At 41.1% G+C, this 72,089-nt stretch overlaps 3 protein-coding genes and 1 pseudogene across 3 annotated transcripts in view; 3 read left to right on the top strand and 1 right to left on the bottom strand.

The window, feature by feature from the left end:
• The first annotated feature begins 17,691 nt into the window (after positions 1-17,691).
• On the top strand, positions 17,692-57,872 carry ZNF385C (zinc finger protein 385C; annotated as a pseudogene).
• Positions 37,312-42,245, top strand: CUNH17orf113 (chromosome unknown C17orf113 homolog). Its single transcript, XM_089505378.1, has 2 exons — positions 37,312-37,885; positions 40,723-42,245. Exons 1-2 carry the CDS (start codon positions 37,312-37,314, stop codon positions 42,243-42,245), a joined length of 2,097 nt encoding a protein of 698 aa, XP_089361504.1.
• A 6,103-nt stretch (positions 57,873-63,975) lies between the features above and the next one.
• Positions 63,976-65,965, bottom strand: LOC149274525 (NF-kappa-B inhibitor-interacting Ras-like protein 2). Its single transcript, XM_089505379.1, has 3 exons — positions 65,872-65,965; positions 64,950-65,191; positions 63,976-64,215 (listed from the first exon to the last, which is right to left on the bottom strand). Exons 1-3 carry the CDS (start codon positions 65,963-65,965, stop codon positions 63,976-63,978), a joined length of 576 nt encoding a protein of 191 aa, XP_089361505.1.
• A 2,110-nt stretch (positions 65,966-68,075) lies between these two features.
• The window catches only part of DNAJC7 (DnaJ heat shock protein family (Hsp40) member C7), a 14,183-nt gene continuing 10,169 nt past the window's right edge, over positions 68,076-72,089 (top strand). The window contains exons 1-2 of the mRNA XM_089505377.1: positions 68,076-68,149; positions 71,722-71,810. Coding sequence (XP_089361503.1) covers positions 68,076-68,149; positions 71,722-71,810 — 163 coding nt within the window. The remainder of the gene's footprint in view (positions 68,150-71,721; positions 71,811-72,089) is intronic.

Genomic DNA, 72,089 nt, shown 5'->3' with positions numbered 1-72,089 from the left:
ATTGATTTTCGCTCTCTCATTCTGACTCTTTATTTCAATATTCTTGCTACCCTCCTTTCTCCCTACCTACCCATTATCACCCCCTTTCTGCCCTATCTACCCCGTCTCACTCCCTTCTCCCTATCTACCCCCTATCCCCCCGTCTCACTCCCTTCTCCCTATCTACCCCCTCCTAACTATCTACCCTCTGCCCCCTTTGAAGTTCACTTACCTTTCAGGAGTCCTGCGGTGGGGGTGCAAGGCCTCTGTCTCCCAGCTCTGCAACTGTATGGAACAGTATAGAGTGATGGGAGTTATGATGTACTTTAGAGCATAATTATAATGAAAAAGACATTGGAAATAGTACAGCATAACACCCATCACTCTCACACATTTACCAATCCACACATATACTAATCCACACATATACCAATCCACAGATTCCACACATATACCAATCCACAGATTCCACACATACCAATCCACAGATTCCACACATACCAATCCACAGATTCCACACATACCAGTCCACAGATTCCACACATATACCAATCCACACATATACCAATCCACAGATTCCACACATATCAATCCACACATACCAATCCACACATATACCAATCCACAGATTCCACACATAACAATGCACAGATTCCACACATAACAATCCACACATACCAATCCACACATATACCAATCCACAGATTCCACACATACCAATCCACTCTCACTGTCACTCAGTCTTACTGAATGATTTCCTACCTTCTTTTCTACCTCTTTTCTTCTTACAGCAGTCTTCCTCTACGCTCCTCTTCTTCTGTCTTCTTCCGGGTCAGAGGGCACTGTGGAACCGGCTTAAAATCACTCAAGGGAGCCGGAGGTCTGTTAAAGACCTCCGATATCGCTCTCTTGCGAGCCTGCTCCTCCAGCGGCGGACATTACTGTCCGTCTCTGGAGGGGTGCCAGGTGCCGGCAAGTTGGCACCCCCCTGATGAGCGGCACCCGGTGCAGACCGCCCCCCCCCACCCCCCCCCCCCCCACTAGGTACGCTACTGGTAAGAACCATTATTACGGATACCTTATCAGCTTCTGGCGTAAAGCATTTCTCTCTCATGCTTTAAGTGGCGATTTGGTGCTATTTCTGTTGCCTTTGGGAAACACTGATGAGAGCAAATTATTGTTAACAGACACCATGCCTTTAAAACCAAATCGACCCGCTGCTCGCTTTATCGGATGCTGTCTATTTAGAGACCCACTGGTCCTTAAGTAAGAGTTCTGTCCCATACGACCATAAATCAGAAATATCAGACTTCCACAGATGGTATATATGTATATAGTCAGCAAGGAGTCCGCAGTTTTAACTACATGGATTCCTTAAGATGTTTAAAGTCACCCTAAGAACATATTGAAAAAACATTCTCCTGGTTTTGTTTTCCCCGTGTTTTTTTACCCGTGGTATTTTTACCCGTGTTTTTTCCCGTGTTTTTTTCCCCCGTAGTATTTTTACCCGTTTTTTTTTTACCCATGTTTTTTTTACCCGTGGTATTTTAACCCGTGTTTTTTTACCCGCTTTTTTTACCCGCTTTTTTTAACCCGTGGCTTTTTTTACCCGTGGCTTTTTTACCCGTGTTTTTTTTACCCGTGTTTTTTTTACCCGTGTTTTTTTTACCCGTGTTTCCCCCCCCCCGTTTTTTTACCTGTGGTATTTTTACCCGTGTTTTTTTTCCCCGTTTTTTACCCGTGGTTTTTTTACCCGTGGCTTTTTTTACCCGTGGCTTTTTTTACCCGTGGTTTTTTTTACCAGATTTTTTTTACCCGGGGTATTTTTACCCGTGGCTTTTTTTTTTACACGTGGCTTTTTTTACCCGTGGTATTTTTACCCGTGGCTTTTTTTTACCCGTGGCTTTTTTTTACCTGTGGTATTTTTACCTGTGGCTTTTTTTTACCCGTGTTTTTTTTACCCGTGTTTTTTTTACCCGTGGCTTTTTTTACCCGTGGCTTTTTTTACCTGTGGTTTTTTACCCGTGGTGTTTTTACCCGTGGATTTTTTTACCCGTGGATTTTTTTACCCGTGGATTTTTTTTATTGCACCAATTAGTAAACTGTATGTCAACTGTAAACAACAAGAAATCTGAAAAAAATAAATTTAATAAATAAAATAAATTAATAGTGCTTTCTTTAATAACCCTCCAAAAAAACCAGCGTCCACATTGCCCACATAGAACCTGACCAGCACCCAAATTACATCTTGGCCCCAAACAGCCCAGCATGAGTCAGCATTGTTCCCAAACAGCCGAGTGTACGCCATCTTTGTCCCATAAACGCTACCTGTGCCATCTTTGTCCCTTAAACACCCTGCCTGTGCCATTTTTGTCCCATAAACACCCTGCTTATACCATCTTTGCCTTTTTGACAAATCAGCTATACACCTATGATTAACACAAACACTTTTACAGTCACTCACTAATTCACTTTCATTCACACAATCATTTATTCTTTCACACAAATTATTTACACATGTTTATTGATGCATTCTCACAAATTCATTAATTCTCTCACTCATTCACACAATTCATCCACACATTAATCCATTGATTTTCGCTCTCTCATTCTGACTCTTTATTTCAATATTCTTGCTACCCTCCTTTCTCCCTACCTACCCATTATCACCCCCTTTCTGCCCTATCTACCCCGTCTCACTCCCTTCTCCCTATCTACCCCCTATCCCCCCGTCTCACTCCCTTCTCCCTATCTACCCCCTCCTAACTATCTACCCTCTGCCCCCTTTGAAGTTCACTTACCTTTCAGGAGTCCTGCGGTGGGGGTGCAAGGCCTCTGTCTCCCAGCTCTGCCACTGTATGGAACAGTATAGAGTGATGGGAGTTATGATGTACTTTAGAGCATAATTATAATGAAAAAGACATTGGAAATAGTACAGCATAACACCCATCACTCTCACACATTTACCAATCCACACATATACTAATCCACACATATACCAATCCACAGATTCCACACATACCAATCCACAGATTCCACACATATACCAATCCACAGATTCCACACATACCAATCCACAGATTCCACACATACCAGTCCACAGATTCCACACATACCAATCCACACATATACCAATCCACACATATACCAATCCACACATATACCAATCCACAGATTCCACACATATCAATCCACACATACCAATCCACACATATACCAATCCACAGATTCCACACATAACAATCCACAGATTCCACACATATCAATCCACACATACCAATCCACACATATACCAATCCACAGATTCCACAAATAACAATCCACAGATTCCACACATACCAATCCACACACATACCAATCCACACATATACCAATCCACACATATACCAATCCACAGATTCCACAAATAACAATCCACAGATTCCACACATATCAATCCACACATACCAATCCACACATATACCAATCCACAGATTCCACACATACCAATTCACAGATTCCACACATACCAATCCACTCTCACTGTCACTCAGTCTTACTGAATGATTTCCTACCTTCTTTTCTACCTCTTTTCTTCTTACAGCAGTCTTTTCTTCTTACAGCAGTCTTCCTCTACGCTCCTCTTCTTCTGTCTTCTTCCGGGTCAGAGGGCACTGTGGAACCGGCTTAAAATCACTCAAGGGAGCCGGAGGTCTGTTAAAGACCTCCGATATCGCTCTCTTGCGAGCCTGCTCCTCCAGCGGCGGACATTACTGTCCGTCTCTGGAGGGGTGCCAGGTGCCGGCAAGTTTGCACCCCCCTGATGAGCGGCACCCGGTGCAGACCACCCCCCCCCCACACCCCCCGCTAGGTACGCTACTGGTAAGAATCATTATTACGGATACCTTATCAGCTTCTGGCGTAAAGCATTTCTCTCTCATGCTTTAAGTGGCGATTCGGTGCTATTTCTGTTGCCTTTGGGAAACACTGATGAGAGCAAATTATTGTTAACAGACACCATGCCTTTAAAACCAAATCGACCCGCTGCTCGCTTTATCGGATGCTGTCTATTTAGAGACCCACTGGTCCTTATGTAAGAGTTCTGTCCCATTCGACCATAAATCAGAAATATCAGACTTCCACAGATGGTATATATGTATATAGTCAGCAAGGAGTCCGCAGTTTTAACTACATGGATTCCTTAAGATGTTTAAAGTCACCCTAAGAACATATTGAAAAAACATTCTCCTGGTTTTGTTTTCCCCGTGTTTTTTTCCCCCGTGGTATTTTTACCCGTGTTTTTTTACCCATGTTTTTTTTACCCGTGGTATTTTAACCCGTGTTTTTTTACCCGCTTTTTTTTAACCTTTTTTTTACCCGTTTTTTTTACCCTTTTTTTTTTACCCGTGGCTTTTTTTTACCCGTGGCTTTTTTTACCCGTGGCTTTTTGCCCGTGGATTTTTTTTGCCCGTGGATTTTTTTTACCCGTGGTATTTTTACCCGTGGTATTTCTACCCGTGTTTTTTCCCCCCGTGGTATTTTCACCCGTGTTTTTTTTCACCCATGGTTTTTTTACCCGTGGTATTTTTACCCGTTTTTTCCCCGTGTTTTTTTCCCCCGTGGTATTTTTACCCGTGTTTTTTTACCCGTGTTTTTTTACCCACTTTTTTTTACCCGTGGTATTTTTACCCGTGGCTTTTTTTTACCCGTGGCTTTTTTTTACCCATGGTATTTTTACCCATGTTTTTTCCCCGTGTTTTTTCCCCCCGTGGTATTTTTACCCGCTTTTTTTACCCGTGGCTTTTTTTTACCCGTGGCTTTTTTTACTCGTGGCTTTTTTTAACCCGTGGCTTTTTTACCCGTTGTATTTTTACCCGTGGCTTTTTTTTTGCCCGTGGCTTTTTTTGCCCGTGGCTTTTTTTTGCCCGTGGCTTTTTTTTTTACCCGTGGTATTTTTACCCGTGGTATTTTTACCCGTGTTTTTTTTAACCCATGGTTTTTTTACCCGTGGTATTTTAACCCGTGTTTTTTACCCGTGTTTTTTTTACCCGCTTTTTTTTACCCGCTTTTTTTTACCCGTGGTATTTTTACCCGTGGCTTTTTTTTACCCGTGGTATTTTAACCCTTTTTTTACCCGTGTTTTTTTACCTGTTTTTTTACCCGTGGTATTTTTACCCATTTTTTTTACCCGCTTTTTTACCCGTGGCTTTTTTTACCCGTGGCTTTTTTTACCCGTGGTATTTTTACACGTGGTATTTTTACCCGTGGCTTTTTTTTTTACCTGTGGCTTTTTTTTACCCGTGTTTTTTTTAACCGTGGTATTTTAACCCGTTTTTTACCCGTGTTTTTTTACCTGTTTTTTTTACCCGTGGTATTTTTACCCGTTTTTACCCGTGGCTTTTTTTACCCGTGGCTTTTTTTACCCGTGTTTTTTTTTTTACCCGTGTCAGACCCCCTCGTACACTCTGTGTTTTTTACTTATTCATACATTCCCCGATATAATATGCAGGGAGGGCCGCTTCTCGGATCATTGTGGTTGGGACTGAAAGGCTTTTCCATCGCTTGTCGGTGATCGGTTACGAGAGCAGGACCACGGCGGATGCCTCGACTTCAACAAAGTTCTCCGTCCCAAAACCTTATATTCTAAAACTATTGTTACCGAATAATGTGAATATCTAGACTTTATTGCTTTACTGCTCTGTACCAAACAGTAGAGCAGCCAAGGTATCGGAACGGCTGCGTTCAGTGTTTTAGAAATGTTAACGTGTATTTAAAGTATGACATAAGGTCATGGACTAAGTAAAGGTCAAAGCGTTACAGCAGGTAGACTAAGTCTAAGTGTTTTACCCGTGGTTTTTTGGACCCGTGGTTTTTATTAACCCGTGTTTTTTTTTACCCGTGGTTTTTTAACCCGTGGTTTTTTTTTACCCGTGTTTTCCGAACATGCAGGATAAGTATGTCTCTTCAGGTAAGTGATTTCCTTGACATGTGACCTTGATGTGTTTGGTTGGCTGGAAGGTTGTTCTCCTATTAGCTCCTTTCCACTCTTTCCGAGGTTGTTTTCGAAGGATCTCCGTTGTGTAATTGTTACTGGCCAAACGCGGTGCCACTGGGTTTTTTTTATCCAGCAAAGCAATTATGTGAAGGACTTTACTGATAGATTACTTAAATTAGGAGACACTTTGTGATTGAGGACTCCAAGCGAGCCTCTTAATGCTGGAAAGTATCATTTTTCACAACTAGAAAAAAAGCTGGGTTGCCTCTCAGAGGTTTTTATATCCAGAAATGTCTGTTGAGTCCCAAATTTCACTCTAAGCCTTTTTTATAGAGAAGATTAAGTTCAAGTTACTCTGTAAATCTGTTGTTGGTCTGCTGCGTAACAAGGCAGCAACACAATCTAATTTCTAATGAAGCTTATTGGTTTCTGGTTATATCGCCAAAAGTTACAAGTTTCTGTTTGGCGCGTCTCCCGCTCTCGCTGTGCGTGTCTTCAACAAGCTGATCTCGTTACAGGCCAACAGTCATTCGGTAGAGCTCCGAGGTTCAGGTGAACCCCCCATAACAGCTGTGGCCTTGGCTAAATTCCACAAATATTAGTAATGACTACTTAACATCAGCCGATCAGTGGCTGCTGGTAATCATTGGAAGGGACATTGAAGACATCAATATATAGCATTGTGTTTAATAATGTATAAAAATAAAACAGCAACAAAAATAATCAATTAGGGTCATTAAACATAAGAAATGGCTTCAGTGAGAAGAATACATACTAAGGTACACCATGGTTTTTTTGGCTGTCCCCACGTATAAAATCACAAGCTTGTGATACAGTGCAAGGACGCTGCCTGTTTCATTAGAAATGGCCGATGGTCTGATCTGCTCAGTGAATAAAACAATTACTAAAGCAGTCGTGTATAGTGTTGGAAAATGTATATCTATAACATGGCTCCGTTTCTGGACATTGCTGGTAACTCTTGCTGTAACCTGGCAATATGAGAAAATGTGTGTATGTACAGTGACCAAAAATGCTTGGTGTTTGAAGTTAGTCTATGAATTTGACCATCTTGACATAGACATTAATATGTTGTTGGTCCCCCCCGTTGCAGCTGCAGCAGCTTCCACTCTTCTGGGAAGCCTTTCCACGAGGTTCTGGAGTATTTCTGTGGCAATGTTTGGGCTTTTGATTGGTACCGTTCACTGCAGACAGGGAAGACCCCACAAGAGCTGCCGTTTTGGAGATGCTCTGACCCAGTCGTTTAGCCATCACAATTTGGCTCTTGTCGAAGTCCCTCAGATCCTTACGCTTGCCCATTTTTCCTGCTTCTAACACACCAACTCTGAGGACGAAATCTTCACTTGCTGCCTAATATATCTTACCCAGTGATGGGTGCCATGATAATGAGATTATCCGTGTTATTCACTTCACCTATCAGTGGCCATAATGTGATGGCTGATATATCATATATATATATATATATACATACATAAAGGCTTATGTATAGCCTAAAGTCAGTAGTTGCCAAGAAATAGTTTTATAAAGTGCTGATTCTTATACGCCACACAGAGGTTGCCTCCAAGGACATCGTTCACGGCACCAAATAGTGGCACATTGGCGTTGATTTAAAATGTATCACATTGTCCCGTGACATTTGGGTTTCCTTACATTGCCTGGATTTACAAAACTGTTCATAACAGAGATAAGTAACTGAAAATCCAGTTCTTGGAATTTAATTATGTGCATGAAATGTAGACTCTATGAAGTCGTTGAGTGGAGTTATTGAACCTTTTGACATTGAGACTTTGGCGTCTTCCGATGGAAGATGTTGCTATCAGTTTCCTAGGCGTTAATTATAGTGAAACGGAGAATCCTCCCTGTGGCTCCCAGGCTGGCAGGGATTTTCCTGCGAGAAGTTGAAATGATATCGTCTCGTTCCCGGTCTTAGGTTTTCCAGCTTGCTACTTGGTGCTGGCTACTAAAATGCTATATTCTGACCATACCTTAAGTTCTTTCTGCCCAACTTGATAAGAAGTAATAGTTGTTCAACTTGCAGAAAGGGGAGGCCTTTCCATTAAACAGAAAAGTCGCAAATTCACTATTATTGCCAACTTGCATTATATTCTCATACATTAAAAGAGATGGGGGTTTGCATGTGTGTGTGTGTGTGTGTGTGTGTGTTACAAGGGGTCTCTAAAGAAGTACTGCACCCAGGCTCCACTCACCCTAGGCCCGTCTGGGTGTGTACACACACACACACACACACACACACACACACACACACACACACACACACACACACACACTTCTAATGTAATGGGACAGGAGGCCTGACTATGGGACTGTTGGAAACAGGACGGAAAGGGGAAACTCCCCTGGGAGGAAAACGGTCTAATTGAAGGAAAATAAACACAGAATAGAGGTAAATGTTGGCAAGGAAAAAATAAAAGGACTTTATTATCAGGAAACTTATAAGACGCAAGGTTTACCGTCCCTGAAATGAGCTTGCTGTATAAATACATCTTTATGTCTCTTGCCTGGTGTAAGACTGGACCCTCTTATACGTATCTTGGCTCCGACACTGGCTGTATGAAAGGAAGGGTTTTTACTCGGGAGCGCGGTGCACAGAAGACATATTGTTACAAGCGCTGCCTGCTGGTTTTACAGCCGCACGCTGATATTTCTGTACTGTGTTGATAACATTTGGGAAGAACATGAATCTTTTATGACGTTCGATGCAAATTGAGTTGTGGGTCAGATGGTCAGAGGCAGCTATTTTTGGGGGCGCAAAGCGAAAAGACTTATTGGGGCCCCATTTAAAAAAATAAATAAATTAGGGGCACAATATTAAAGATTACAATAAAAAAAATTGCACCTTTTATTCTGTGAAAGGATCTGAGAAGCTTCTTTATCTGCCTATGAGGACGCGTCCAGCCATTTGGTGCACAACTGAATTTCCCCAATAGTCCAAAAATTAAAAGAACTGATCCCACAAAGTAAGGGAGGCGACATAGGGAGGGATGCTTCCCCCTATCAGTCTCGTACCCTCGTACTTCATACCTCATCCAGCGCCTATCCGGCTGGTAACCAAAACGAATCTTAACAACATTTCTGAGATTTTGCCGTTTGTTTGTTTTGTCGGGGCGCTCCTCATTATCAGACATTCATACGAGTACACAAGTTCCAGTGTCTACATACTTTTGGTCATATATCTATTTATATATATATATTGTGTGTGTTTAGCAGTATAATTCCTTTCTGTACCTATCTGCCAAAAAAAAGCAGAGAAGAAACGGCGTAATCAATGTGCGGGACTCTGATGGAGATAAAGAACCCGCCATACATTAACAGCTTGGAAGCATACTGTGTTTTAGGGATTTAGACAACCATTTCCCCCTCATGAATGCTGAAGTAAGTGCCCATCGCTAACATTTTAAATGACTGAACACTTTCAGCTTGTGGCTGATAAAAGCTTCGGGGTTAAGCCTCGCGCTGTAATATTCACAGCCTGGTGACCCCAAGGAGAAGCCATTTCGGCGGCAGAACAATTAACTTGGCTCCTCGGACTGAGGAAATGTGCGTTTTATATATATATGACTCATTTTGCTTATAGTTTATAGTACACCGTAGCGAGTCTTTTTTAAGTAACCCGTCATAAAGATGATGTTAAATTTGTTTCTGTATAATTAGAGTTTCCATCACTTGCCGCATAGACGGGGTCCCCTTAGCCATTTTCCTTTAGGCCTCAAACCTAGACCTGCCTCTCCTACCACCTAGAAAATACCGTGACGTCGGGCATAGAAACGACATATATTTTGTGTTTCACACGATATATGGGACTTATGAAAATATTTCTTATAAAATAATTCAACCGAACTTCTCCGGGGCCTTTTCCGCGAACTTCCCGCTTTCTGTACTAAATGTGAAAAGCTGTTAAATGTGAAAAGCTGTTTTACTGACAGCCCCACTTTTGAATAACATAATTCCTAATCTAATCACTCTCTGATTGGTTCTTTTTAGCTATGCTCATAAAAAAACCCAATTAAACGTCTCACCCCCTGGAAGATGTACCCCAATATACACCCCCGCATACAGAGGCCGGAGTGTCGTCCCTTGAAAGGCTCTTTAACAACATCGGTCCCCAAGTATTTCTTTTGTGTGTTCTTTTTATATATTAAAATCAATATTTTTGACAAAAACAAAACCTGGATTAATTTACAGATTCAGCTGAAACAGGAAATCTGTCCATCCTGCACTCGAATCTCTACATAGGCACCGATGTGCGTTTTAAGATTATTGTTGAAGTATTTAATGATCCAGATGGCAAATCATCTCTGTAGATTGGCCTGGATTGGCACATGCCAATTACTGATGATATCGTTATAAGTGTCAGCCAGCTGCTCGTTACTTGGCAAGATGAGGTCTCTTGGCTTGGAAACCAGGGTTGTCGCCCTCTCTATTCTGTCTGCTTCGTGAGACCAACTCACAGGTGGCAGAAACTTGGTGGCAGCGTAAACGAGATGCTCGGTCTGATGAGTGTCCTAATGTCAGAGTGGGGAGGAAATATCCGTGAGCAAACTGATGCATGCAGACCATCAAGAGTCCTGGCTTTTTATTCCTAATGAAGTCCAAAAACATGACTTACAATTTGCTCCTCGAATTCTGTAACGAACTTCATTAGAAGGCATAAATCTTTCATGACACGTCTTCGGTTTCATTGAAGGGCTTGCCAGATTATAAATATACTCTATCCAAAATAATTCTTCCTTTATTTAGAAAATTCTATGGATCCGGCCTGCTCAGAAATGGAATCCCTGGTAAAAGTGGAAAGGGTAAATTCTTTGGATATGGAATACAACGCGTTCGTGATAAAATAATGCAAACTTTCCTATTCTGTGTCACAAGAGTGCGGATGTTATATTTTGTAGACGGATTGTAGGGTGGTCAGTGTTAGCGGCAGTAGGATGGTAAGTGGTACGTCGTACCCATCTTCTCTGGGTCAGAAGCGAATAGTGACCAAAATGATATAATTGTATACGTTTACACATTTTCTACAGTACTCAGGTGCGCTGTCCTCATGTCCCCTGTAGCCAAAGCCATATTCCGCCACCAAAGTCTTGCCCCGGCATCCCAGTCCAGTCTAACTACTTAGAAGGTGTGACATCGCGTTGCGGGAGTTTAGGTTGCTGATGTAAAGTCTTCTTTTCCCGTCAGGCCTCAAACACCTGCTGGCTGTATCCATCAGAAGAACGTCTGAGAATTCACAGCTTGTGGGGAGACCTCCTGTCCTGCACCGGCTGGATTTTTTAAAGCGGGTTGTAGAGAAGTCGCACAAGGACCCTACAGTGGATTCCTGGAAATGTACAGGTTGGGTCTCTTATTCACATAAAGGCCAAGAGACATTCAACAGACAAAACTGTTTATATAACAGAGTTAATAAAGCAAAGGTCAGTGTGAAGGACAGACATAAATCTGATCTGAGTGGAGGAGGATAGACATAGCTTCATGGTTCATGTTTAACCGTTAGCCTCAAGGTCCATTTCAGGGGGGTGCGTAATTTGTGTTGTAGCGACCCGCAGTTAAGCCCTAAGCATCTCAAGACATGGTTATCATGTTACGGACCCCTCGACCGGCCGACTCATTCTACTCTTCCTCCCGCTTGAGTCTGTAGTTTGTAAAAGCAAAGCCCAGTCGCTCCGTTCCCCGTTGGTCAGCATACTTAGTGTCACTTTGTAGCCGTGCTGTACAAGGTCACGGACTTCAATTACATTCTTTTCTTATAAACAATGATTATTTTCATGCTTGCCTTAAACCCCATCATCTACGCTCGCAGATTGGCTTGCATAATGTCAATTTACATAGGTAGGGATTCACAATTCTGATACAGTGAAGCGTTGCATGTGCTAGTCAACAACATGTCAAATACATACGTGACATAGACAAATGTTTCAAGGAGTATGACCACACAGGAATATAGTTATTTAGGTTAAAAAAAAAAGTTAAAATGTCTGTCGAATTCAAAGAGAAAAAAACCCAAAATGAAGCATTTTCCAATTATAACTCAAAAAGGGTAAAATTCATATATATATATAAGATATAGTTATATAAAATAGTTAATCTTTATATTCTTGTATAGTATACCATGTTTAAAAAAAAAAAAAAAGCATCCAGCCCATTTTATATCGCACAGGACTTGACAGCAAGCGGTGAGTATCGCTTGCAGGCAGCCTGGGGGGTTATTTGTAATGTGGGGAAGCAAACGGCCTGTGGTGGTCAGTAATACCTTAAATTTACCATCATTTTGTGGTAGTATGGCTTGTAATTAAGCTGTTCAATGGGATGGCATTGATGGTGGTTTGTAGTCGCTGCTTAGAGGCCCAGTTAGTTTTTTGTATGAACAGAAATACATAGCTCAAAAAATATACTTTATTGCTTACCGAGGAGTCAGTGGGACTGCGTTACCACACAGGTGCCTCAGTAACGGAGAAAGAGAATAAGCAAGCAGCAATGTCAACTATGGCAAGATTCAAAATGAAATAAGTATAATTTATGTTAAATAACAGTTTACGGTATAAATGTGAATGAATTCATAATTGCTTGCTGCATCCATTGTGTTTTGTTTGAGATATTATTAGCCCCGACTCCCTATTATTTTAGGTACCTGGAGCTATTTATGGCATCGGTACATAATTTGAACCTAATCTCATTTGTTAAGTAGTAGCTCATTCATTATTTACAGCTTATTAGGCGATCTTACCGAGGAATAAATGCTTTATAAATATGATCAGAGATATAAATACATGGGGAAGCTTGTAAATAGTCTGGGGGCATCGGGCGCACCAAAGGCTGATAAAAATAGGATTGTAACACATGTACCGCTGGCATGGACTTGATTCATTGACGATGTATAATTCCTTGACAGGCAATGATTAGATTAATTTATAGAGAAATATCATTACAAAATCTAGCAATAAATGTATAGGCAACTCAAGGAGTCTCCAATGATGTCTACATTACACTATTCAGTAGTGGAGAAGGGCATTGGAAATGTTTTACCAAGTTGCTGATTATTATTATTTGTAGTATTATTATTATTATTTATTGACTGTACATTTGAAGTAAATCTAGTAAATACAAATATACATACATATTGATTTATATAGTGTCAACATATTCTGCTGCACCCTACAATGGGCAAACCTGACGTAATAGGTAATGTATTAGCAGTGCCTTGCTTAAAAGAGCTTACCAAAATTTCTGATGATTTTTAATTGTTAGGCTATCCTCAATATACCCCTAAAAGCGTTAAATCTCATAAAAACCCAAACTACTACCCATGAGAAGTCATCACAGTATAATGATAGACATACAAAGCGTTATATTTACTTCATATTCTGAATGACATCACCTACGTTGATGCACTTACTGAATTAACCAATTTATAATTCATTAGATCTTCGTCTATGGGTCTATATTATAAAATCATTAAATTAGTAAACAGACATTACAAAGTTGCCATTGTTTTGTCTGATGAATGCATACAGTGACAGATATTGCAGAATGAAAACATTTAACTTGAATGAATGTAGCTAGGATGCCAGGATCTCATGGTTTCTACTTTGATCCTAAGATTTTTGGCTAAACTCTTGGGGTGTCTAGGTGCTTGGCCAACATTGGAGGTCCTCTTTCTGTGGAGCACTGCAGTGAACCACATTGAAGTAATATGTAGCTGAAGTGTGAGCCTACTCTCCATAGTCACCGCGAGGCAACATAAATAACACTATATAGAGTCATGACTACAATGATACAGAGTGCTACTGTATCACATATAATGATTTAGAATTGTGTTGTGATGTGGCCATTTTAGGTAGCCCAAGTTGCCTCTTGTACCAGGGTACCTAGTGTAGTGATTCTCAAACAGGGCTGGCCCTAGGGTTTCTAGTGCCCTAGGCAAACCATGTCTCCATCATGCCCTTCCAGTATCTACCTGCTTTCTAGTATGCCTCTATGGTAAGGCTGGTCTTGTAAAGCACCTCCTGATGTCCACCAGCTACCCAGGATTTAGATATTACCAAATTATTTTCAAATAAAGGAATCCATCAAACACGGACTGTTAGAATTGCTAGATAAACATGAGGCACTTGGAGTTTAGCTGCACTCTGCATGGTACTCAGCCTACCCTGTTCTTAACTTCCTTACACATACACAGTGATTGAAATCCCTGCTTGAATACAAGTGAGTGTTTATTATAATTAAATTAAACCGTTCTTAGGCATCTTAAAACAAAACTCGCTGTTTTCATAAAGGGAAACGACTCTTGGGCTGCTCTGATAAGGAAAGTCCCCAGATATTTAACAGTATTATCTTACACATATACACCGAAAATATCAGTAGGATTAAGCCAATCTAACAGGCAACGAACGGGTTAAGATAGTTGTGGACAATACAGTACGCTGGAAACCCAAAACCATTTTGCAGCCTGATGTCCTTAACCAGTGGCATGACTTGGCAGACATTCATGATATAATCCCTGCCAATTGGCACGTCACCCGTCCACAGTAACAGTCGCACCTACGTCTCGCCTCTCACCCAAAACATTGAAAGCAGAAAAATACAGCAAAACAATGTTAATAAAATATTCATCTAGTGTGAGAACAGCTGATTTAATTCCTATTCATAGCAGTATTTACACAATAGCTGCGGTGGCCGTTGCGTAGCTCAGATTCCTCTCTCTAAGTCCTTATCTCACGGAGAGAAAGGGGGAGCTTGGGAGTAAGAAAAGCGAACGGACAGAGACTGTCTGGAGACCACAAGGTAGGAACTTTTCTTTGCAATAATGTGTTGGCTTCCTCCTTCCAGCTGTCCAGATCGGAATCCGACAGTAGATAGAAGGGTTTGTAAATAGTAGAATTTTGGAAATGAATCCAAGAGTTAGTGTGAGAAAGGATGGAAAACAATCAACTACAACTACAGGATGTCTGAAAAGTAACAAAACGTGCAAAGGGATCGTCAAACGCTTTCTTTCCAAAGGGGGGCCATTAACTTCGCATCGTAACGTCTCATGATAGATTGTACTTGTGTTTTAGCATCTCTTTGTATGTAAATGTTCATAAAGAAAAGCTGCGTGGGATAACCATAAATCTACTATCTGTATTTATCATACTTACGAGTGTTTTTAGATGAGCAGCTATATTGGAAATGATGGCCACGGATCCAGATGAACAGAACATTTAGGGAGATATTAATAACAGAAGTGATACAGGTTCTTCAGTATTTGATTCAATTATATTTTTATGTGTGAGAAATTTCTTTTTAAATATAGAGTGAATTTTTGTTCTGTTTTTACATTACGTTAAAAACACTAACTCTTTAGATCACCATCTAAGATTCTCATGTGACATTTGGTTGTCCTCTTAACCCAAACATTAGTTAAGCGATTGGTTTGCTGTAGTACTTGGTACCCTCGCCTCACTTGCTTTTATATTAATCTATTGTGACTCAGTTCAGTAGACATTAACGGTTTATGTAAAGTGTTGGAAACGTCTTCTGCATAGAATCGTACGTCTTGGGCCTCCCTAACCTGAACGTAAGATGTACGGACTTGTAATGCCAGCCATTAAAGTAGTGAGGCATGTGAGGTGTGTTACTGATACGAGATATACACTGATCAGCCGTAACATTGTGACCAGTGATGGGTGAAGTGAGAAGCGCTGATAGTCGGTGGGTGAGATACATTAAGCAGCGAGTGAACATTTCGTCTTCAAAGCAGGAAGAATGGGCACTCTTAGATCTTAGCAACCTTGACGAGGGCCAAATTGTGGTGGCTAAACAACTGGGTCGGAGCATCTCCCAAACTGCAGCTCTTGTGGGGTATTCCCGGCCTGTTAAGATCAGTATCTATCAAATGTGGACAGCCAAGGCTCATTGATGCACGGGGGGGGGGGGGGGGGGGGACACTACTACAGACAAGCTACTGTAGCTTAAGTTGGTGAAAATGTTAATGCCATGAAATATGATGTTTCATCCAGCATGTTTCATAAGCTTTCCCAATGAAATACGTAATATTCAAAATATGTAACATTATTACAGCTTTTAAAATGGCAACCATTACGTAGGGTGGGCTTTTTCTTCTAGTCCTTTAGAGGACTTTCATGTAAACATTTAACAGAAATGGATATTTTTTTCATAGTAGCTTCAGACTGTAAACACGTCTCAGGATAAAAGGGTCATTTCTTTTTGATTATAAACGGAATAAAGTTGGTTTTATTGGGACATAACCTTCAAGGGTATTGGGACAAAAATGATAGTTTCTACGAGCTTCTATAAAGTTCAATGAAAAGTGCAAGGATTTATCACTCTTATAGTTGTGGGAATACAGAAATACAAATTAATCCACAATACTTTTAGTAATAGTTTTGCAAATAATAAATGATAAATGTATACATTTACGTATATAACATTTCTTAATAATTGATCCCTCATCTCGAGGGACTCTTAAAATACATTGAACGCGCTCTGCTCCTGCGACTTCAGTCTGATGATCCCTTGTGTAAATGTCAAAATCCGTTATGTGGTCATTGTCTTTAGGGTACAATTTTCAGCAACGACATCATTGTTTTTTTGTCGTGCCGCTTGTGTTACAGTAGGCAACATATTAACAGAAAATGCTGTTATAACCCGCCTTGCGTTTTGTCTGACCGTTGTTGTGTGGCGGTTCTTACGGGGGGGACCTTTATGAACCGGACCTTATTAATCTGCCTATCAAAGAGTTGGCGGCCGTGGAAAATGAAAGGTCTTATCTGTGTTTGGCTGCGAGTCGGGGGCTGGCTAGTATTTAGAAGAGGACTTTGAGGACTAAGAGATGGGGCTGTCATCACGTCCGTGTTACTACTTATAGTGATAGCTATGGATTCCTCGTAAACGACACTAATATTGTTTAAATATTCCTCCATACGGAGTGTATTTGTGAAGGATGTGGTGTTTTGCTGATGTGTTTATATGAAAATTTGAAGTTATCAGGAATGATCATAGACTTTATTATGACAATACTTAATTTAACATCCTTTTAATCAAGGGCCTAATGTGTCCTGTATGAAACTGATGATCCTATCACACTATTAACACTTTCATGTGCGATTAACGTCAGACCCTTGAGATAAAATATCTGCGTGCCATCTACTGGCCAATACTGGGTATTGCATCCCTTAAAAGTATCCTAAAGTGGCTCTGTTGGTTTTGTTAGCGGAGATAACATTCAGGCAGTCAATGAATACTGGTTCTTCTGCCACACTTTGCCACAGATCTTCTGTGAGGTGAAATAGTCCCTGACTTATATCTCCAAAAACAATTACACTGAATGCATGAGATGAAAGGAGCTTTAATCAGTGAATTCGTTGCTAAAAGCTGTGGCGGCCTTCGCTAGCTTCTGTTTTTCTCAACCTTCTTGATCTGTTGTGTGCGGATCATAAATATCTGTTAATCATTCTTTCCGCGGGATAAACACAACTGCGCACCAAGTGGTCGCACAAACTGTTGACAAATAATGTTTAGAAGGTAAATTTCGTGTAGCACATTTTGAAGTTTAGACTTGACGGAGAAGTAAGTGTCATCAGAGTAAAAAAGCTCTTCCTAGTGGATTGAATGCAGTTGGACCCTTCCTAAAATGATTCACAGACTTGGGAGTGCATAAAAGTGAAAATAAGGGCTAACAGTAATTGTATTTTTCCGTTCTTGCAGTTATGAAACGTCCAATGAGTCCAACCTACACGTCAGACTCCATTGTATCCATTCCTGTGGGCCAGAATGGACAGCCTGATGCCCAAGCGGTTGATGTTCTGTCCAAGCGAGACAAGAGCCTTCCGTCGTTCACCTTGTGTGAGGTCTGTAACATTCAGCTGAACTCCGCTGTCCAGGCCCAGATCCATTACAACGGCAAATCCCACCAGAAGCGACTGAAGCAGATCCATAACGGGAAGATCCCAGCTGTCCACGGTAGGAATAAATATTATCGTGATTTATGTGTAAATGTTATTGTGTGCAGCAATTATGAGAAGCGGATACACGAACTGCCGCTATTCTCTAAAGCCGAATACACATCGATGTGTAAATATAATGCACATGAGCACACACTGGATGGAGTATTACTAACATTTCCATGAGTTCCCGGTGTTAGTGTGGGTTAAATGGCGGTGAGTGAGTGCGGGGTAGATGATTGAGTGGGTGCGAGGAGGGCCGTTTGTTTGCAGAGACAATTTTTTGCGTTACTGTTCCATGCAGTGCATTCAGCCTTATAAATGTTGTGAGCCTAAAAACTGCTTATTTGGGGTTCTTCTATATAATTATTCTTTCATTCATTTCTTGAATTATGCAGAACTAATAAAATCGCGTCTTATCTGACTGAGTCTACCCTTCACGATCTAGAGAAGCAGAACGATTGCCTCTGCTCCACATTCCCGTATGGCCTCTTAAAGATAGTTACCCGATAGTTACCCCGTTTGTTCGATTCTCTGGATGAAGTTTCATGGAAATGTAATTATGCTAATATTGTCCCAACGGAACGATGTGTGGGATGTATGGAAACAGACTGAGCTTTTCCCATAGAAACATATCGAAAATATAATTATTATTATCTTAACAGCCACATCTAAGACCAGTGACGGAGAGGAAAATAGTCTGTTCTGCTAAAAGCCTTTATTTCAAATATTATTTAGATTAAATTGATTTCTACATTTAAAGGACAATAGTGAGAATAAAAAACAATTTCTTAAAATTCCTTAAACACTAATAATGTAATTGCACTAAAACCTTAACCCCTTAAAGGACAGACTGTTTTTTAAAATGTTTGTAACCTTATTGTAACCGCTTTCTTGCCAATTAATATATCAAGGAACATCACCCCCTGAGCAAGGGGTCACTGATCGCGTTTAAAGCTCTTGCCAAGGAGAAGGGCAGCGCCGTATTGAAATATGGCACTTCTCTGCCCCTGGAAGGGGCGTATAGGAAGCGATGAATGATTGGGTTTTAAACTTTTTAATGTTCTGTCGTTGATAGCTTTCTAAGCTTGTCATTATACCAGGCATGTCATTGGTCCTTAATGGTATGTTTTTAAAACCCATGTCATGGGATATACACTGGTTGCTTTATAAATTTGCAAACATAAGCAACGCGTGCGTTCATTTTTATTGATAGAATCATGGTGACGGTGCCTGACTCGATTTATCCAAACGCGGCCATGCCATTCAGACATGTTGCAGCATCTGGGTGGACGTTTTTGCTAATACTTGCAAATGTGGCAGCAATTTGCTGAGGGCACGCTTTCCTCCAGGAGCAAATACCGCAGTGGTTTCACTCCGCTCCGAGGCGATTTATCCACAATGCCTAACCAAGGAGGGCAGCGGCAGACATATAATCAGAAGATTGTTCTTTGATGTTGAAGGACAAGAGGATCTCACCCTTCGTGTAGAATGTGTAAAGGAGCAGAGTTTCTCTCAAAATATAAGAAGCAGAATTTGGAGCAGATGGAGATTAAAGCCGCCACGGAGGAAACTGAGAAATTCAAAAAGAAGCTAAAAACTATGGAGAGCTTGGAGATGCTGCTGTGGTCTCAGAGACAAGAGGTGGAGATGTAGACACAAACTTGGGGTCAGGATCAGAAGCTTTCGAGCAATTGGCCATATACTGTCTGTCTCTCACAAAGCAGTACAACAATTTCAGGAGGCACAACATGAATCTGCAAAGCTGACTGAGCATTTGAAAAAGGGAATTGGATTTTTATGCCCACAGGGCTCAAAAGACCGATCATGAATTTCCAAGGTCATGAGAAGAGCACAATGCCACCCAGATAGGTTAAGCTCAAAGGGGTCCCAGAATGCAGACCAGGAAATCATGAGCCTAAAGAAGAGAAGGGGAGCTCCTGTAGAAAATCCTTAGCTCACCACCAGCTGCCAACAAAGCCACCAGCCATCCACTATTTAACGGCCCTGCTCCTATCGTCCTCCAGCGACCACCTCTACCTCCCTTAGTCGCCTAGTGTCCAAGGAAGCCATATGTCCTCGGTTATTTGATAGGCCTGTTTAGATCGGAACCCAGTGAACAATTTTCCACCCTCCCGTCACAGGGGACAATTCAACCTTGACATCACGTTTGCCATTGTATTCCGTGAATATTCGCCCGTTCCTGTAGCTTGTCCGCTACTTTTGAACATCGGTTCTCTTTTTGTAATAATAATAATAATTTTGAGGCACAGAGAAACTGTTGAAGCATCTAGAACATTTCTCTATGGTGAAACTTCTCTTACAGGGACAACCTTTTTAAGGAGTTTAATGCACTCTCTTATACGTTCGTAACAATCATGGTGACTATTTAGATCACATTGTCCATTCAGTCGATACATAACTAATGAAATCCCATTCTGAATAATTCCTTGCGCATGCATTATTCAGTAGCTTCAGATGTGTCGTGTGAACAGAAGAAAACCATGGAAATAATGACCGATTTCATAGGAAGAATGATTGAATCCAGTCCAGCAAGTGGTCAGTTAATGTAAATTAATTGTGTCATCTTTATCTGCAAGATTTGCCCATAACCTAGAATTTTAGTAGAAAGCATATAGAGGCCGGATATATTCCTTCATCCCTGGGACACTTGGAAGTGGAATCCGCTACAATATATTTTTAATTGCTGTAATTAATGTCCTGCCCACGTTCTGCTTCCCAGCCGTACAGATGCTTCAGAACTTCATGCACACAACGTAAATAGCCATTTTTGTTACTAGAACCCAAAAATCACTGGAATGCCAAATTGGGCTGCTGCTTTTATTATTATAGCTGCAGATCTGATGATAATTTCCCAGATCTTCCACAAGATGGCCAGAAACGAGATGTTGTAATCAGACTTAACATAAGTTTGTTTTATGTGAGGACATGCAAGCTCCTAATTCATGTCAAGTATTATTTGGGAAACTCACCTGTGTGAACTACCCTTTAGTTGAGGTCTGTGATTTACGATAAGCACACGATCATGAAGTTAACCAACGTGGTCTTGTTTACTGAATTCTTTTTTCGCTCTATCGTGTCAACTCAAATAAAAATTCTAGATGGTAACAATTACAGAAAGCCGCTGACGTATGTGCGGCTGTCTTCGCTGGTAGTAGGAGTTAATAAATACATAGTATATATATATATATATATATATATATATATATATATAGCAGCGTGACCACCGAGAGGCTGGTTGATAGGTGAAATCACAGAAGTAGTAGACACTAAAGCAGTGATGGGATGAGAGGCATGAAGCGATCCCCAACCCAAGACCAGACCAACGACTGATTAACGTTTCTGAGTTTTTATAACAGGAGAAAACGAGCGACTAGACGGACCAAATGATCTGCCGTCAGATTCTATATCCCTGTGACTCGTTCTGTTTCAATCGGTCATTCTAGTGTAGGGAACGGATTAACCAAAAGGCTTTTTAACTCTCCAACCTCCCAAAGCCAAACACCGGCAGCTCCTACCACGGGGCGCAGCTGGCCTCCCACACTAGAGTTGTAGGCTTCATTTGCCTGCTATGGTTGAGCAGCTTTATGAGAATGATGCACTCAGACGGGGTTACGGAGAGATGGCTCCGTCAAAGGAGCGCATGCCGAACGATAGAGAGACGGAGAAAAGCAAAGAGAAGCTACCAAGCCTAAGCCTGCGCATGCATGGAGCGCCGTACCGATCAGCACATTCACGTCTCTTTGTACCTAGGAGGTCTTCATGGTACAGAGGCAGCAAGGTCAGAATTGCCGACCCAGCGTCAGAAGCCATTATAGCAACGAGAAGCCATCTTGCCACAGTCTGAATCTGCCAAGCAAATGTATATTCTCCCCAGAATGCTTTGCAGCTCTCCAGCGGCGAGCGCTATGGCTTCCCTAATTCCATGAAAAGGCTCATTATCTGCCTTAATTTACCATGTCAGAGGACAAGTAAAGAGGACAGAAAGCGGGCATAAAATATGTTTAATTCCTCTTCATGTAAAAAGCTACTACAGTCTACAATTTTTTTACAGTGAAAAAATCCTTTTAGGGACGCGGGATTTGTATGTTTCAGCACTTAAACATTAAGGGGAATTATTAAAAAGAATTTATACCATTTTGGGAAAATAAGAAAGATTAAACGCCGCTCTCCAGTTCTGAGCATAAATAGATTAAGGGATGTCGGTGTGCAGCGCGGGGATTTTTTTTGTTGCTGGTCCTCAGGACCCCACGTATTGCGGGGGCCATTGTAATAATTGTGCGCAGCCATTCGTGTCGGGGACATGTATAATGTCCTCACATCTGAGTATATGGAATGCATGTACTACCCGTAGGTAATCCATGACTTAATCAAGTATTTTTCAGCAACACGTAAAAAATAGATATCGGGAAAAAACATCCTAATAGGGAAATGTCCAAACGCGTAGTTAATGTAGATTGTTTGTAGAGATTCTGTTATCCACTGCGGTTTTCATTTGGGGCTCTATGGAATATAATTCCAGACGCATGAATTAAAATAATTTAAGCTGTTTATAGAGTAGGCCTCTTAGATTGAATTTATAATAAATGAAAAGAAAAAATATTTCGATTGCTACACCAGAATGTCGTCATTGGGGCTACTTCATTGGAATTTGGCTATTACTGTGTATGAAAATAATCAATTAACTATTTGAGTTATTATAGAGGTATGTTACATGCATGTAGGCATACCGCCATGTTCTGTGACATCATATACTGCATTTTTCTCATTCTCATTCCTGGGTGAATGAATGACACCGATACCCATTTCAACCGCTTGTTCTCATCTGAAATTAATGGCTGGTGGCTTTTTCTCTTTTTAAATAAAAGATATTGATTTCAGATCATCGCTCCTAAGCAGTTTTTTTCCCCATTTTCCTTCTCAGCGTCTCTTTTCATTGTCCACAAACGCAACTGGCAAGTACACTGCCGGCACAAACAAAGCTCTTCGCAGAGATGGAGAATTGGGGAAGATTTCGCTTGCAGAGCCCGCTGTGTACAAAACACGGGATCCTGCATCTGCCATACATGTAGACGAGGTTAGCGTGCGGTAATGGGATGGTTTAATGAGCCAGAGGACGCGACGCTCTGCAGTATGGGTTTAGGTGGATGGAGATGTTAGATGTATGGCATCCATTATAACGCCAGCGACTTGGAAGACGTTTGATGCATACGTCAAAAATAAAATGGCTTATTAACCTTTGTGATATATTATAAATGATTTATTTGAATAGTATAGCACTTCTGCTTAAACTTTATACCCTACTGACCCAAGGAAATGGGTGACATTGTTACTAAAAATATCCTAATACTATACATCGATAACGAGTTCCTCCCGGTTCACCGGGCGCAGAGAATCAGGTAGATCACGGAACCGGGTTGTTTCATTCTAATGTGTAGTCTACAAAAATATATATTTTTAGTTGTGTTTGTCCCATCTTTTTAACTGAAGTTCCACTAAGAAGGCGGAATATAAAATGAAGACAGCTCGATGTATTTAGTGATTGTCCCATCTGTGTAGAGCAGAGACATTAAGCTCACGTCTGCCCATCGCTGCCTGCGTCTGAATTACAAGAACCAATATTATTGATGACATTCATCTCCCAAATCCATTTCCATTATCAGCGCTCAGTCATAGGTAATGAAGAGCACGGCCGACACACAATCTCTCTTTGTGAGATGAGTTATGCGCACGTTGTCTCCAGCGCACTGGACTTGATCCATACAGCAATAATTCACCGAAGCTCTCTGCGCGTTCCGTGCAAACTCTTTTATTCCATCGCCCAAAAAAGATAAGGCGACATTTCAAATTGCAAAATGTCTTATCGAGTGGCTTTATAAAGAACCTCTGCGGTTTAAATAAATCGCTTTATCTCGCCTCGATGATGAAATAAAATCAGTTGCTTGTTATGAGTACTTTTCAGAATCATTGCGATGCCCAACCGATTACCCGATTCATGACCGGGTTAGAAATATTTAGCGAGTAAACATATTCTAGAAGTGTCCAAAAAATAATAATCGCTGATACGGATATAAATTTAATGTGAATTGCAAATTAATTTCATAAAATGACTTTACCTGCCCCGTTTTTTACGAGTTATAATGTATTTAGGGCTAAGTATCTTAATAGTCGCCTTTTGCCACCTGTAGTTAGCTAAGTCGACAGAAAAAATGGGGCAGTTTTATAAAATTACCTGTTTGTGAGGTTTATTTGTTAACCCTTGAGTCCCAGTTTTAAGCTCAGAGGGAATTTCTGTGTATTGGGGTGCGGGTGGAAGGTCCGGCTCATGTCTGGGGGGGGTGCAGCTGATGTCGGCGGGTGATCCCACCGACGACGCGGGACACGCGCTATTTTTTAATGGGAAAGTGGACTGGCGGTGGAATTCTAATGTTAGATCCCACACGCTACCAAAAATGATCACTCAATTCCGATATCAATCACAACGTATTGTAATCGGTTACTTCTAGTATTAACTTCACAACAACCACAGCTTCTATACAAACAGTAATGCGCTGCCGTTGCCCTTGGGCCAAGTAACACATTGTATCGGGGTAATGATTGCCTGGTGCGGGTTGGGAGAGGGTCTGATAGAGATCCGTCATCGTGATTTATTCTCGGATAGCTAAAGTTCTCTTGCGCCGGTAGACATTTCATCAGAAGCTCTATAAACCACGACTTTCTCAAAAGCCAACGCCAGAGGTTCTATTCCATTTTCGTTTTTTCTTTTCTTTTTTTATTATTATATTTTAGCTCATTTTTAGGAGGTTTTTGGGTTGCGTGGCACTACCGGTACTTACCCTGTTAAAGGAACCTGCCATTTTGGCCGTATATTATACAAATACGGCACCCACAGTATCACCCGTTCCGGCATTCTCATATATATATATATAATTATATGAAGTAGTGGAGAAAGTTTTGTGACGAGGGATAAATAACGATGATATTTCACCGTACTCCCGCCGTAGCCTCTCTGACAGCCGCATTGATTTTCAGCCGAAGTGGCTTAAACGACATTAGCATTGTTTCAGCGTGAGCTTGCCTGGTGGCTAATTGAAAATGAAATCCGAGAAGGCACGGGGAGAAGTCAATAGACCTCTCTGGGGTAAACGCGTGCAGATAGCCCCCCTGTGGACAATAACCGGGGACAGCTCCATCATCGTGATCGTTCTCAGCGTTCTGCGGCCAAATCCTGGCAATAGAATCACAAGTTCACGCTATCAGTTTTAGCTATTTTCTTTTACAGGGACGGTAAAATTTCAGAAGAAATAGGCCTTTTATTAAAGAGACCGTTGTGGTTCATTCTTCAGGGATATCAGGGAAGAAGCTAACGCTGGCTTACAATGCGTTCCCAACGTGAATCCAGCGTTCTCCTGCCCGTGAGATTATTAGAAATGTATTAGAAATGCTGAATAAATACCGGAACTATACGGGGCGCAGGCAGGCTGAGGGGACGTTCTTTGTTTTAAACGTAATGTAAATAATGTAGATTATTCCATGATTTGTAAAACGCGTCGTAATGAAGCGGTTCGATTCCCAAATCAGTCACGGTCTCTTTAAATGATCCAACCTGCTCCTTCCCTCCGTGACGGTTTCTACCTAGGAAGGAACCTTGTTTTCTAAGACAAAGCTATTTCTTTACTTTCTTTAAGTAATATTTACATATAAGGGCCTTTGAATCTTTTGGCCCCTTACCCGGGGTTTTTTAATAGCAGATAAAACGCATCTTGCACCGGATCTGCTATAATTACCCATATTTTGTGTGCGGATCACAAGCAGTCTCCGCAGTCCCGTAAATTCATCAAAATCACTCAGAATACCCAAAATACCCAAAATAAATATTATTAGAGTATTATATTTATTTATTTATTTATTATAAATATATTATTTTGCAAACAGTAAAATTACAAGAAATCAAATAATTTCTAAGGTGCAATTCATAAGAATATGCAAAGTATGAGATCTCAATATAATCCTAACTCGCACTTTCTACATATATACAGAATGTATACCTGTCTGATACTTACTGCTAAAACCAAAAGTAAAGCAAAAAATATAAAATAAATCATTTGAAATATTCATTTTCAGGATAAAATCTTCACAGATAGGCAGCCTGGTGTAATTACCGGCGTCGCACGTATGATGATGCGTCTGCGTGTTGTAGTTGAGGGTAAAAGAAACAAATGTCTGATAAATTTACGCTGAGATGTCGAGATTATCTTCAGGAATTGAATTTTTTTTTTGTAGCAAAGCGAAGAGTTTTGAAACTCTTACTTTTATGTAGATGGGGACCTCCAGACCAATAAATCCGAAGAATTCCCAGGTACTCTATGTTTCTGAGTTTACAAATGATGTCATAAATGAGGGAATTATTAACATGACTGCACAAATAACTCCAGGGATATAGCAGGATGGGTCGTGACTCTTGAAGACGCATTCTGATATTTTATCCTAGTGATTGACATTGAATATCGCCGTTGACCTTTCCGTTTGGCTCACTGTTTTGGCCGCGTAGCTGAAGCTGCTTGGCGAGTGCCGCGGCGCCGCGTTCTACTCGGGTGTCTTGTGCCCGGGATGAGTTTGGCGACGCGGAGCTGCTGTAAATGCTGTTAAAGATGTGAAATAAAATAGCGGCAGAGATAAAATGCAGGCAGGAAGACTTCACGAGATCCGGGTGTTTATTTTCTTCTGTACTAAATAGCGATGTGATATTTCACGGTAACATTGAGTGAAGGATCCAGTTTAAAGCTGTTTTTGTTTTCAGGTTCCCGTTAAATGGGTCGCTTTCATTAAAATACTCCGATCATGGCGGGGGCTTACACCTTACGCCTATAGGCTTCCGCAGCAGAGTGTGAAATCCATTACAGACCATTCATTTACTTTAATGGCGTTTAATGATCTCTTATGTCCATTGTTGTTTAGTGAATGGGGACCCTGTGAGAGTAACTGATGCATATAATGGGATGATCGTGGCATTTTGCAAGGTGACCCCACTGAAGTCCGTAGGGACGGCAGCGTGAGAAGGGGCCATTGTCATTTAAATGAGGGTTATACCCACAGACGCAAGACCGTTTAAAGAGTTCCGCACGCGACAGATAGGGCTGCCACCTGGGCTTATGCCTTCTAGTCGCTGTCCCGCAAAAACGAAGGGTTTTATTGCTTTTTTAAAAAAATCTGACGTTTGTAAAACTGTTTTCTACCCTTTCATTGCCGGGGGCTCTCCAACTCTCTGCTTTGCAATAATCTTCCAGCTGTTAGCATATCGGGTAAAAGAACAAATGCTGAACGAGTCGTTTCTATATCATAAAAGACAAAGACGATTATGTGTTTTTAATTTTCAAACTGGCGTCATCGCATTACCTCTAACAAGAGCGTTGTTTAGTAGACAATAAATAGATGTTTTACTCCGGAGGCGCGGATGAACGGGAACGGCGAATGTCTGTTTATTTGGCAGCGCCGGGGATGCGCAGCTGAAACCCAACAACGGTGCTTTCCATCATCTGATATCGGCAGCCAACGCTCCGAAAGGCGTGAGCCGGTGTTGTGCGACAGGGGCAGTCCGGTTTTAATCACAGTCTTTCACACAGAACCGGAGTTTGTGACCTGCGATAAATTTAGCCGGGGTTTTATCTACAAATTCCCCTTAAGGATACAAAAGAAAATTGTGAAATATAACATGGGTAGCGTTTTTACAGCATAATAGCGTGGACAGAAGGCTAGTAGCACATCTTATATGAACCAAATATTGTATAGGCGATGAGTTCTAAGATTTCCTCCCCATGGCGCTGGATATAGACGGCGGGTCGGTAGTAAAGGAACAGTTGGGTCATTTTTTCCTTGACGGTTTCTTTTTCCTAAGTATTGAAACGCGTTTTAGAGTTGTTTGGCGCTTTCTTGTCCCTTAACTGACTGACATGTCAGACTGACTAGCGGGCAGCGTGCCAACGACCCATCCAAATAACGTAAAATAAAAACAACACAGAAACATTTAAGAAGCTTTTTCGCTTCCTATGGCAACGCCCTATCAGTGCCTGCTTTTGTATCACTGTCCCCGGCAAGATAGGTAATATGAATGGGGCAAAAACTTACAATTAAAAACAAAACAAAAAAACGTCTGGGTTTGGACGTTGAGAAGATTCTACTAATGCTGCGTTTGGTTACTAAGCTGTTACTTTCGGCAGAGTTGGTGGAACGGCAGCTTTAATATTCTTGGACAGGCTTTCTGGGAAATTGATAAGAGCCGTGAGGATCCCAGACATAATCAGGTATTAGTAATTAGTAATTAATATTAAATCATCGTAAGAAACATAACGCTGATGATTGCTCATTCCGAGAATTTTATCATTCATCCTGAAACTTGAAGTTTGGAGTGAAAGCTTCCTCGGTAGATTGACAGGCGTTTGGGTTCTCGCGTAATACTAATCAATTTATTGGCGTCCGGCAAGGTATTTTCCATCATCAATAAATTAAATACCTTTAACCGTTCCAGATATAGTTAGGCTAAAGCATCAACGCTGTCTTTGATTTAACTCCTACCCTTTATACTCAACTGAGAATGAAAATCACTTGCGGTGAAATCCGCAGCTCTGCTATGATTGATGGAACAATTATTTTAGGGTGAGGGTGGTGGGTTAGTGGAAGGGCATCCCAGCAGATCCGACGTGACCACAGCCAAATGTTCTTCTGCTGTGATATTTTGCTTTGTGCTTCAGCTACGTGTATAAATTCTGTCCTCATATTGGGATAAATCAATTGAAAATCATGTTTTGTTTGTTTAGGGGAATTGCCCTAAAATTATATTATACCCTTTGCAGTGGGGGCTGTATATTTTTTTTAGGAACATATTTTATAGTTTAATATAACTTCGTGAAATAAAAAGGTAAAGGATTAAATTAATTTACTTTTCCAGAAAAGTGTGATGTAAAACAACCTCCTAACAGACATGGTAGTGTCATAAAAAAAACAAAAAACCCCCCACAATATATATATATATATATATATATATATATATATATATAAAAAAAATATATAAATATAGACGATATAAGCTAAAGAATTTACAATTTCACAGATGATAGAAGGTAGATCGGAATAATAAATGTAGCAATACCCAGCGGATGAAAGTTTTAGCGCCTATAGGTACTTTTTGTTGATGGGGTTAGTAAAGGCGCATGGTGTCGCGGCACTCAGAGATAACCTCGTTATGTTAAAGTGTGCCAAGCTTTCTGCACGCGTGGAGGAGGAGAGCTGCGATGCCCTCCGTGTGAACGGAGACAAGGAGTACATTCTGACTTCTATCGCTCTCTCTGCACCCCCGTTCAGACCTCCCATCCGATTTGTATGGTAATTCAGTATCTTTTGGTTTGCGGAGCTCTCGGCTGGGAGAGGCTACGCCGGGTAATTTCTCCATCTGCGCTTGGTGATTGGGTTAAAAGAAGGGCCAGTGGCTGCGGAGAGAGTGCAGCTTGTTTACCTCCTCCGGGCAGAGATCAGTGGAGCGTTAAGCTTTTAATTGGGGTATAAGTGTATCATTTGGGAAGGTGAATGAATTGGAGGCCAGTCGCCTCTCCATCGGAGGCAGCTAGAACGTTCTGTGCGAATGCAACCGGTCTGCTAAATCACATAGCGATTTCGGGAGACAAACCGTCGAGACGCAATCAAGAATGCTTTTGGGTAAGTGAACCCAACTTTGCTGTTTTTGCTATGTTGCCGGTGTTGGGGTACACAAATGCTTCATCTCCCCTGTCTGGAAGGAAGGTGGCGTCACCGGCTTTGTACGGTCTGGAAATTTGGATGCCTAGAAGGAAACGATAGGCAAAGAAGAGTATGATGTCATAAAATAACATCTCGGACGCATACGATAACAAAATGTTTTTAGCTAATGATTGGCCCAAATTCCAAAGGCTATAGTCCATTTCCAGAAGGGGTATTTGCAATGCCTGGTAGGCGGTGATGTTGAGGCATGGGTGACCTTGGTGCATTTTTGGACAATCTGCGTGATGTCTTTGTGAAAATGAAGGTAGTTGTTGTAATGTCTTGGTCAGGAGCGGATGGGTCGCGAGGTCCTTGTCCTTTACGTCTTTGAAGAAATATGAAGGAGTAGGAGAGATAAATTCCCATTCTCTGTGTGTTGGGAACGCTACGGGAAACACGGGGATGAGCGGCGTGTGCCCCTCAATGTCTCCGTTTGGAATGAGGTAATAGGTATGGGTTTTGGAAACGGTTTATTCGATCATCCGCAGCAGGTCGCTAATGATAGAGATGTCTCTGAAACACCTAGTCTTTTAGAAAGAATGGTTGAGATCATTCATGTTTCTCCGGAGTGCTGTATTAATGCACGTCTGATACCGCCTTGGACGTTTATATACTCGATGGGTCTGCTTGGAAGGAGGTGAAGAATGGGTTCTGTGGTGGAGATGGGGTCACGTAGAAGGTGTTATAGGTGTTATATGTTATCATGGCACCTGTTTAGGGGTTGTAAATGCCCAAGGTTGTGCTGTAGAAGAAACAAACGAAAACAACTTCATATATATATATATATTTGTCTTCATAAACGGGGAGTATGAACCGTGTCTTCCCGACAATAACATTCAAGGGCAAAAGCAGAGAAATCTGGAGCCACGTTTTAGTTTATAGAGCTGGTTCGTCTCTCCTATGGTGTCCTGAGGTCACTGATCCCCCGATACAGGAGGTGAAATGCCGATCGGAGTCCCTCGAATGTCCCCAGGGCAGAAAAATCGTGCACAAAGCTCCAAATCATTCCGTACGTCGTCTATATAGAGATACGAAAACCTCATCAAATCCCAAGCTTTTGGAAAGGCGTTTCTGAATGCTTTGCAATTTTGATAAATTCCCCCCCTTGGAGTAACCGTTATAAAGATAAAGCGGCACGAAGGGACACAGAAAACACGGTTCTTCCAATTACTGTTATTTCTGTAATTTCTTATCTTTTATCTCCATATGGTTTGTGGAAATGATGACCTTATCTTTGTTAAAGATTTTGTACGTAGAACGTATTCACGATGCTTCATTACCTCTTTAACCCTCTGCGGATTGGGTGGTTTCGCACACAAACGGGTAGTAATACTCTGCACTCTTAGCCGGTGCGTGAAGGGTTAATCTTTGTAATGTGAAGGGCCGTGGATTTTCACTTCTAAGCAGCGTTGACAGTATTAGCGTACGCCGCATCATAATTTCCTTGTAATGGGAGGCGCGCTGTCCAGCGCAGGCGCGTTACTTTCAAATCCGCACTCACTTCAAGAGGTTTCACCGTCATGGCTTCTCACAAAAAAAAAGCTGGATGAAAAAATAGAATTCTTTGAGAAAATAAAAAGCGTGTTTTTGTGTCTATATACTATATATATATATGTGTTTTTGTGTCTATATACTATATATATATATGCGTTTTTGTGTCTATATACTATATATATATATGTGTTTTTGTGTCTATATACTATATATATATATGCGTTTTTGTGTCTATATAATATATATATATATGTGTTTTTGTGTCTATATAATATATATAATATATATGTGTGTGTTTTTGTGTCTATATAATATATATATATATGTGTTTTTGTGTCTATATAATATATATATATATGTGTTTTTGTGTCTATATAATATATATATATATGCGTTTTTGTGTCTATATAATATATATATATGTGTTTTTGTGTCTATATAATATATATAATATATATGTGTGTGTTTTTGTGTCTATATAATATATATATATGTGTTTTTGTGTCTATATAATATATATATATATGTGTTTTTGTGTCTATATAATATATATATATATGCGTTTTTGTGTCTATATAATATATATATATGTGTGTTTTTGTGTATATACAGTCATAAGCATTTTCCAGAATTTAACAGCATAAATGCCGGTCTGCTCTCCTGTTATCATCGCTTAGAGGGTTAATTTTCAGTTAGTTGGACTAAACTTCAGTTCATGTAGTAGAAGAGAAGAACGTGACCTTCAGTTACTGAATATGTTCGGACGCGCCGTGTAATGATATTATCACATGGGGGGATTTGTGTCTGCTTGGGATGTTTTTTATGTCTGTTTACAGATCAGTCAATGAAATGAAAATGTTTATTTTCACAATTTTGTTTCATTGTCACCTAGTAATATACAGTAATACCTTTCTTTATTGTAGAAAACATGTTGTTTTGAGATACATATTAAGGAAAACTGATTATCACAGAACCGACACAAAGTATCATTCAAGCCCTTTGCTCTACCGAATGCAAAAGATTAGCCGTTTGTGTCGGGCGTCCGTCCTGGAGCAGAAACCTCAGTATAAGAAGCAGCCATCAATGGAAATAATGTCTGTCCGTGCTCGTGCCATAAGGAATTGTCCATCCTTCCATCCTTAATCTGCCAGAGCCTCTTGCGATGTGTTCCTCTCCTCTCCAGCAGCAAAGTAGTTAACTCCTCATCTGCCCAGAAAATTACAAAAACCAACATGGGGTCCCAGGAGCCCCAAATCCCAAGAAACCCCCTTCTAAATAGTATTGGATATTTCAGATATATCAGCATTTCTGTGCAGCCTCAGGCCAAATATTTCCATGTTTTCAGACGCGTTCATTTACAGTCATTTCATTGTTTAACCTTTTAGAAATAATGAAGTGACGCGGGTCCTTAAATAAATCCAATTATATTGCCTATTTAGTGTGATATATACATATATATATATATATATATATATATATATATATATATATCTATTGTACAGTGCTGCAGAATATGATGGATCTATATCAAATAATAAATAATAATTATATATATATATATGCAATGTGTATATGTTTATATATATAATTAAAAAATACACATTATTTAAATTAATATAAATATATATACCTGGGTGTGTTTGCATTCAATGATTATTATTCTCGATACAACAGATAGAATGCATGTATGTACAATGATTTGGTCCCGTCTAGAACGTGACAAAGAGAAGTAGCAGCATTAAAAGGGCAGACGACAGCATGGAGCAGCCGCGCTCAGTCACTCGCTGATTTTTGTGCTTTTTGTGCTTTTTGTGATTGTTTCTCTTCTCGGCGCGGCTATTACAGATCGCGGGTGCAGACTGTATGATTACCGCCGGCGGCGCGTGCGCCCAAACCCAGGACTTTTCCAACGGATTTAAGGTTCTGTGATTAAAGCGGCACCCAAAGGGGTTATGTCTTTAAAGCAGCGATAACTATGATCTTTGTCCAGCGATCGAGTAAATTGTAGTGACTTTAAGGGCTGCGGACCACTTTGGGAGACCACAAGCCACCAAACGTTCTGAGCGACCAGAAAAGCATGCAGGCTAAGCCAGTTTATTGTGAGCTACGTCAAAGATGAAAGCTCTCCGTGGATCGTGGCGCCATGAGCTGCTACAAGCAAAGATTCCACTGGAGTGGCCACGAGTGGAGGCTTGCCCATGATCCAGCTATATAACATAATACATAATAATTATATATATGCAATGTCTATATGTATATATATAAGTTCAATGCAGTATTGTGTGTGATCATGTTAAATAGTACGTGGGATTCACGTGTCAGAGTCAGGCTTCGTGGATATAACTCATACCGGTCTGGATCACTTGCTGTGATTTTGAAAACAAGCTTTATGGGTCATCCATCGACGGCAAAACTGATTTTCAGAGCTAGATGTGAGGCGATTTAAGATTTCCACAGATATCATCGTTATTCGTCTTTATACTCGTCACGGCCAGATGTGGGACTGGAAGGTCAGCTCTGCCTCCAAGCATGAAGCTCACCTGTATGTCTGTTTATTATATATATATATATATATATATATATATTATATCTATATCTATATATATACCGGTATATCTATATATATATATATCCAACATCTGCAGATTATCTTCCAATACTATGAACCGCTCTAGATTACAGATGGTGCTGTAAATATGTCAATTTCCCTAATTTTCTTCGATCGGAGCATAACATTTTATGACAGAGAGAGAGAGATTAGATGTGTCATCTGATATGAATAGACATTCAGTCGCAGTAAGAAGCCCAACATGTTTAAGAAATAATATTCTTACCGGACTATACAGACCTGTCCTACACGCAGTCCCCAAGAAGCCATGAAATACTTATAAATGAACCAGTAAGGATCCAGTCAGAGTGTAAAGTCCTGTTTATGCTAGAAACCCCAGTGGTTATATATGGAATTACACACTAAGCGTGCAAATATGCTTCTGGCAGCGGCCCAAAGTCTTGGAATCCGAGCAGCCCGGGGGCAATTGCCCCTTCATCCTTTGCCAGCCCATCCCTGATAGAAGGTAAATCGATTTCGGCAATGTGTAGAATAGAAATGTTCTGTTGCATTAAGTTGTTTTTCCCGTTAAAGGTGAACTAAAATCATCAGTTAACTATTTTCTCAGCTGGTGTAAATGTTTCGACGTTAACCTCATGAAAGCCGAGATTGTAAAAATAAGCATGCAGATACTAATGCTGGGCGTTAAAATATTACGCATAAAATGGGTTTTTAACGTATTGCTTATTTTAACTAAGAGGCATAATTATTATTGATATTGCGTGAATCACACTCCTGAATCATCCCGGATTTATAGCCCCCGTTTTTCCTCCAGCGAACGTCACGTCGAATGCGAGATATCAGCGATCCTCCGATAATCCGCTGTGAGTGCAGAACGTTCCCTGCACCCCCCCCCCACGGCCCTCCGAGTCCCCGTCACCTCGCGTTAGAGATCGCCTGTTCACCCGGCGTCGGGAACAGAAAGTGTTTGACTTCAGGCTCTGTATTTCTCTTCAGACCCACGGAGGTGGTTATCAGGTTTATGGCCACATAAAAGGCTGCTACATATTTCAGCTGAATTGTGTTTGTGGGGATATCCTGTGTTCCAAAAGTCCTCTTTAATCGCTCGAAACACCCTTTTTCCAACCATATAGATGATAATTTGTAGTTTACCTCCAGTTCTGGAGCTGATCTTCTTTTTGCCCCTAGAATTCAATAAAATTAGATGATGAAATGCAGACAAATGAAGAAATCCGGAAGTAGAATGTCCGTGCTCGGACTCTCATAATACCTCATTAATAGAGCGAGAGGGAATGTTTCATCTGACGGCCGCGCATGAATACATCAATAAGCTTTACGGCGTCTTTACGGTTGAACAACAGCCGTTAAGTATGGCCAGACCCAGGATAATTAAACCGCCCTGGCACTTTAAGGCCAGCGGCCGGCGAATGATGTACGTACGGCCGGCAGCTGGGTCTGAGCGGCCATAAGTTACGTTTTAATAGTCACACGGTGTGCATCCAGCTGCAGGACTGTATGTGGCGGGAGCAGGAGATTGGGTAAGTATGGAACACAGTTGACCGGTGACCTACAGGGTATTTGCCGGACTAAGCTATTTAGTGGATTTCCCTTTTCAGTTTAACAAAAGTATAAAAGAACTCTTATTTGTAGCATAAACTTTACGAACCCGAATACTAAGCGTTGTGGAAGTCGGGTAATGGATGCAGGGCTGTAGGATAGAGAAAAGGGCTTCTCCGGCCACCAGATGGCAGGACGATTCATCGCAGCGCAGCGAGTCGTGCTTTCACTCACGCTGACACACGCATCATGGCTGCTCCCGTGTCTCCGTGTCTCTCTGCGACTGCCTGGAAAGCATTGTTTGTGTCAGCGCGGAAGGCACCTCCTGTATTGTTACGGTTTTAGGAAAGTAGAGGGAATTTGGCAGGGTTAGTGCTGGGGGAGCGAGTGAGCCGGGGCAGGGAAGGCACGGAGGGATCTCTCCTTTCTGTGCCTTAACACAAAAGAGCTATAAAGGAAGGTAAATAATGACGCGGGATATTTGGGTGCAGTCTGGAAAGTTAAAGTAGGTGTCGGCATCCAGTATTAGGTATGTATGTAGCAATATGTCTATAAACACTAATTACATATATATATTTAACCCTTTCATATACCCAGTGGATCGTTTACGTTTTCTTTTTTGCAGATATGTTTGTGTTCTTTTAACATAGCATGTGTTTATTTATCTGAGCACACGTTTCTTAACATGCAGTTAAGTGTACGTGTGTTTAGAATGTATATATACCACGTATAAAGTATATATAATATATATATATATATATATATATATATATAACACACGTATGCAAGTGTGTAGTTTGTTTGTGTGAGCATGTAATATATTTAGATATTATATACACGCCACTAGAAATTATGTATGAAGGGACATATTCTTCAGTGTGTGTTGGAGGTGAAGTTGCGGAAGTTAATAGGTTAAATCACTCCATACAAGACTTACCTCCGCTGGGACAAATGTAAGTGTAACCGGCACAGAGCAGCTCGGGACATTATGGGCAACAATTGGCTTAAAAGTTCTTATTATTGCATTAGAGCGCGTTCTGTCCCTGCGCCCAGACCCAGCGATGGGAAACCCAGGTCTGACGAGACTTGTGCTAGAATAGAATAGAAGTGACTATTACCCCACCGGGGGGTTTCATACACCAGGAAGATGCTACCAGAAATCTTCTCATCTGGTGGACGCATTACATATGGCTGGACGCTTGCTTATCGGGATACAAACTTTCTCGCTTATAGTTTATTATATGCATAGTAGATTCTATGCCGTAGTAATACGTCCTAGAGGTCAACTGGGATAAAACATTTTATAGCAATGCTAGTAGCGCAGATTAGAATCATTTTATGTGCCGGGGTACTGCCCTTGAAATGCATGTTGTTGGGTGACATGTACATCATGGTAATCTGTTACTGCTTTATAGTATTTATTATATACAGATGTATTATCAGAACGGATGAGAAAACACTATTTGTTTTATTTTTGAATTGCAGAACGCCAGAGTTTAGTAGAAAATGGCAGCGTTAGAAGAAACATTCGAATAAATGAAGATAATTATAGATTTAGGTGCCAATTAATTTAAAAGAATATCAAGGAAACGGTTAGTTGAAGGGTTTTGCGGCAAGAGCAGATTATCAGATTCATGTTTTTCTTTATTACCGCTTTTATTGTTTTGCTATAAACAGTACCGGCCGCTATTAACGATGCTATTCTACTCTAGTGCTCATTGTCAGCATTTGGCACGTTTGGCGAGGGTTTTGAGTGTCCTAAGGGATTTCGTTAGGAAAGGGTTAGGTTATGGCATAGGGGATGATGTATTGAGTTATTTAACGATGTTTGTCATTTATAACTGACTATGGCGGGCAGAATATTGTGTGATCCCTAATGCCTCTCCCCTTATCTCTTTCGTCCACCAGTCCATCCCCGAAGCTGTATTAAAGTACCTTATTCATTTTAATGCAGCATGGAGAGTCTCAGCCCACCTTTAACGTTTGATTTCAGCATGGGCAGTGGTGGGGTCTTGGTGACCCCTGGGAAGAAGCCTGCAGGAGAAACATCCAATTCCAATAAAAAATGTAAGAGGTATTTCAATGAGCATTGGAAGGAAGAGTTCACGTGGCTGGAGTTCGACTATGAACGCAAGCTGATGTTTTGCATGGAATGCCGTCAGGCTTTGGTAAAGAACAAGCACGGTAAAGCTGAGAATGCGTTTACAGTGGGAACCGATAACTTTCAACGCCATGCACTTTTGCGCCACGTAACCTCTGGTGCCCACAGACAGGCGCTTGCTGTGAACAGCGAGCAGATGGCCGTGGAATTGCAGTTCCATCAGGAGATGAAGTCGGTCATCAAAGCTGAGATGAATCCTTCCAAGATAGCCATTGTAACCACGGTGTACTGTATGGCCAAAGATGGCGTCTCCGCTGGGAAGCTGTCTTCTTTGCTGGAGCTTCAGAGGTTCAATCTTTGTGAAGCGCTGCTGTCTTCAGAACAAAATGAATACGACCACCCGAGCGGCGTGAGAGACATGCAGGTGTGTATCTCCAACTCTGAGACCACAATATGCCCCACCGGCCTCCGCTCCACGCTCTCACCATCGTATTCTTCCGTACGTTATGGTTTAAACCCGAGGTTCCTGTGATAACTGTCAGTCGGAAGGACTGTTACCGTATGCCGAGCCGCGAGGAACCCTGTGTTACGTTTTCTTTATTATATTCGCTTTCCTCAGAAGCGCACAAACCTAGCAGAAGTGATATTGGCTGTTTGGTGATTGGCAGATCATTTATTTTTTATGAATGTTATAAAGAAATATGTGTTCCGGTCTTCTGGCTCTAAACTAATTGCTAGGATTCATTAAAATAAATGATATACAAACCCTTCGTAGATTTGGCCAATCTGCCCTCCAAATTCCCCAAAAACCAGTCCGCTCTTCGGATTTCCAAGTCCTCCAGAACGTTATCTTTTGTCCTTCACGATGGCGTTATGGATGCCGCATTCCGTTTGTGATAGAGCCTGTGCTGTCCTGCTAAGCAGTTTACATTTTAGACGGCGTCACGTCATTTTCGGGTAGAAAAATTGGTAGAAGGTAAATTTACTTCACTATCCGTACAATTAATGCGGTTTCGTGTTTTTGTGCTCTTCTCGCCAGCTATGAGTGCAGATTCCCAAATGAATCCTGGCGATTCGAAAGAAAAAACACTATTTAGAGATTTCTGCATTATTAGTAGAGCGCCAAACATCAACGCAGCATTTCTTACAATATAAACCTTTAAAGACAAAACTAGAAATGAGAGACGAAGAGGAACCGATGCAGAACGTAAAGCGAGGCCGGCTTCTCTAGGTATTTCATTATATTCTCAAATTCAACAAAAACATTCAGTTTCAGTCCCAAGTTTAGAGGTTATCTGCGTATAAAGAGTGCAGCTAATGCGGGATTCGGGTCGTATCTATAATGCGTATTCTGCCATTTAAATTCCAAATATAATTTCCAAATTTACCTTCTATCTCCTACTGCCGCAGGAATGCCCTCCCCAGATAACGCTAGTCAGGGCAACATTTACGGAAGAGAAATCATCTGAAAGACAGGAAAATAAAAGAATGTTGAAGGGCGAATGCAAAGGTCACTGAATTTTGGAGATTTACCCTTCATGAGAGTCTCCTTGCGATGGCCGGCGAATGCCTTTAATTAGTCGCCGTCCGAAACACCCGCAGACATAGAACCAGAATAAAAGCCTGCGACTGAGTCTAGTGCATGGAAAATGGCTCCATGAGGATGAAATGGATTTATACGGATGCCACGAGGCATCGTCTGAGCGCAGCTAATTCCGCCAGTCGGCTGGAGATTTGCATGCGCGGTAACGGGGAGGAGAAAGGCCAATATCTGCGCCTCTTTATTCCTTTGGAGTCTGTATGACATTTGTTAGGTCAAGCTGATTTTTTTTTCAATTTGCCGAGATTTGACACTTTTAAGTACATCTTCTGAACTAGGCACGGAAACATATAAAAAAACCCATATACATAAAAAAAAAACTGCCATCAAATAGTGAAACTCCTGCTTCATCATCCAGAGATTACCCGAGACCCAATATTATTATTATTATTATCAGTGACATTTTATTCATATCATCTATAGGACCAGTTTGGTTCATTCTATAGGGAACAATTGGAATGTATATAGAATGTGTATAGTAATCACTATACCTGGAGCTATAACTTCATAACGAGTAAAGGATAAAATATAAATGTACTCAGTTATTAACAATTTGAATGTTACAGTAATTTAACCCTCTTGATCGTTAACCGCTAATGAGAGATTTACGGACGGGAAGGAGTGATGCAGAGGCTTGCAAAGCATTAATTGTTATCCACAAAACATAAAGCGTGATGGACTTGTCCCAAAAACAGATCTATCAAATGGTGAATTACTGCGCTTTCCATATTTTTTCCACACTGTTATTACCCCTGTATACAGAGTATTATTCAGGATTTATTCAGATGAATGATGTGCAAAAGACCTCTGTTATTTTAGGATTCATTGTTTTTGGCAGCCGCTCTCTTATTGCTATGCAGTATTTTAAAAATTGCTGTTTTGTCCTAAAATATTTGTAATAATAGCATTACGGAGAAATGTCTATAAATGCTAGAGACTCAAATAATGCAATAATTTAGTTAAAAACTTCAATAATAGTAAAACAAGCACAAGATGGGGCTTTCTGTGGCCTTAACCCTTTGACGCCGTCGTCTCCGGCATAGCTTGATGAATCCTACAAGCCAGGCAGCCCTTGCTCCTTGAAACTCTACTGTGAACTTATAGCTTTTTTGGCTATTTTAAATATACCAAGAGGGGGAAGGGCGGTATCGGCTGTATTGTGTAATGAATAACGGACGTTTCATTGTCATATGCTATCACCATCTACTTAATATTTTCTTTATTGATTATTGTTTATGGTTTACAAAAAATACTAACAAAGGACGTTTTAATGCTTGGGGATGTTAATATGGAACGTTACAAAGTGCTCTGGGGGGAATGTGTATTGAGAAGAATTTCCTTTAAATTAGTTGTAATGCTAGTGCAAATCTTGCATATATGAATCTCATCGTATGATAAAGATTATATTGCACCTATACTGAGAATTTTCATCTATGTCTGCATCTTGGGCAGTTTTCTTCAGGTAAAAGCCATGGATACCTTGGGGATTTTTACTGACCTAATTTATTGCATTTTCTCTTACTTTATACCTCAGGACCACGATAATCATAGCCCTTAGATAGAAGGGAAATGGTGAAGTTGCTGGTTATTTATCATACAGTTGTGTGACCTTCACATAGACATGATGGGATTGACGTATTCTTGTGTTTTGGTCAATTCAGGCAGCCATTGTTAAAGTTCTGCATAATGAAGATTGTCGAAGATTGAAAGAATCTCCTTTTATTGGATTAGTGGTAGATGAGACCGTGGACGTCATGGAACACCGAAATCTTGTGGTGTTCGCCACCTCAGTTTCCCCTAGGGATGGGCAGCCCAGCATCACGTTCCTTGGCAGGTTTGAGTTGCCTTCAGGAGAAGTCTACTCTGTAACAAGCAAACTGGTGGAAATATTATCCAACTTTCAAGTGCCAACAAGAAAGGTCACCTGGCTCAGTTCAGGTGGCTCCTTGATGATGTCAGACAGACAAAATGGAGTTGGAGTCAAATTGAAACCTCTCTGTCCGCTGTTGACAGAGCTTCACTGTATTATGCATAGAAGGTCCTTACTTCCACCTGAAAGTTTTATCGGCATTGAGTATGCAAGGAAATATGAAAGTGTCGTGGATTCAGTATATAGACTGTATGGTAATAAAAACTGGGAAAACCATACCTTTCAGGAGTTGCAAAATGTACTTAACCTCTGTGGCATAAATTTGAATAAAACAGACGCTGTTCACTGGACATCGGTTCTGCCAGTGGTGGAAACCATTGACTCTTCATGGCCAACTCTTGTTCTTTTACTAGAAAGTGAATCAGCAAAGTCTCCGATAGCTATTGGAATATGTGCAGAGCTGAAGAAGTTCTGGTTTGTGGCTTTTACCAAAATTTTACTGGATATACTCCCCATTTTCCAAAAACTCAATCAGTTTTTCCAGATTGATGACTTGGATGTGTCTATGGTGAATCCAATTGTTTCAGCATCTCAGGCCACATTACATGCACAGAAGTCCACAAGCGGTCAGAATTTCCAAGACTTCCTAAATGAGCTAAACGAGCACCCTGATGAAGACAACGAGAGCAGGTTCTATTACAAGGGGGTTGAACTGGCTGACTGCTCTAAAGCTCAGTTAAAGAGCTTCGAGTTGTTGAAGGAAGCTTGCCTAGAAAATATTTGCAATAGTCTACAAGATCGTTTTCCCGGCAACGTCCTCAGAGTGGTGAGCTCGTTCTCTGTCGTTTTTAATCCAAAAAGTTATCCTCCGTCCTTGGAGGATATTGGTAGCTATGGGGAGGATGAGCTGAGGTTTCTGCTCCAGTGCTTCTCTCGGGTGCTGGTTGTAGACCGAGCCTTAAATGACTTTGCCCTTTTTAAGCGCATCGTCTTCAGCCTCGGTCACCTGACTTTCAGGGATATTTGCATCAAGTTGGTGCATTCCAACTCCGAAATGCATGAACTCTTTCCAGACTTTACGGTCTTAGCTGCTATTGCGTTGATCCTTCCACTGGGCTCTGTAGTGTTTGAAAAAATCAACCGGGCAGAGGAGCTTCAGAAAGGTGCCGGCCATCAAGGGGGCACGGAAGGTGGAGTGTCTGATATTCTAAAAATCAGCATTGATGGGCCAGCGCTTAATGAGTTTGACTTTGCGAAAGCCGTCGACTACTTTGAAAATATGAGACAATCAGAATGCCTGACCTCCGAAGGGAAGTAAGACCCACTTTGTACCGAAGAAGAGATGAATACAATTCCTTTGGAAAAATCTGTGTTAAAATAAATGGGCTATTATTTTGTGTTTGTTCAAACTGATTATCACATTTTTATTTGGCAATAGCCAGTTGTGGCTTATTTTTTCCATCATTTTCCCTGTGTAACTTTTCCAATAATTATACATTTTGAATTAATTATTATTTTTAATGACAACATCACTTTCAGTATCTAGAATGATCGTATGTAGAGTTACAAAAAAAATAATAGTATGTAATAAATAAAAAATATATATCCATTGTTTAAATGTATAATACCATGACAAGCGGGTCTCTTTCCTCACTATTCAGTAATTTCCCCCATTTTAACGGGAGAAAAAACCACATACACAAATAAAATGGAATTTTATATCTAACTGCAAATTGTAGAATTGTTTAGAGTTTGCTGAGCATACTGTCTTCTGCTTATGTTTTATTTTATTTTGAGCTGAATGACGGGGCAAGCGCCATAGAGTGAAGTTCTTGTTCAGAAAACCCTAGAAAAGCTTAATTTTTCTAGTGCACAAGCCGGATTGGGTTTTAATAACAGAAGTTCACCCGAGGTTCATTGGACCGAGAAGAGTTATGTTTGAGGAGTCAGTTTTGGAATTTTTATTACCCCGGTCTGCATTCGTAGTCCAAATGTCATTTTATATGGATTTTTGAGAAACCAAAAATTTGAACTTCAATAATGTCATGGAACCTAACAATCTCTACAGTTACCTTTTAGCTTCCTGAAGCCTAATATCGGTTTTACCCAACAGACTAACACGGTCAGTGACTAGAAAGGGTTATAGTTCAGTTGGTGATTTCATCGAAGAGACAAATATCATCCTTTAGTATATTTTTTATTGAAAATCACTTATTGAAAAGATGTCTCTTAATATAACTGCGCCATTGTACTTACTCTTGAAAGAAGGATCTCGCATCTCAATGACATTCACATTATTTACTTGGCTACCCCATTCCATGTTATCGCTCACCTTTTCCAGAAACCTTACAGAATAGGGCAATGAATACATTTGTTATTCTGTTTAAATATCCTGGCCCAATAAACCTCTCGGAATCGATTTTTATGTAATATGTTTGATGATAGAAAAAGCCATGTAATTGAAAAGTTCTTACCTTAAAAGTTAATCTGATTTTTATATAACGTTCACTTTATATCATCCTCTATAACAGACGATAGTTGATAGTTTGTGGTTATTGTTTCTGAATAAATATAAAGATATAAAAAGGGAGTTATGCGTAAAAAGTTATTACGGTGCAATGTTTGATAAGCGCTTTTTTGTTACTGACAACGAGAAAAATAATAAATAAGAGAAGTTTGAGAAGGCTAAGCTTCAGCTTCTATTCCTCAACCAGATGGGTGAAGTCGGACTTTGGGTTCCTGCCCAGCCTTAAAGCAAAGGGTAAGATTGTAAGCTTGCGAGCCGAGTCTCTCCACCTAATGTATCGGTTTGTCTTAGTCTGTCAATTCTCGTCTTGTCAGACCCTTGTCTGACAAAACGAACAAAACTTGGAGATATCCTGCAGGCACCCTGGAGCAGGCATGAGGCATAGCACTGGAATCATGTCAGGGTGCTGCACTTTGGGAGTAGGGAAGCTAAGCAGATTATATAACAGAAACAAAGCAAGCAAGGAGGACAGAGCAAGGGACAGGGAGACCGAGCAAGGAACATAACCAGACAAGATATACATGATACAGGGCACAAGAAAGGACAGGGAAAAAGGCAAGGAACACAGGGGAAGGAGTGAGGAGCCAGAATCCTCGGACGCTTCTCCTTTAAGCAAGGATAGGACATCTTAACTGGGACATGTGGAGAGGAGAGAGGAACCGAAATCCTCAGATGATTCAGGGAAGAAGGGCAAAGGTACATAGGAGACAGACATGGATACTGGAACTAGCCTAGGACTAAACGATAACAATTGGAGATTCCGTCACATCATATGGCCATAGTATGCTTAGCCCACCACTACGCCAAAGTACTCCAGTGACGTGAGTCCCAACGCTAAAGTCTGCCTACTGAATTACTAATAAACTAAACATGAACCCCAAACACACATCAGAGAGACATGCCTGTATACTGCAGACCGAGACAAACAGAACACACAGGTGGGGCGCACCTTATAAAGGAAACAGAGCTAACGCAAAGAGCAGGACTGGAATCCAGGAATAAGAGGTACAAAACAGAGCATACGGAAATCCAGGAATGGATCAAGCTACACATGGGAACTGAGGCAAGGCAGGGAAAAACAGAGAAATCCAGCTCCCCAGCCAGGATGGACCCTGACAATGCTAAAATTAAAAAAAAACCAACAACAACCTGTTCATCTGATGTTCAGAAAGCACAGCACTTGAGCCAAAATAACTACACATTAAAAACAACTTATTACAGTAAGATCAGTAAAGCTGTGAAAGTCACTACCAATAGAGATGTTCTATGACACCGTCTAAAAATGGCTGTTTTTTTTAAATTAAATGTAAATATACAGCTAAATGAAAAACACGTGTGAGAGTAAGGTCTCAGCGTGTACCCTTTCGATCCTCCAATTGGCATACAGCTGTAAGGTTTGCTGATGGAGCTGGTAGACGGTTACTCCATCCTGCAAACACCACTGAGTGTGGCGAGAAGAAGGCGGCGGTATAGAGAGAAGTAACAGTCCAGAGATCAGAAGGCATCTAGTGGGCTGAATGACAAAGCCCAACAAAACAGGAATATCCTCTGAGAGGGCACAACTGAACGCCTGCATAGCACGAGGCGCATCAGGGGGTATGTATGAGGACGTCGGTCCGTCCCATGGGGGTCTTGAGGTAAGTCCTGACGCCAGGCCAATTATTCTCGCTGCCTGCAACCTGCCGCTGTGGAGCACTGATGTGTGGCTCGGGATACAGCTGCTGTTCACAACTACGCTTATTCTGAGCTCATGGCAGCTTCTTTCTATTTTGTGTTAAATATGGCCTTGGACTCCCCACTTTTTTACTGTAGCACTGATGGGTCTACTGTGAGTTTTTGCAGTTCCCATTGCATCCTCCCCTCTTGTCATGGTCCATGATAGAAGTCACCCATGGCCCACACTATCTATGAACAGCCTAGCACACCATCATCGGGATTCGTGGGCTGACATTGCTTTTCCTTGTTGGAGTTGGGTTTAGAATTGAACTCAGACGGCTTCCCACTTGCAGGGAGTGAACGTAATGTGGATGTAATGTCTGTATATTGGAAAAGGACGTTGATCCAAGGAGAAATCCGATTGCCTCTTGGAGTCAAGAAGGAATTTTTTTCCCCTGATGGCAGATTTCGAAGTTGCTTAATTAGGGTTTTTTTTTACTTCTTTTGGATTTGGAGTAGGAAGGTTGGGTAGAAGAGTTGAACTTGATGGACTTAGGTCTTATTTACTATGTAACTATTTAACTATAGCCCAGGCTACAGCTTGCCCTCCACTCCCTGTGACCACATGTAGTTCCTAAACAGAAGCCATCTGCGGTTCCTTTTGTCTCGTAACCCCGCTCCAGAACTGCAGGGTCCCCCAGGGATTTTGCGCTGTTAATCTGTAATGTTCTCCTTTTGATTTTCATGTGTTTTTTCCTTTCTTTGTATAAATATAGATTTAATTTAGTCTTTCTCTCTATAAACGGTTCCCAGATTTCCCCTCGGGTGGGATTTGGGAATTAATTTGAACAATTCCACGCTTGAGAGTGCTTGCTGCAGTTTCAATGCCTGTAGTTAGAAGCAGTTTGGAGACACAGATAAGGATTGAGGACAATTCTGCCAGAAAGAGGTCGCTTTATCCAGGTTGTTGCTGCCTCATTTTATCAGAAATATAGCATTTTGTCCAATCTTGAAATTTTAGCTTGTATTTGTGATTTAACAGAATACAGGAGAGACACATAATTCCCATACAGAGAGGATACAAAAGAAGAAGTCGCATTTAAGAAGTGGTGATTTTCATGCGAAAAAAGGTCTGATGGCCATTTATAGTATAAATAAATACATATTTAATGCATCGTGATTACAAATATAGTCAAAGCATTATTCAGACTGTTGGAGCCGTGCTAGATAAGCATGTATTCTGATTTTCAGTTTAGGGATCATTTAACCCTTAAGATATGTGTGGTCAATTTGTAAAGCCTTGTAGGAAGCTCAGACATAAAACGGTGATTTCTGTTAATATCTCCAGTGTACAAATCAAGCCAACGTCTACAAATAATAAACTAATAGTAATAAGCATGGAGTAAGAGCAGTCATTTGGAAACCTGACATATTCATCTACAGCGTGTTACAAAACAGCTATAAACGTAGAAAGGGTAAAATATGTAGAAGGAAACCCATTGCGGTCTATACAAGGCGCAAGACTGAACGCGAAACTGAATTCTGCAATGAAAGAATAAATCTTAAAAATAACACGTAATGTGCAACACCTTCTACGATCATCAGCAACCCTCTGCCTCCCGACTAAAACGCTGCCCCACAAAACAGTTTCCGCACATGCGCAATTCCATATACCTACATCTCCAGGCAAAACTGGTTTGCGAATAATGAGTTTGCCAATACATGGGTTACATGCAATGAAATATTATATGCAAATAAATATGATGAGGGAACTGTTGGTGCTTACAATCTGTAGGTAATGTACGTGTGATTTGTATGTCCTGCTTATAAATACTACAGAATTGCTTCAATGGCATTAATTAACACATTTATAGAAAACTGGTATCTATAACCAAATCTTCTTCTCACCTATATGTTTGCGTTCATCCTGTACAGTCAGAAGATATAATCATATAATCGGATTAAGCAGCAGCTCAGAGCCTTCATTATAGACATTTATATCAATAACCAGATGTTATTACAGTTCCTAGAATAATTGGAGAGATTGGGCAGACTTCCAAGGTCGCATGGTCCTATACCTGCCTTTGCATAATATAATGGTACTATAATGGTAACCGCGAATGACATAGGTATATATAGTGTGCCAACGGGTATGTGTCTTCTTCTTGTCTAGGTGCCTCAACACATGGTGGACCTTTGTTGGCTTCCCTTGGCATTCCCAACAGACCTCTCCAAACGCACTTTGATATCAAGCACTTTCTGACGTTCAGGGTGAATGGCGTCTCTCCTCTCAGCCTTTTCCCCAACTTTAATGCTGTGAGTATATGTTATATATCGTTATATTACCAACAAAGAGTTGAGCACTACTTTTATATAGGGTTATCAAATTCAAAGTTTATCTGCAGGCACAGGTCTGAACTTTCAGCATTGAAGAGGTTTTACACTCCAGCATTGAATAGATTACCTGCGCAGACAGACACGAGCAGACTGAGAATACAGAGATTAGGGTCATTGCTTTGAGGGAAGCGAAGAAACAGACTGCACGTTGGGATCCATATCTTTAAGTAAAACGTTACTGTGTTGCATAGCTTTGTTAGTTACAATGCATCTATTACATTGTATCATACAGCTAACAGAAGGCAGACTGCCTGCTCCCTGCATTCTCTTTAAATGTTAACGGTGCTCAGCGCAAGCACTATTACAGTCTTCTCCCTGCATAGAGCCAGCCAGGGTACCCCATCGGCAACCAGCTCGTCCTTTAAAAAAGATCCAACCCTACTGTTACCCCCCCCCCCCCATTATGCCCGGTCGTTGATCTCATACATCTACTGTATTTTCTGGAAAGCAGTGACTTTCATGGGCCGGCTGGTTTTTCATTCTCTTGCTCTAGCAATTTCTTTGTCTCCAGAGCCATTTCATGCCATTCCCTGTTGTTCTGGTTGTAAACTTGTTTCAAATGATAAGTTTAATTGGTGAAAAAGCCTGTTTAAAATTCATGGAGTGTTTTATGAAGCCGTGCCACTAATACCTGGAAACGCTCGCAGATTTTTAAATGTAATAACATCCCCGATCAGAGAATAGCCCCATTGCTAGCACTTAATATACAGGTAACATGTCTGGCAAGAAACAATAAGTCCACTTTCTAAGCCGTATTCTAACCAGTCCTTTAGTAAATAAAAATAAAATACAATCTATAATGTAATAAAATCTATTCTTGTAATAACACAGAATTTGGAGAACCCCCCAACGACACACAAGACCGTAGTTTTACAGAAACAAACATTTATAGAATTTCATAAGAAGCATTTGGTGCAGCTTCTCCGCCTGTTGATCCTCACGTAAGGACTCAGTAATCAGTATCCGGCCGCATCTTAGATTCAGAATCAGAGCCGTATGTGTATCCTATGCATTATTCGTTATGTTCTCACTGCTTTCATCTGTGCCAATCCTGCCGGGAAGCCAACCTCTGCCAAACGAAGTAGGTAGGAAGTTGGGTTTTTCTAAGAAAAAAAAATGCATTTCCCTCCATTTTAACGAAATAAAATCCACAAAAGTGCCCAGGAAATCTGTTTCTGAGTCAGAAGCGGGGGGTTTGTGTAACCACTTCTGCCGTTTATATAGGGAAGCTTTTTCTATGGATTGAGTCCTCTTCTAGTGAGGAAAAAAGATGGAGAATTGAGTCTTTGTTAGATGACTTTTCACCCGTCTATAATACCAGCATTGTCCTTAGCTCTGGCCTGAGGCTTAGGAAGATTATCTTATCTCCTGCATGACTGTCAGGGGAGCGACTGTGTTTTTAAGGCTGATCGTATTTCTCTGCAAAACTATTTAGCTAAATAGACAGGTGCATCTGTCTTCGAGGCACGAGTCTGGGAGGGCGAGAGGCGTTATCAGTGCCCCAAATTCCGCTCAGAGGAGTGAGCAGCATGGCAATGCTGGGATGATTAATGGGCTGTCTGGGATCCAAACTATTCCACGACCCAAAGCCCTATGTACGATGACAAACAGTAGAATAGTCTTTTGTGCATAAAACTTCCAGTGTGCTTCAGCTTTAAATATGAAAGGGGTCTAATTAGTTGGTGTGAATGGGGAGTCTCCTCGAAAAAAATATTTTTCTCCTTAAGTATAAAATACAGTGCTGTATACAGTGATGGAGGTTAGTCTCTGATTGTTTGTGGCTAATGAAGCCAGTTCCTCTATATACTTTCTCCCTAGAAGCTCTTAACATCCTGAACTCTCCACCCCTTCACCCTTAATCCCTTCGCGATAGAGGACGTACCCGGTACGTCATCAGAAAATATCCCTTGAGGACCAATGACGTACCTGGTAAAAAAAAATTTACCATGTGCTCCTCCATTATAGTGATCACAGGGCATTGGTGCTGCTGTCTTTGTTGGCATACCTGGGAACTCTCCAGGTTTTACCCAATTTTACAAAATTGGACTCTCAGTTTAGGATTCCACAAATATTAAATAAAATTCCAATAATCAAATAATAATTTCAAGTTCTGAGGGGGACGGGGATGACCCCAGATAAGAGCTGAATAAAAGCGATGCTGTTTTGAGGTCTATGAAGATGTGGATAGAAGGTCCTACTCAGGGCCGGCCCTGGTCCTACTATAGGTAGTGTATGTAGGATTATTTAGACTTGAGCCCTGTGTATGTTGTATCAAAGCCGCCATTTTCCTGAACCTGACGGCGAGGGTTCTGCACATAATGGTGGCCAGCACTGTTTATATATAAAGCCTAATTTTTTATATTGCTCACTTAATAATGTTGTTGTTTTTGTATTTTCTTGTCTGTTTCTAGATGGATCCTGTACAAAAAGCTGTAATTAATCACACGTTTGGTGGGCCATCTCCTCCAAAAAGGAAACCTTTTATATCTTGCAATATCTGTCATCTCAGGTTCAACTCTCTGGTAAGAAGCCATTCTTCCCAAAATAAAAATGAAATGTTATTCGTAAACCTGGAACTACTTTATTTTTGGTATGTTTGGTATGAGTAACCATATTTTTTATCCACTATTATTAATTATTATTTACATTTTAGCGTTTTTCTGATCTGCATACACAACCCTTTTTTTTCGGGTTCAGGAATGAATTTGTTGCCCACATTCACTCTCATTTCACATTCTTACTCTCTCACACTCTCATTCTCGTCCATGCTCTCTAAATGATTCCCTACCTTCTCTGCTGACCACTTCCGCACCTTCTTGTTTTTCATCTACTCTCTTCGTCCGCTAACATTACCCGGAGCAGACTTCCACCAAAATGGCAGCACGTCCAGTGACATCCTCCCCCCGATTGGAGGATCATACTTTACTGTTTCTTTAATTCAAATTGTCTTGGATTTAATGTTTTCCCCCAATATTCCTTATCGCTCTACATACAGAGCCGGACAGATCCATTCATGGGCTTACTTGAAAAGTAATAGCGCTTCTGCCGTATCAGATTAGACACTTTAGGGGTTACGTTCAAATCCACGATCAGTGGCATTCTCCTCACTCAGCATGAACCCCGGCCCCCTGCAGTCTCTAATCAACACGCTGATTTGATGTTTATCCGCAGGCTTTCCCCACCTGCAGAGAGAAGCTCTCTATTCTCTTTCCTGCAACATTTACTCAAGTTATGTTTGCTTGTTAAAATTAAGAAGATGCAAAGCCCGATGTGAAGGGTAAAAGCAAGACAGACATGCTGTGTGAGAAGCTTGTGACTGTCTAACGATATATGGCATGAAAGTGAATGGTGTGCACTGGGTGGACACCCCGGGACACACCGGCTACACACATCTCTCACTATTGGCATTACAGACACTTAGAAAATGACATAATTAGCTCATGATAGGTGGAAACGGGGAGGAAACAGTGCTTGTATTATTAATGAACACTGATAATGCGATGGTCGAAAAGCTTTAATAACATAATAGAAAACATCTCAATCAACCATTCTCAAAGACACACAACTGATCGGCAAGAGGATTGCTACAAAGTTATTAAAGAACATTACGAGAAACCCCTAGCAGCAGCCATGTATAAAAATGAATGGAAAGCCGCGAAGCTATTAGCAGGACTCTAGCGGACAAAATCTGACTCCTGACTTGCTAGAACCTCCACATCTCACCAAATGTTGTGTAAACTCCCCAGTTTTCCAGGCTGGTGAAGATAGAAGAACCACCAGAGAGGGATTCTTTAGTAACGTCTAAGCTGGGACCGGATCCCCGCTGCACCTAAAGACTAACTATATTAACCCCTGTAGATAGGGAAGCCTGGTGCATGTAGGAGAGCTCCGCAAGTCAAACTAAGATGGGAAAACAAGCCTGGAATAAATATAGGGAGGGTTTAGGTTGAATATACCATTCCTGAAAGTCATACCTCCCATACCAGGCCCGTCTGGTTTCAAACTGGTTAAATAAAGCATGGTGTATAGGAAAGTGCTTGGAGGCGGCATCCAGCATTGTCAGTCTCTGCTCGGCGTACTTTTTTGTAGCCGCTTCTTATCAGCATCTTGCAGGCATGCCATCAGTATGCACCTCATTATCCCAACAATAATATCTTCTGAATGCAAATAGATGGTGGCTGGCGTGGAGCCCCCATCCGCAGTGTCTTCAAACCTCTCTCCCCCTTGCTTATATTTTTCGCAGCGGAAGACGATCTTACTGCTTGTCTTTGCAGTTAGCGGGGGGCTCCACCATCTTATCTCTACCCTGGAAAACACAGATTGTGGAAGCAGCTGTTTGAGGAAAACAAATGCCTCTAGGACATGGTTATTCCACTGAGACCCAAAAAAATGTTTACTTAGATAACGTGTCCCTGGCCGATATATCATTTGAACCTGCCCTAGACCTAGTGACCCGGTTATTGTCTTTTTTTCAGAATATTTTGTCTCGATCTTAGCATTTTTAGATATAAATGTAACCTGGGCAACTGTTACTAGTCCATAAACCCAGAATACTTTTTGCAAACGAATAAAATGAGGAGATTGTTATATTTTCTGTGATATACAACCCACTCTGCTGAATAGAACTCCGAGCTGCCTGTGTACGCTGAGTGTCACCTTTCCTAGCTGGATTTCAGACACTTCTGATGTCAGAAGCCCCGTACCTGAGTTTTTGCGACACTACTTGGCTTTAGCTTCATTAGCAGTATAAATATTTATTTATCCATTATATATATATATATATATATATATATAAGCGCCAACAATTTACACATCCCTTAATTCCTATAAATGTTTATATAAAGAGCCCCCTTCAAATGCGTGAATAGAATAGATTTTAGGAATTGGATTAGGATTTTTGAGTAATAGATGGAGAAATGCGGCAATTATGTTTTTACAAACAGATTTTTTTCCTCTTATTCTAACCATAGAAGGTTTTTCAGACATAAAAGTGAATTTAAATAGTATTTTTTCTAGCTTCCTTAACCAGATAGCGGTTCCATTTTTAATCTCCCATCTATCTTTAGTCGGCTTCTTTGTTCATTCGCAGTTTTTACCCTCTGCTTGACTGCAGGCATTAATCGTCTCTGTGATTGCAGAACCCTGCGTTCTGTACAGCGGCAGGCATCTGACCTCTGCACATCGCAGTTATCTAGACTGAGAAGCACAGCAGACATATGACAGTATAGATCGGCCTGCTATACCCCCGACCCAGCCGTCCTTTTATATAATTATATATAATATCATGCGATAAAGATGTGCAGTTATTCTGGAACATTGTTATTGATTTAGACTTATTGTCGCCTTTTTGGTGAAGAAGCATTTTGTCCGGGGGATCAGCCACTGGGATCATGAAATAGCAGCTGTGTTCAAAGTGGCAAATATTAGAATAAGCTCTCATGTCATTTTATTTTTAATATTATTTTCCTGAGGTTTTTCTATGCTGCATGTTTCACAACCACTTTGAAAGAAGGGATTTGCAAAAAAAGTGGTAAATTGCAACCCCCTTGATATGTATCATAAAGGCCCAAGTCCAGTGAGTCTCCTCGCGCATGGAAATATGTGGTGTGTAGGGTCAGATCAGGCCAAACGGGACAGTTTGGCCTTTAACCCCTTAAGGACAATGGGCGGTCCCTAAACCCATTGAAAACAATGCATTTTGAGCCCGTACAAGTACAGGCTGTCATTAAGGGGTTAAAAATGGATCGTGAAGTGTGGGAGTTACATGCTGCTAACATTCACCTTTGCGTTTTGTTTCTTAAATCCCCGTTATCAATGCAAGCCAAGGAAGCCATGATGGCCAATATCACTGGAATCGTTAAAAAAGCGGTATTATATCCAATGTCATCCCAAAAACTGATTCTTGTATTGTACTCTTTCACAGAACCAAGCTGAAGCTCATTATAAGGGTCACAAGCATGCGCGGAAACTCAGAGCCTTAGAGAGCGCGAAGCACAAACAGAAACAACATGGCAGGAGTCGAGAGAGAGCGACGCAGAACACCAAAAGAAGAACAAATCCTCACAATGCAAGTAAGATCATCATGAAACGTACAAAAAAACTGGAAAGGTCCTAAAGGTGTAGAAAAACATTTCTCTCAAGGCATCGGATATTTAGACTAACAAAAAGTGCCATACGAGACACAGAAAAGGGGGCATAAAAGGCAAAGGCCTTTCAATTCCCGGGTTTATTAAAATAATAACGACCAACAGAGCAAGAATTTAGTGCCACCCGGTGAACACCACTCAAAAAAACACCTAGGGCATAAATATTGGGGATTCCGTCAAACTATACGGCCATATAGCCCGCCACGACGTCAAAGCACCCCAAGTTTGGCGAGTCGGCTGATTTTCCGTGGTTATGGAACGGAATCGGTGGGACTGCATTTTAACCCAATACGACTCTCATGCAATTTAAAGCCATCTCTCAAAAAACCTGGCTGGTATCATCATTTTAGACAAAAATAAAATAACCCATATATTTGTAATTTTGCTGAATGTAACGTGTGTAACTAAATGCAGCGTTAGAAATGTCATTCTGGAAAGGTTAAATACCCGGTCCCTTTCCAGGAACAGTTATTCCATCTTGGAAATGTTTTTTTTCTTGGAAACACTTAATAATCATGTGATATAGAGATTGTTGAAATAGAGACTGAAAAATCCTCTTTGTCGTTTTTATAGTATTCCTCTTCAGGACAGAATAATATTCTATTATATATATTATATATATTATATATATATCGTAAGTGGAAGCTTTCAGTAGTAAATATATACACAAAATCTGATAAAATCTACTTCAGAGGAGGACTGCATTTAGGAGAAATTCTCTTGTGACTCAGTCTTCAGATCAGGCTGAGAAGAGATTCCTCTTTGATGTCACTTTCGGGTCGGTAACATTTGCCTGGGAAGGGGTCTGCGATAAGCCTGAAGAAGCATTTGCTAATTGCGTTTGAACTCGCCGGCAGAGATAATTGCTTGATTGTCCCAGCAGGACTCCGGTCCCTATTGTGTTCGCATGCAAAAGAAAAATGTTATACAACAATTTCTTTTAGGGTTAGGATGCTACATAGTAAATTTTATCGGGAGAGGGGGGTATTGACCTGGCAAATATGGCTCGGGCTTCTGCAGCAAATGACTGATCACAAGAGCATGCGGGATGTAGAGATTTTGTGTCGTTAATGGTAAAATAACAGAAGCTGGGTCTGATGAGGCATAGCGTGCTTTTTGTACACAAGGAACATGTGACCCCGGCTTAACTGATGTAAAATGATGGTCAATCTATTGCTCTGCAGACCCTTCACTCACAACTGCTACAAGTGCACAAAGCGGCATTTCTAGTCATGATGACCTAGAAGCAGAACCCGCTCCTCTTGCTCAGACTCCAGAACCCACCACGACTGACCATGAAGAAGACTGTTGGTCTCCGGAGGCTGCAGATGGACCATTAGACTCCGAAGCTGTAGTACCGGTGACAAACTACACCCCCGAGAAAGACCCTGATGACAACTGCGATACAGCGAAGGAGAGCGAGAAGGATGCAAAAGGCAGGGAGCACCTCTACTGCATGACCTGCAAAGTCACTGTGAACTCCGCATCTCAATTAGAAGCTCATAACGCGGGTAACGTTACCTCTTAACTTCATTTGCCTGTGTCATGTCATAAATAAACTCTTAGGATCAATTGCTAGTAATGCAAGCGATGGCCAGTGCAGTTTTAAACAAAAAACTGAAAAATACACATTTTATGTATGAAAAATTCCAAGGCTGACTCAATGGCGGAATCTTTTTCTTTTAAAAATCAAAGTAACTATGATGTTCCCAGTGACTGCGCTGATTTCACCGCTTTCACTAAATGCAGTGCCAGATGTGATAAGTATGTATGATTTATCAGATTTAGTTCATCACGGCCCGGATTGCTGTCAATTGTTTTTTTGTTTTATGCAAATGCGCGGATTCGTACTTTCAGATCTGTGGATTTCCTTCCTCTGTAGGACGTTACATTATTTTGTGATGCTGCGTTATATACGTCAGAGAGCCTTGATCTTCCAGCAGTGTCTTTCTACGATGATACTTTGTGGAACTCTACATGAGTCACAATGTGTCTTGTCTACCAATGTCTAAAACATTTAGAGAGGCAAAGTCATCAAAGTTAAAAGCTCAGCAGTATTTGTAGCAAAGAGGCAGGTAAATGGTGGTTTGTTGCTTATGGATTCCATCTGAACAGGAGCGAAGCATAGGTCCATCCTGGAGGGACAGAACATCCACCCGAGGAAAGGGAGAGGCAAAACCCTGAACCGCGCAGCCAGGAAACCAAAACGGATTGGCAACAAAACCAGCGTTGGGATTCAGAACAAGACGTTCAGCTGTCCTATATGCGAGATCCATGTGAACTCTGAGACACAACTTAAACAGGTGAGGGCCACTGAAGTAAATGAATAACACTTGAAACATAAGAAGTCTCACTCCAGAAAGAACAAGACTTGCATTTCCCAATTGTTCCCGGCCATTCGATCTGCAAGAAATCTTATCGATTAAATTAGCTTTATACAGAGTTAGCCACCTACATACTGAAGAGGCGTGCTGTACAGAGGACCATTCAGAAAGCAAAGGTTTTATTCATAACACATAGAGTGTCAGAAAGACAGGAACAAGCAAAGACATTTTCCGCAGATAAAAATGCGTTTTTAACAATCTTTTACGCGTCGGCAAAAGACAGGGCCGTTCACCTCTCACAGGCAAACATGTTATCCGTATGTGAAAAGGAACATGGCATAACCATTCTCTTACACGCAAGCAGGTAACAGGAGAGGTAGCTAGCCTTAGACTTTCCATGGGACTCAGCCTTCGGCGGCAGGTCCATTGGGAAGATGGCGGTAATCCTGCTGCAAAACTACGGGATCAGGCCTGCTGGGAGACCGCCGCTGAATGGGCCGATTACAAGGGAGATCTCCTCGTCCAGTCCATTAACACTATGGAGGACTGTGCTTCCGCAAACCTTTTTGGAAGACTTCATTTATAATAGAAATATAGCAGAGCAAAGCATACATAGAACCAATGGCCCGCCTGCGCATGGAGACGCATTTCTCTGAATGCCGTAGAAAGTTATTTTCTTTTGTGTATTACCTTGCAGCACATGAGCAGCCGGAGACACAAAGACAGGCTGGCTGGGAAGCCACCGAAGCCTAAATTCAGTCCGTTTAGCAAGTTTCAGAAGAATACAGCATTAGCCGTGAGTATGCATGCGTAGAGTGAATGCACATTAAAGAGATATAAGTGGGAGAAATATATACAGTGTATGCTATAGAACTTTATGCATGAGCGGAGCAAACGGCTGGTAGATAAATGTGCAAAAACCATTGCATGTTTTTATTATTTGTTTTATACCAATTCATGTAGTGTGTACGTATAAACTTAATAAACAAAATAAATGATATCAATGATAGATGGCTCATAGGGACAGGAAATATTTACTGTTTAAATAAGTGAAATATAATAATATAAACGTATCAGTTTATTAATTTAACCATTCCAATTCACCAATTAATAATATAATTTAAAACAGATATTCTAACACACACATTATATTGTAAATTATTATATAAAAATCTTTGTGGATCTTATCTGTAAATATCAATAATACAATTTAATGAATCTAAAAAATAATAATGAAAAAAATGAAAAACCGTTCATTCACGCAATAGATTAATAAATGTATTAATCAGTAAGTAGGTAAAGGCACGCTAAAAAAATACCTAAAAGCCCCTCCTGGGTCAGAGAGCTATCCTTAAAAAAATTTCTCTTTTTATTTAACCCCAGCACCCTTGAAATGTAAGGGAATGGGGCATTACTAAAGTCTGTCTTATAGCAGGGAACTCGTCCATGTGTCAAAAATGTTGTGTTCTTGTTTTGGGTTTACATCAGGAAAAAGGCAGACTAGGTGGACCCAAAGGTTCTTATCTGCTGTCAAATTGTATGTTTCTGTGTAACAAAGCATAAGCGCATCTCCATCCCCCGAGCCTATTCAGATAGACCTGATAAAACATACTATATAAAATACCAGGAATTATCCCCAAATGATCATGTTTTTTTCTTCTCACTCTTAGACCAGACTGGCCCTGCAGAAACATCTGACTAAGACTCTGGCGGCGCGCTTCCTTCCGAGCGCCCTCACTCCAGCGACTGTCTGCGCTCTCCCAGGCTCTCTTGCTCTGCGTCCTGCTACGGCCACTGCACTCTTCCAGACCCCTCTACTGGGACCGGCTCTGTTTCGAAGCGCTCCCCCAGCCTTGAGGCCAGCTGCAGCACCCATCATGTTTGCTCCATACTAACCTGGACCCTTATACAGAACTATATGACTACAGAGAGCACAGCGGGGGATTTTCCACAATCACAGCAATCTGGGTTGTCATATTATATATATCATTGTTGCTTCACTCATGGTCTAAAGCACATTCTCCATCTTGGATACTGGTGTAGCCATCCAAGCCATACAGACTTGAAGAGATAGCCTTACTGGCCCATGTCAAACTACTTTTTATCACGGATGGTGGGAGGTGGAGGTTCGAGAATCTCCTTAACCACCATTGCACTGGGTTCAGGGAACTCCTATCTTATATCAGGGAGAATGAAAGCATTATGAGAGTCTCCCTGCCGGAGAGGTACGACTGATTTTAGCAATAAGAGGAATCTGCTTATGGCCTAAGAGGAAGTAGGGAAGGCCTACGAGGAATACGTATTATTGTCTTACCGGACAGTCTGTAGCATCTACAAAGAATTTCATATGGACAGAGCGTACACTTCTATATAAGTGCAAAGTTGTATAAAAACTCTTAATTTCAAGAAAAACAGAAAATAGGGCTGTCCCGAGAACAGGTATGTTCAGTTCTGGAGATAGGATATAACTCACCGGGGATAAAAGGAGGTACTCTACAGGAATTATTCACACAGACGTTGAAATGTCGAATACATTTCACAATAAAAGCTCAGCCGTAGATTAGTGCGCTTTTGTAGTGGAAAATGGTGGACGTGGACACTTTTCTTCCTTACATCTATTGTGGTGCCACTAAGCAAACTTAACGGTACAGTTTTGTAATACATTAATCCTAGCTGGCTTACCTCTCCCCCAGAGCGCCGTCTTTTCAACAGTTTGTGACAAATACATGTCTATTTCAGACATCATATACAATCTATATCCATTCCTTATTCCACCATATTGACTCCAGCAGCAAAAGGCGTTAGACAGACCGCTTTTCTTCTGCTAGGGATTGGAGGCAGATTCTGCATATCAGAAAACACCATATTCTCGGCAGAAAATCACGTTAAATAAATTAAAATCTTTACTGGATTCATTTATCCATAGAAACCCAATTGATCATTGCTGTCATTTATATAAAAGGGTGTACGATTGGGGTTAAAGGCGTACGGCCATGAATACCTTCTGTTAACATTACAGAAGCAAAGCCATAAATAAAGGTCTCAGCTCAGCATATAGTAACGGGAAGCAGGTGATATGATGAGCTATGAAATACAGAGCATTGTTAGCACGCTCATTTTTCATGTTACCCTCCCTTTAAGAGCTTTTGAGTTTTATTTTCTGACCTTGCCCAGAAGCCAGGTATTTTATAGAATGCCTTATTGCACGCTTTGCCTCCAATACAAACCAATGTCCCGGTGTTTAGCAGAAAAAAAAGGTTCAAACAGATATACTGTGTATATAGCAATGCAATTTACGTTGTCTACTTTTGCAGATGGATTCATATTGATGAACGGAGGTTTAAATAGTTACGTTAAAAAACCTTCCTGCAATAGCATGTTAATGCACTAAAAGAAAGCATACGTCAAATTATTTTGTCCAGCAAACAAGGAAAAGTAGATGTTTATAGTGAAGCAGATTATTCTATAAAAATATATAATCTATAGAACTAATAAAAAGGAATAGAGAACATATAGAAATGCATTTTGCACAAAGCTTATGTTTACTTAGATTATACGGAATTTGTGCAATGAAATTTATTGCTAAAAAAAGGCATTTGAGCCATTTGTAACCAAACAGGGGTTTTCAACAAGTCCACGTGTCCCTTAAAATAAAATGTGTTCTTTTAAAAAATGTTATTGTTAATTCTCTTCTTCCAAATAGGTGGCCATGTTACTTTATATAATACGTACCTTTCTTGATATTTTGTGTAGTTGAGTAGCGCTTCTCCTTTTTTTAAGGAAGATTTGCCGTTCCTAACAGAAACCACAGTAGTTGGGAAGCTGCGGCGTCAGATACGGTGAGAGATAGCGACTGCCTGCGGCGGCTCTCGTGAAATCTTTTCCAGCTTCCAGAGATAAGCAAGCTCTCATTCTCGTATAAAGCAAATCCGTCCTCCACAAATAAAAGACAGTTTACAAAAACATTGTACGGACAGAATCACTAGGAACGTACGTCTAAATTGGTCAGAAATAGGGTATGAAACTTTTCTCTATTAACCTTAATGGCATTCTGGGACACTGCGGAGAGCATTGTGGGCATCGTGCCAACGCACCCTGCAGTCAATGTGCCGAGCTCAATGCATATTAAGTGCGGGATGGGACCCTCGTTTCTCCTCTTCCCTCTCATCCTTGCCAGAAGGGCAGAAATGAGCTTCCATGTTCTTAATCTTACCACCCTAGGGTGCTTTGGGCCTTTCTTACAACCTACAAGATACCCACGAGATGCAAAAAGCAAAGCTCTCCTGTTTTAAAGCTTCCATAGATCCTGGCTTTGTTTCGTCAATTTCTAGTAGAGGGCAAAAACAAGAATTAAATAAAACCAATAGGTTACAGATTCTGCATGCGCAACCAAAAAGTCACCATGTAACGGGTACAGCTGTCAATATATATATATATAATATCTTAAGCCTGCGCTAAAAGTGCAGTTTCCAATCCCCTTCAAGAACCCATGCAGATAAGGACCCACGATAAATACTTTTTAATGTAACTCTTACATGGGCTTCCTCGTTTGCCTATGCCTGTTACGTTATACATAGCCCAGTGCTGCAATCGCACACCTTCCGTCTGCATACAGCTGTGACATAAATGTGCCAAAAATGTATAAAAACTGTTGGTTGACACTAAGTAGGTCTTAGCCCAAAATCCGAGAAGGGAGTAAAGCAGCTACAAGTCCAACAAGAACTATCAAGGTAAAATACTGGGTTAAAAATGGCACTTAATTTAAGATAATAACAGGGAAATGAAGCATCTATAACAGTAATTACAATATCCATTCCTAAAATATGACCATTTACAATAAAAATATGAGCTACGTGTTATCAATGATGCAGAGCACTTAGGTCAGGCGTTAGCAATACATTTGGTAATGGGGCCACATCGTGACTTTTGAAAAGTTTTCGGTTTTGGATGATTTCAAATGTAGAACTTGTTTTATTGTAAGAACGGGACATTTTCAGAGGGTAATAACAAAACCGTGTCACGGGACTATCGTACAAAACATGAAACGGAGTGTAAATGACCTTCAGACGGGCTGCGAGATATTTCGAGACTGGCCGCAATTATTTTGCCTGCTTCTGAATCAGGAGCGATGGCCGCATGGCACGTAGAGCTTCCGCGCCAGCCAGCATTTCTAGGTAAAAATAAGGAATTACTTTCTAAAGAAAATGTGTTCAAGACATAAAAGAAGCAGCAGGAATGCTCTGCAAGATCTCGCATGACCGGGCCTAAGAGAATATGTATAAAATCTTGGTATTCTGCACCTAAAATCTAAAATACAAATACTCTTACTCAGTATGTATAGGGGGGGGGGGGCGTCTTCTGCTTTGGTGAATAGCGGAGGATTTGGTTAAGATGTTGAATTTCTAGAATCCAGAAAAGCCTGATTTCACAAACTTAAATAAGGAGACGCATTATGAACTTGAAATGTCATAAAGTTTGATCCAGCATTTCCGTGGTCCAAATCATACAATGTTACTGCCTGCACTGGGAGACGGGTAATATGCTTGAAAACCATATTGCACATTTCCCCGACATTATTGATCAAATACTGTATGACAAAATGTACCGTAAATCAGACCTTTTTCTTACCAAATACATCCATAGTTAATATGGGGGGGCTATAACCAGGCCAAATGCAATATATTTTTAATGAATCCCATTCTGATCAGGACTAATTGTCACAAAGCCGAACTGACTGCAGATTTGCAATTAGACATCGGCCTGAATGCGGTCCTTTGTTTTAGAGATGGTAACCTGAACCTTAGTGTATGCCAAATGTAACGCCTCTCCTAGAGCCAAGCATTAACCCTAAAAGTTTTGGGTCATTATAAATGTATGTGTTTTTGTCAGTGGTAGAAAAGCACAATTTGCCCCTGCACTAAAGAGCTCCAAGAAACCCAGAAACCCAGAAACCCAGTACATGCCCAGCAACACCTCTTAGATTTCCAAGGACTTCAATAGCCTTCAGATAGCGAGGATGCCGTCGTTCGGCCAGCAGCAGGCAGGACAATGAGATCTGGGAAGTCCTCGTCTGTGCCAGACGGGTTCTACATGGTTGATTGCTTTGGGGGGGGGGGGGGGGGATTCTCAATTCTGCTGTCCACAACCTACAGTGAACTGTGTTAGAGCAACTGTCCGATTAACCCGTTATTCCCTTTATTCCAGACTTCGGCGACTGTTTATTTAATATTTTTGGATGTAAATGAACCAATTCAAATAAAACATGTTTGATAAGACACATCCTTTCTTTGTTGAGCTGCTTCCTAAATAATACACAGCCGAAATGATGTTTCAGATTGTGTGTGTTTGTGTGTGTGAAACGCAGTTTGTCTCTTTTGAGTGTTATCAAAGTAATTAAGTAACCCCCTCATTGCACTGATTGCTCCGTTATTATCATTATGTGTCAGTTTTGCCCTGGGGAGAGATGAATAGACATGGGGACCAGCTGGCTTTTTATCTCCGTCCTGCAGTAGTGAATACAGAATTAGTGTCGGTGATGTAACTCGGTCTGTGTTACGGCCACTATGTCGTGTGAGCATAGATTCAGTAAAAGCAATACCTTCTACTGGGTCACCACACCGATATATTATCTACAGAAAGGGGAGCACAGCCTAAAGAGCATAAAAGGCTCCTAAAATAAGAATAACCAATATGTACGCAAAACAGAGCAAGAAATCAGCACATACTAGACGTGCGCCAAGGGTTAAAAAACTATTTGGATTCATTCTTCAGTTCGTTTTAGACCCATTCGTTTTCAGACAACAAATTCGGTCTCCTTCCCTTTTGTTCCGGAGGAACAAAATTCTTTGACGTGCACATTTCTCTCACACGCTCATTTTCGCTCTCTGAATGTCTCTCTACCATCCCCTTCTGTGTCTCACAGCTCTGTTCTGTGTCCCGCACATTATTGCTCTGCATCTTGTTGTTCTCCTCTCTTCTCTTTTTCTCTCTTCTTTCTTCGTCTGCATCTCCGCGGGCATAACCTCCCGAGGAACTTCCGTCAAAATGACGGACCTTGGGGTGATGCCTCGCCCATACTCTGCAATCAGGGGAGAGGACGTCACCAGAAGCTGCGTCATTTTGGCAGGCCTTTACATGAGGATATCTTAGGGCAAAATTGCAAAGCTTCGGTTCTTTTCCCGATCCTACAATCAGGAGAGACGCTAGGGAGACATTCAGAGAGTGTGGGAGAGGTTGTGAATTTTGGACAGAAATTCATAGCCTTTTTGCTCGGTTTTTGTGGTAAAGTTCATACGAATTGATAAAACTGGCAAATTTTGTCGCATACCCAGAGAATAGCATTCCAAAAACACCTATCTAAGGCATAAATATTGGAGATTTTGTCACACTATATGGCTTAGCCCACCACTATGTCAAGGTACCCTAAGTTTGACGAGTCCTGTCTAATTTTACATGGCTATGTTGCTTACCAAGTAGCTCAATCTGTGGGACTGATATGCGAATGATCATCACTTAAACTTTTGATTTAACTTAAAGATTCATTAGACACATTGCAGCACAGTTTTCTTTTCAAAGAAATTTGTAACCGTTGAACCAAAATAAAAGGCAGCCACTGTTTTTAAAACATTTAGTATACATATATATACATATAATGACTATCAAGAACATTGATAAAACAGTACACGCTATTATATATAGCTGGTTCAATAAAAAATGATCAGTCTGGGACAAGCTGTTTATATGAACTCCATTCTTACAAAGAATCAGCATCTGCAATGGACAAAAACGTGTCCATTCAGCAGGCAAACTATAAAAAAAAATACACCAGGATGAGCTTTTATTCTTTAAGACTACCGAAAATGAGGAGCCCTCTACCCTCTTGACATGTGTTGGGAAAAAAATCTCAGAAGGTAATAATTATTGCACGCACGATGAATGGTTTTCCCAATCCATAGCCAAGCATGCACTGTGACAGAAAAGGTAGACGTATCTGGAGCTCTAACTGTCCAGAGATCCGCTGCCCTTGTTTCGCCTGGTAAGGGGAAAAGCAGACTTGTTTTGGGGCTGGGTCATTTTGCTAGCTAAGAAAATAAAAGGCTCAATAAGTGTGCGCCTCTCGGCTACAGACACTTCCCACAGTTTGACCTTCTCAGCCTTGGCCCACTGCTGTGCAGCATCGTGATCCACCCGTCGCTGTTCCTGTAAGTCAGACTTGTTCCCCAGAACCACAATGGTCACCTGGAGATAAGATCATTTAGAGGTGAGAAAGAGGTCAGACCACGGTGCAATGCACTTTACCAAAACGTTCATTGTTGATGATGTATTGCTGTGTCCTCTGATGGTCACCTACTGTACCTGCTTCAAACGCTATGAAATTAACAGGGATCCATCTCCAAAACTAAACTTATCATTTATCAACAGATCATATAACTGCTGATATATTGTGTTGTTTTTAACATATTTGTAATAAATGGTACACTGCTATGGAATTTGATGGTGCTATATAAAACAATAAATAATAATAATAGAGGACCTGTGACATGGACCTGTGTGTAACTGCCCTGGTTGCTCAATTCATTGTGTTTTAATGTGTTTTATAACTAATGCAAAGAGGTTAATGGAAGGAGGTTTAGGATAACCTTAGTCCTTTTTGCTGTCACTAAACGGTCCCTTCGTAATGGATACTGAGGCTGGTGAGTTTAAAGCATCAATGTGCGCTCCCTGTTTAATACGCCCGAGAAGCCTAGGAGTTGGTGTGAATCTTTTTGCCAATAAAGTTTTAGAATCTAATGGCCTTGGATTTGGTTCTGAAAATATTTTTAGTGCTCTAAAGTTTGGCGTTTTTCCAACCAATGGTTGTGTTCTTTATATGGGTGCCATAAACAGAAATGGGGGCATTCACTGCAGACAGGCTATGGATATCAAGGTATTCACAAAAGGAACTAAGATTCTTATTTTTATGCAGAGGTTACCTCCTTCTTATCCTTGGATCTATCGATTTCTTTCTTGAGAGCCTCCACTCGCTTGAAGGAGTCTTTGTTATCCACGCTGTACACTAGAACATAACCGTCTGTCCCTGAGAAGCAATGTTTGGGCAGCTCAACGCCATCTCTTAATCCGCGAGTGTCATAAAAGCGAACTTGTTCCCGTACTCCCCGATCCGTTTCCACCGATCCAATGTATATATCCTCTTGGGTCTCCATTGTATCTGAGCCTGCAAAAGATTTCATTCAATAAATCCTTGCATTGTAGTTACTAAGTAGAGTCAATTCCTGGGACATAACATTTCGCTCTGCTTAGACTACGGGTTTTCACATGGCTCAGGGACACTCCAACCATCAAACACACTTTAGAAGAAGCATTAAAGTACATACATTTATTAAGGTTACTGCAAAACACAGGACTTGGCAAGGCAATAGAGCCACTTTGGGATGAGCTAGAAGCTCAAAGCAATACGTCGGGATATCTCATTTCTCACAGACTGGTTCCTTCAGTCAAACTGCAAAGTTTTTAGCGATGGATTTTAAGTTCTATAATGGTAGCATTTGTTGTGTGACTTATCATCACAGTGATTGTGAGAGTCAACATATAATCATATTTACTACTACCTGGCATCATAGAGAGCATTAGAGTTTATGAGCTAAAGCTGCAGTCCCATTTCACAGTCTGCACTACAGTCAGTAAAGTTCCAACCCCGGAGAGCGTCTGTTGCTGTAAGAGCTTGGCCGGCCCTGTATAATAGTCACACCTGTCAGATTCCTGGAGTCTCCACATCCCGTCAGTTCTTCCAGGAGAAGCTCCCATGGACGCCATTCAGCATGCAAGATGAACAACAACTCTCCGGTCAGCTCATGCGTTACAACAGACGGAAAGAAATAAATCACGTTTACTTACCAACCACATGGTTTCCGTATAGAAGTTGCTCTAAAATGGCAGTTTTTCCTACAGAATGCTGCCCGCATAATACCACCTTACAGCTCTTCCCCATCTCAACGCAGATCTGCAAGAAACAAAGACACCAATTACACCGTTGCTTCATGACATTTTGGGGGAGATGGCAGGAATCATACTTTCTTAAAAATAATTGTTAAATTAAATTAAATGAATGTGGCTATGATTATTGGGCCAAAATTGTCTTAAGAATAAAAAATAAAAAACCCTGTACATTCACACAAGCCAGTATATATATATATATATATATATATATATATTTACATGCACACACATATATATATATATATTTACACACACACACACACACATATATATATATATATATATTTATATATATACTGTTTCACTTTCCCCTCAGCCAACTAGATTGTAAGCTTGCAAGAGCAGGGCCTTCTTCTCCTTTTGTGTTTAGTTTTATGGTTTGTGATGTTACATTTATCCTACCGACTCAGATTGTAAAGCGCTACAGAATTTGCTGGCGCTATATAAATAACATGTAATGTAATCATGTAATATATATATATATATATATACACACAATACATACACACTATATGTGGTATAAGGAGACAGCTATGATACGCATGAGAGTGCAAGGACTTTTCAGCAGTATGTGGAGTCACCGTGGATCCAATCTGGATATTCATGAATTTAATCATAACCCATAACGAACAATTATAATACACTTCACAATCAATTATTTTATGAATTTTTTAATTAAAATTAGAATAAACAATAAAGAATGGTGTCTTGAATTTGGGAACCGCGCGAGTTACCCTCGGAACTAATAAATCATTTCATAAGAAAACAGACAAATTATAGGTAAATTATACATATATATCATATATAGTGATTCTGACGCGAAGCTTGAAAAGCGGTTGCTCATCACTATAGCAACCAATGCAGTGTTACTGCTGACCATTCTGCTGGTTGCTATGGTGATAACACCACATTTGACATAACCAACATTTTCCTGTAATTCCACATCTTCATCACGGCACCGTTATTTTTTCACTTTTGTGTATATTTAAGTTTTTTGTTCACGGATAAAGCTGCTGAATATCTAGAATTTGACGGCTTGTAATCGACCCGTCTAATCTGCCTGTTTTTCCTGATGTACGACTCACGTCTTAATCAGTCCTTGGTCAGGACTTTGATTTACGGCTTTCCCATACATGTTTAAATTCCCCTACAGTATTACCCTCTACCACTTCGGATGGGAGTCGGTTCCATTTATCTACCACCCTCTCAGGAAAGTAAAACTTCCTTACATTACATCTAAACCTCTGACCCTCTTGTTTTAGATGATGGCCTCTCCTTCTCACACTTCTCCTCCTTTACCTACAGATGTAGGAACAGAGTGACATGGTCTATGTACCAAGGGGTGAGTCCACAGCGACCGCCATAGAAGGGCACGGATAATTTTAATGTATTTTTGCAGCTACGACCCGTCACGTAGATATAAAGCAAAAACGCACATACCTTAAATAATAACAATAATAATAATAATAGCCCGGGACGAGCTTACAAATTCTTCCGGTTTCCGTCAGGTTATGGAGGTTGGGCCAGAGGAAACGGGCTGAAGACCTGAAGCGACTTCCACGGGTGCAGCGCCACCTGGCGGTACTGGCATTGTTCGTTTTAGTGACAGATTATCATTGAGATTTCGAAAGACTAGGAAGATTAATTTGAAATATAACGGATTGTATAATTCCCACCATGACGTCATGTAATGAAAATTAATTTAGCCAACCCATATATATATATAACGCATATAAACATCGTTCCTAGGGCTGTGTATTAAAACTGGTTTTCTACGCACTATACACAGATTTCGAGCCCCACAGAGGAGGGTTCCGAGAGAAACACTGGATATTTTGGGGGAAAACGTTTTGAAACAAAAGCAGAAATCGTTAATAAAATACACTTTTATTACAATTCACCATCGTATTCATGGAAACCTAACGTTTTTTTTAATTGTAGGAAGCGGGGCCGCTGCCATTTCCAAGATGACGGGCAGGGGATTTCCGGTTTGTCTGTACACGGCTTTTTGTCTCTATGGTGTTAGAAGGGTTACACTCGCTTTCGTTTGGAAGACCCGGAAGTCGCTTCTCTTTCTCCTTCCCCTCTAAGCCGGCGGTAAAATGGCAGCCACCGCGGATTGCGACGTGATGATGACACCAGAGGAACCGGAGAGAAGTGCTGAGGAACGGGAGAGGTAAAAATGCTACGAGCACTCGCTTGGGAGACGGGCTCACGGGTCTGTATGCGGATACAAAAACCGGTCGCCGGTTTTGAGTGTCGGTTGGTGCTAACCGGGTCCCGTGGGAAGCTGGCGTGAAACCGAAGGCCCTCTATGAAAAGCAGCCGCATTTTTGTACCGACAGACCACGGATGTACCGACTAATGCGATACTATATTGGATGTGTATTGAGGCTCACGCTGCCTGCTATTGTAAACGGTAGTCACGGGTGGATTCGCTTTTAAGTGTTTTTTCCTCGGGCGCGTTCCTGTGCTGTGTATCCGAGTATCACGCGTATTAACCTCTTGTATCCCGTATTCATACCTGGGCGCACTGGGACGCTTGAAATATTAACCCTTAAATAGCCCATCGTGAATATTGTAGAACAAGACTGGCCCCTAATTATGAACCCCCTCATACAGGTTAACTATCTGATCACTGGCTGGCAAACCAACATTAACGGTTTCCAAACCCTACTATAAAACGTAACGATAAAGGAAATTAGCAAAGCTGTTAGTAATGTCCCCATCTGGGAACTTTCTGAATGAGCTCACCAACTCTTTAATAGCTCATCATAAATATTCTACGAGGTTACTCGCCGGATTTAACATCTGAGGGAAACCTTAACTTGGCATTACTTTAAGATGTGCTTGCGTCACCTATGTTCAAGCAGGGAATGAGCCAGAACGTAGCAGAAGCCCAGGCTGAGAGTCTTGTGTATGATGACAGCAATGTAAAGCAGCAAGCAGTCATTTCCACACCGTGTGAGTGCCCCGATGTGCCGGTATCGGTAGTCGGTCCCTTGTTTATAATCGTTCATTTATTATTGAGATGGGATTCCGTTATAATCGGCTCTTAAAGAGGTTACAGGGAAGTAAAAGACTTTCTGGCCGCTTTAACTGATCCCTATATTTATATATCACCCGGTGTACTGATCCGCCACATAAAGCACGTTCACGGATCACACGGCATCGCTGGATATTCTGTATCCTACGCTTTGGGGTACAGAAACCCCCCTGTTAATCGCATGGATTTAGGCTGTCATCAGATTTCTTAGCTGCTGGCTTCACATTCTAAAATTATCCAAGTATAATGATTTAAAAATCTAGAGTGTTCTCTGCGGTAATCCGACGCATCCAAGGGGCCAAGAAGCCCCGGTTACTAAGATGTTATCAGAAGCATTTAATTTACTTTTTCCATTAATTTTTTCTCTAAGGCTGCATTGGGTTCTTTAGGAAACAAAACTACATGGATTTCTGACCTGACCTTTACACCGCAGTTGGTTCTTTGGGCTGCGATTGTATTTAGTTTGATCCATGAAAAAGGTTTGCTTTCCCTTACAGCTAGTCACTATATGCGCTTTAATGCGTATGACAGCTGGGAGGTTCCTTTAGATTTCTGCCCCCCCGTAAATGCCTGGAAGGGTTCTGCAAAATCCCCCCCATATACATTGGGCCGTTCTCCACCCCGGCTATAGGTAATATGTCATATACTTACCTCCAGTTTAGCTTCTTTAAAGTCCTATGAGTTCATACAGTGTAAGTTTGTGTTCAGATCAAGAAGTGAGATAACCTATTGCTTATCTTACAAAGCCCGTGAAACCTACGTGTTTACAATGTGTAAGTCAGCTATCTGTGCTTCATATTACACTTATTTTATATTAAATGCGCATTATATACGAATTTACATTAAACAGAACTTGATGGCCGTTTAGAATCTAAGAAGCAGCGTAGCTCAGTGAAGAGCCGTGCAATCCATAGAGCACGCTAATCAAAAGGAGAGCAATGCATAGAGCACGCTAATCAAAAGGAGAGCAATCCATAGAGCACGCTAATCAAAAGGAGAGCAATGCATAGAGCACGCTAATCAAAAGGAGAGCAATGCATAGAGCACGCTAATCAAAAGGAGAGCAATCCATAGAGCACGCTAATCAAAAGGAGAGCAATCCATAGAGCACGCTAATCAAAAGGAGAGCAATGCATAGAGCACGCTAATCAAAAGGAGAGCAATGCATAGAGCACGCTAATCAAAAGGAGAGCAATGCATAGAGCACGCTAATCAAAAGGAGAGCAATCCATAGAGCACGCTAATCAAAAGGAGAGCAATGCATAGAGCACGCTAATCAAAAGGAGAGCAATGCATAGAGCACGCTAATCAAAAGGAGAGCAATCCATAGAGCACGCTAATCAAAAGGAGAGCAATGCATAGAGCACGCTAATCAAAAGGAGAGCAATGCATAGAGCACGCTAATCAAAAGGAGAGCAATGCATAGAGCACGCTAATCAAAAGGAGAGCCGTGCAATCCATAGAACACGCTAATCAAAAGGAGAGCAATGCATAGAGCACGCTAATCAAAAGGAGAGCAATGCATAGAGCACGCTAATCAAAAGGAGAGCAATGCATAGAGCACGCTAATCAAAAGGAGAGCAATGCATAGAGCACGCTAATCAAAAGGAGAGCCGTGCAATCCATACAACACGCTAATCAAAAGGAGAGCAATGCATAGAGCACCCTAATCAAAAGGAGAGCAATGCATAGAGCACGCTAATCAAAAGGAGAGCAATGCATAGAGCACGCTAATCAAAAGGAGAGCAATGCATAGAGCACGCTAATCAAAAGGAGAGCCGTGCAATGCATAGACCACGCTAATCAAAAGGAGAGCAATGCATAGAGCACCCTAATCAAAAGGAGAGCCGTGCAATCCATAGAGCACGCTAATCAAAAGGAGAGCCGTGCAATGCATAGACCACGCTAATCAAAAGGCAACAATAAATATTCCTGGCACCTAGGGGTTTGGCAGGGGAGCCCCCAACAAAGCACCGCTGTTACCCCCACCTCACCCGCTGGCCATACCTCACTCCCTCCGTCCCGACACGCGGAGTCTGAGCGCGGGGATATGATGAGCCCACATAGAGGTTAAAACAAGTTTGTGTTAGTATGTGTATGTAAATGTTAGTGTGTATATATGTTACAAAAACAGTAACACACAGTGTATGTGAATGTTACCAAGTGTGTGTAAGTATGTTAATGTGCGTGTGTTAAATCACGTGTTGACCCCTTGTTTTAAGGGATACTCCAACGTCCCCAAGAACGCCGGTTAAAAAATGCATATGAAAGTACTTTTTTGAAAACAAAATCATATCATGCGCGCAGACACACACCTCCTACCCAGAAACACCTGGGGCGGGCAAAAAAAGGTGCCGCGAGTCCCTGGATGTGTCTTCTAGACGCCAAGCTGCTGCCTTTTCACCCCCTACCATCCCTTTCAGCTCCTTCATCGTCTTTGCGCATGGTAGGGGTACTATTAGCTCGGCGGTGACGTGAGCTGCGGACCCCAGAGACCGGCGCGTCTCCTGCCAGGTGCGGCGCTTCCTCTGTCCGGGGTAGTATGTTGTATGATACCGGGGTATTAAACCCGTCCATGAAACATACGGTTACCGTGTTTTCTGCGTGTATTGCTCGGTAAGTTTGATCTGACCTGTAACGATAATCAGCCTGCTTCAAGTAATAACCCAAACAATGATATTTTCCCATGTGTTTCTTTACAGAGAAGCTGAAGCGTGCAAAGAGAAGGGGAACGTATTTTATGCACAGAAGAATTATAACGAGGCGTACAACTATTACACAAAAGCCATCGGTGAGTAAAACATGGAAGGCAAAATTACTGCAAATAAACCCTGGCAGCTCCGTCATTTAATTCTTTGCTCTGAAGGTTAAATACAAAAATGGCATCGCGTGACGTATGTCAAAAGAACATGTGGACGCGTGGCTGTGCCGATAAATCAACTTTGATCTTTAGTGCTATAGTTTTTACCGAGTTCAGTAATAAAGACCAGAATTTACCATTGGTGTGTGTGTGTGTGTATATATATATGTGTGTGTGTGTGTGTATATATATGTGTGTGTGTGTATGTGT

This window comes from Sceloporus occidentalis, unplaced genomic scaffold (assembly GCF_023333645.1).
Source record: "Sceloporus occidentalis isolate IW3139 unplaced genomic scaffold, rSceOcc1.0.p SCAF_327, whole genome shotgun sequence".
In the NCBI taxonomy this organism is placed as follows: domain Eukaryota; kingdom Metazoa; phylum Chordata; class Lepidosauria; order Squamata; family Phrynosomatidae; genus Sceloporus; species Sceloporus occidentalis.
The sequence above is the reverse complement of the archived record's forward strand: the minus strand, read 5'-3'. Positions and strand labels throughout refer to the sequence as shown.

Bases quoted from the DNA above. Each gene is read 5' to 3' on its own strand.
- CUNH17orf113 (XM_089505378.1), top strand. From the start codon at position 37,312: ATGGAGAGTCTCAGCCCACCTTTAACGTTTGATTTCAGCATGGGCAGT. The intron at 37,886-40,722 runs GTATCTCCAACT...CAATTCAGGCAG, and splicing joins CGTGAGAGACATGCAGGTGT to CCATTGTTAAAGTTCTGCAT.
- LOC149274525 (XM_089505379.1), bottom strand. From the start codon at position 65,965: ATGGGGAAGAGCTGTAAGGTGGTATTATGCGGGCAGCATTCTGTAGGA. The intron at 65,192-65,871 runs GTAAGTAAACGT...AATCTTTTGCAG, and splicing joins ATACGGAAACCATGTGGTTG to GCTCAGATACAATGGAGACC. The intron at 64,216-64,949 runs GTAACCTCTGCA...TCTTATCTCCAG, and splicing joins GATCCAAGGATAAGAAGGAG to GTGACCATTGTGGTTCTGGG.